Here is a 69244-nt window from a genome sequence, read left to right on the forward strand (position 1 = left end):
GTTGTACCAGGTGGTCCTTTAATTTCTCCCTAGTTGTGGGATGGCAACAGTCCTCTCTGGTGTGAACCCAAGAAGAACAGAACAGAACAACACAACAGAACTGGAAGCTCAAATAATTCAGATGACTTGTCAAAATCACAGAGCTAGGTAGAAGGGACTGAGCCAAGGTGAAAACTGGGTCTCCATGACACCAAACCAAGCCCACTCTTTCTAGGCTGTCAATTACCAATGATTCAGAGGAGGGGAGCAGGGCCACACCTCCATCTCTGGTAGCCAGCTTGGAGGTGGGGGACACCTCCAGAGAAAATCGCAGTTCTCCCTCTGTGGTAAAAAGATCAGAATGATCACTGCACCAGGCTTCAGAAATGTGGTTCAAGGAACTTCCCTGGTGGTCCAGTGGTTAAGACTCCACGCTTCCAATGCAGGGGGCAGCAGTTCAATCCTTGGTTGGGCAACTAAGATCCCGCATACCACGTGGCCTGGCTAAAAAATAAAGAAATGTGGTACAAGTCCCAGCTCCACTCTATACTAGTTGTGGGGCCATGGGCAAGTCACTTCACCTCACTGTGCCTTGTTTTCCTCATCTGTAAAATGGGGGTAATAGCTATCCAGACTGTGTGGGGCTGGCATACAGAATATACCCAACTCATGTGTACTGAACCACTGTCTTCTGATCATCAAGAATAAAGAGAGGAACAGAAGCAGGCCTGGGACCCAGAGCTCCCCTCCACTTTCACATGACATGCCCTCCAGAAAGGGGCATGGTGAGAGCCCCATTCTCCACTCTGCTCATCAAGGTCAGTGATCCTGTCAGGGCACTCAGTTCCGATCCAGCCCCTCCCCCTTGGACACAAGCACTCCCCCTTGGACGCAAGCCCTCTGCAGGGAGGTTGCGCCACAGTGGCCCGTCCCCAGGGCACGGAGACCACAGCTGTGGTCCAGCTGCGGAACCCAGCCCAGCCACCGACTGGTCCTGTGCCAGCGACAGGAAGCCGGGAAGAGCTGTGCATGCCTGCGGGACACTGGGGAGGGTTGGACGCCAGGGGCTGGAGCCAGGCCAGGCTCTGTAATCACATTGTGTGGAAAGGAGCTGACAGGAGAGCTGTGCAGGGTGACTGTCACACTTCACTGTCTGGAGGGCTGTGGGGGTAAGGGGGTGAGGAAAGGCCCCGGGAGGCAGGAAAGAGCACTGAGTTGGGAGTCTGGAAACCTGGCACTTGGTAAGCTTTTACCACCAACTCACTGCGTGACTCGCATTAGCCCCTTTCCCTCTCTGGCCCCTTGTTTTCCCATCTGCAAAACTGGAAACATATATTGAGCTACCTGTGTCAGACCCAGTTCTAGGGAGTACCCCAGGAGACAAAGTCAAGTCCCCTCTCCCCTGGAGCTTTCATTCTACTAGTCAACAAGCAAGTACATAAATAGGAAAAGAGGTCCAAGGTGTATGAAGAATAATAAAGTGGTGGGAGGGCACAGAGAGCGAGGGGTCTGGGATGGCCTCTCTGAGAAGATGACCTAAGTAGAGAAGACAAAGAAGGGGGCTGAGTGAAGAGCTAGGGGAAGCACATTCCGGGCAGAAGGGAGAGCAAGTGCAAAGGCCCTGAGCAAAGACGCGGGACAAGTTGAAAACACAAACTGGGGAAGCAGCAAGGCTGGAAAGAAATGAGTGAGGGGAGATGAAAGTGAAGGCGGGTAGAGCCCAGCTCTGGGAGCCTGAAGGCCACTGTGAGCACTTCGCGTTTGACTCTGAACTAATTATTGGGCCCCAGGAAAGCTAGGTCTGGGCTTGTCTGCAGGGCCCACTTGGTGTTGTGGGGTGGGGGCTGGAGGTGGTGGAACCATCTTCAGTGTCTCCTCATTTACTCTGGGGTCCTAGTCAGGTCCTTTGGGAAGAGACAGTAATAGGCCAGGGACAAGGGTGAGGTGTGTAAGGCCTAGAGTGAGTGAGGCTCAGGTGTGAAACTTTAAGGGAGCAGCAAAAAAAAAACCCAGCAATTAACATAAAACAATATTTTCCTGCAATATATCTAAAAATCGAAATTAATGCAAAAAGCCTGTAATGAACAAAATGCCAACATTTTAAATGAAGACAGGATCTAAACCTGAATTTTCATGATCCCATCTCACTTGTTTCACTTTAATCTCAGCCCTGGTTCCAATAAAACTTTATTTATAAAAATAGGCAGCTGGCTGGCAGGGCTGTAATTTGCTGATTTGCTTTTTAATATCGAATGATAATGTTTTTTATATTGGCACCTTCCTAAATTTCGCACCTCAGCAGAGTCTCCCAGTTACCTCATCCTAGTCCTGATCCTGGATAGCACTGAAACTATTAAGGTCCACATGGAGGGTCCCAATGTTCATTCCTCCTGAGGTTCAGAGAGGTAAAGGGACTTTCCAGGAACACAGGTAGATGGTGGAATTGAGGTCTGGAAATGGAGTCCCACGCCAAAACCCACCACCTGGTCATCACGCCATACTGTGTTTTGTCCTGGAATGCTGATTTTAATTAGTGGGTGTTTTTGTTTTCCCAACTTTTTATTCAAGTATAATACTCATATTTTTTTAAAAAAGAAAGTGCCTGCACTATAAATGTTCAGCTGGTGAATTTTCACACACTGAGCACACCTGTGTAATAAGTATGTGGGATTAAATTTAAAGCCTGTTTTTACATTTCCAACAAACCAGACATATTACTTGGTGCTGGGCCAGAGTCAGAGGACTTCTGATCCCAAGCAGGTGATTTCAGACAGAGAGCCTGGGAGACTGGGCGGATCCAGAGTTTAGGGGCTGCGGATAGAGACTGAGAAGCAGGGTTAAGTGAGGGGGGGGGGTGGGGGGTGGGGGGGGTGGTTAATGGTGCAGGGCTGGGGTCTGCGGCTAGGGAGGGGCCGCACATGCAGGAGAGGAGAGAGACAGTGGAGGCTGCCCTGGAGACAATGTCCACGCCCCCCACTCCCCCCTCCACCCCACTTATGTCCTTCCACTTCCAAACTTGGAGGCGGATGAAGCCAAGCTCCGGGACCCAGGTAAACCGGGAAGAATGCTGTAGTCGCCAAGCCCCGAGGGCGCGTCCCAGTGACTCAGCCTTTGCCAGGAAAGGGGAATCCACCCCGCTCCCCAGAACTTTCAGACAGCAGCCTGATCCGGGCTTGTTCCCGGGGCTCCAGGCCGGGCTCCGCAGCAGGCAGCCCGGCCCAGGGAGTGGGACCCCTTCCTCCCCACCCGGGGGGCCCTACTTCCGGCCGGAGCCACCTGGGCTCATCGCGGGGACGCTGCCTCTTGGTGGCGAGAGCCGTGGGGGCCACGTGGTCCTGGCTGCGACGGCGCCACGAGGACCTTTGAGCATCGTAAGGAGCGACTGCGGGGGGGCTGGCGAACACCGAGAAGAGGCCCTGGGTCCCTAACTCGGCCCCTGCGTCCCAGCGCCGGCTTCAAGCCCGGGCTTGGAAGGCGGAACCGGGAGAACTGGCCTGGCGCCGCCGCCGCCTCCCTAATTGCTCACCGGCCCTAGAGGTGGGGAGCCCAGACGCGGCTCCCGGGCGTCCTCGGTCTAGCGCGGCCCAGACGCCGTCACCCCAGCGGGCGGCCCCACCTGATCGTCTCCGGGCCCGCCCAGCCCTCACCCGGTGGGCCGCAGGCTCCACGCCTCCCCCTTCCTGGGGGATCGGGTGCCAAGCTAGGGTCCCTGAACTAACCCCTACCCCCACCACGACTGTCTGGTCGCAGCTCCTTCCCAACACGGCCCTGAGGAGGGATCCAGCTCAACTCCAGATGGGTCGCCCGGCTGCCCCACCCCCACACACCCCCAAGGGGCTCACTCTCTCCTCTTTCCCAAGCACCCCGCAATTTGGAAGGCCTCGGATTCCAGTGTGGAGCCAAATGAAGGGCTGAACTCCAGAACCTCTCTTTGCCTCCAAAGCCGGGTTTCTGACCCAAATTCCCACGTGCGGCTGGTGGGGGTGGGGGAATCAGGGATGCTGAGGGCTGCTACTGGGACACGGGAGGATCGAATGTCACCAACCGGATTTCCCGAAGGGATAGCTTCTGGCGGGGTGGGCACCCGGTCTGTTCCACAGCTTAGGACCGCGGTCGGGGACCGAGGGAGTGGGCGAAGCGTGCCTGAGAAACTCGATCACTCCCCACCTTTGGGACAACGAGATTTGGGGGCCACAAATATTCAGACAATTGGCACGAGGTAGTTGTGATCACCGTGGTTTTTTTCCCTCTCTCGTTCTCTTGCTTTTTCCAAAACTTTCGCAGAGTTTAGCGCAGGCGAAGGGGAACTCGCGGCCCCTTTTGCAAGCTTCTTGGGGAGTTGGGCCTGGGAGGGGGGCGGAGATTTGGGGAGACTGGGGCCCAGCTCCGAAAGCGCGGAGGAAACGCGCGGAGCCGGCTTCCTGTGGGGGCTCCGGCCGCGGCGCCCCGCGGACAGACGTGTCCGGCCCAGGCAGCGCCTAGCCCGGCGCGGGGGAAGGGACGTGGTGGGGGGGCGCCTGGGAAGGCGAGGAGGGGCGGGGGGATGGTGGGCGGAGAGGAGGGAAGGGAAGAGGCGAGGCGAGCGGGGGAGGAGCGCGGGGGCTGCAGGGAGAGCAGGCAGAAGCAAGGGGGCGAGAGGCGCGCTGGCGCCGAAATGCGAGAGCGGAGCGAGTGAGAGGGGAGGGGCGCGGAGAAGCCGAGCGGCCCCTGCGCTGGGGCGCCCGCGGCCGGTGCGCATGGCAGGCCCCGCGCGGTGATCCCCGCGAGGCGAGAGAGCGGCGCCCAGCTCCCTAGAGTAAGCCAGTCCCGGACCCAGCCGGGAGAGGGGTGGGCGCGCGGCGGCCGCTGGCTCGCCCCCTGCCCCGGGCCCCTTTTCCCCGGCGCGCGCGCGCGCGGGCACCTTCCGCCCCACCCGCTGAGCCTTGTTTCTCGCAGGTCCCGGGCCGATGTCCCAGGCGAGTGGCCAGCACCCCCCTCACTGCGACGAGCCCCATGGAGCCCCCAGCGCAGCCCCGGGCCCAGGTAGGAACCAGGGATGCAGAACAAGACCGGACGGGAGCAGGGGCTAGGCGGCTGGGGGAGGGTGGCTGGTAATTCTCCCCTCTCCTCTTTGAGAAGTGGGGAGAGGGTTCGGGGGAGCCTGCGTGGAGGTGGGGGCGAGAAATCTGGGTATCGGAGACCGGGTCCAAGGAGAGTGGAGGGCTGGGGCGATGGGGGCAGGGCCCGAACGGAGGCGGCCGCGCCAAGTTGGCTCCAACTCTCCCCACTCCCAACACCAGACACACACCGCAGTGTCTGTCTGTCCGTCTGGGATCTGTGTCCCAACCGTTTCTGCCCAGTGTGTAAATATTTATGGGGGCCTCAGGCGGAGGTGGGGGTGTCTGAGTCTTTCTCTCCTGCCCTTCCCCCATCCTAGCCGGAGCCTAGCGCTTCCCGAAAACTTTTGTCCACAGCGAGCGTCTACAGGATCGGCCTCTCCCCTCCTTGCCATCTCATCTAGCTCGCCTTCCTCCCCACCCGGGCCTGGCCAGCCCCCGCCACTCCTACCCTGCTTGCACACACAGACACACACACACACATATGCACACACGCAGAGTTTATCTCCCCACCCCCACCCCTCTCCTTCTCTCTCCCTGCTTCTCTATTTCGGTCACTCACCCCAACCAAGTGCCCACCACTCAAGTGAACTGTCCCTTCCTCCAAACAGGATCTGTAACCTCCCTGGGATTATTCTTTCAGGAGCCTCCCCCCTCCCAGGGTTTGTGACACCCTAAGGGGGCCTGGGAAGGGGGCAGGGGCCCGGAGAGTCCTGGTGATGTGGCTCTCTGTCCACCTTCTCACCATACACATGTGTGCTGAGGCTCCCAGTGGACAGCAGGGACAGGGAGAAGTCAGGAACATCTGGGGTTTGTTGGGGAAGGCGGAAGGGTGGCGGGCAGGAGCACAGGCCCGGATGTCATGCCTTTAATCTCAGTTCTAGATTAGTCTGATCATCTGCCTTCCTCTCACCCAGCCCCATTAGCCCTTTCTTGCCTCTTTGAGTCTCCAAATAATGGAGGTCTCGTCCTAGACCTCTGACATGAATTTCCTGCATGGCCTTGGACAAGTTTCTTCCCCTCTCTGGCCTCAGTCTCCACATTCACCCATAGGGACTGGTCTGCCCATTTGGAAAGACCCAAGTCTACCTGGTGTGGACGTTGGCCCTTTGGAGACCCAGGGCTGTGGAGGTGGAGGCGGGGGAGTCTAAAGTGGTGGGAAGGCAAGTGGCAGACAGCGGGCCAGTGGCCCACACATACATGAAACCAACGTGTCTGCTCCACATCCCGCCAGCCCTCAGAACTGCCCCCCTGAATGTGGGGGCCCTGAAGTGGGGACTTCTGGGGTATAAACTCCTTGAGGAACTGGGCTGCTGGAGCCTGGGGGGAGAACTCGGGGCAGGGGCCTGGGAAGGCTCTTTCTGTCTCTTGCCCCTTCTCTCTTTCTCGGTCTCCTGATTCTCCGCCTCTCTCTCCGTCTCCCCTGCCTTCTTCCCCGCTTATCCATCTTCTCTGTTCTCTCCTCCACTCCCTCCTTCCAAGACCCTCTCTCCTGTGTGACCCGGTCCCGCCCCAGCTGGGGGGAGGAGAGGCTGAATGTGCTGGAGCCTGGAGCCCGGACAAGGGCCAGGGTGGGCCATTGGGAGGGCTAAGTCCTGGGCTGTAACTTGAGGCCGGAGCCCCAGCAAGCCCCCTCCCCAGCCTGGGCAGGGCCAGACAATGTGGCTTTCATAACACGAGAAGGCCTGGCTCTGCCGCCTTGGGAGATTGAGCCTGCTGCCCAGGAAGCCCAAACCGCAGGAGACCCAGCCAAAACCCCACAGACGCCTGAATCCGAGACCAGAATCCCCCACGCTCCCTGCTGAGCACTGACAGAACAGCAAGGCCACGGCCACGGCACTACTCCGGAGGGGGGTGGGGCCCTGACACAGGCAGGACCACCAGGGAGCAAGTCAGCCCCTCCCTCAGCCGCCCAGGATGCAAACGGGGAGCAAGGGGGCCCAGGGCAGCTCTGGTCGGGGCAGGTGGCCAAGCCCCCACACCCTTGGCTCCCCCAGTGGCCTCCTCCTCCTCCAGCCCTGAGAGCCCTGGGAGCCTGGCTCCCTAACCCACAGCAAATTTCTGTCCAGCACTGGGGCGTCACATTCCTGCTCTTGGTTCTGAAGTGAATTTCCTGGGGAATTGGAGCTTTTAGACCTAAAATAAAACCAGCCGGACCCAGCCTAACTGGTCAGCTCAGGCCCCCTCCAGCCCTTCGCCAGGTGGCCTGGGGCTGTGTCCCGTGTGTCGCAGTGTGTATCAAGCAAGTCCACATTCTTACTGTCTCAGTGCCAGGCGCCAGCCCTAATCCTCACCTTCTGGTTCTCTCTCCTCCTGCCAGCCTGGGGCATTCTAGACTCCAGAACTCAGTCCTCACCATCAGACATTGGCTAAGTGCCCCTGGGGGTGCAAAGATGACACTGGCCTCACCCCAAGCGAGAGCTGGGGAGGGCAGCAGTCCAGCTGAGGACCCACGCTTCACTCCCAGCTACAGTTTACCGCAGGGAGCTCTGGGTGCTGAATCCTCAGGAGGTGGCCACTCCGAGGAGGGACTGTTGGCTCGAGGGTCAGTGAGGTCTTTCTGGAGGAAGAGGTGAACCTCCCGCTGGGTGGTGAAGGGTGATTGGATTTGGTTAGAGAGGAGGGGCAGGACCTTCTGATCCAGAGGGACAATAGAAGCCTGGATGGATTGGGCAGAAGGCCCATTGGTGACCTGGGACCACGGAGAGGTAAGTCGACCTGGAACACAGGATCCATCCATTGATTAGGTTGAAGGTGTAGACTGAGGCCTTGAATACCAGGTCAAGGAGGGACTGGGATGAAGGTCTCCAATCACTGCTCTCTGAGCAGATCAGATCCTGCCTGTCTCTGCAGAGATGGTTGGAGCTCCCTGGGGGAGAGGCTGGGCCCACTGTCCACAAAGACAGGGGAGCGGGCTCGGCTGGAGGAAGCAGGCATGGGAGCTCGAGGACGTGGGTCCTGTGGGCACTTTCCAGACATGAGCTGAACCCATCCCACCTGGAAGAGGTCCCCCCAACTCCCTCTTGGTCCAGGAATGGCAAGCAAAGGGAGCACACAGGGTCCAGCTGAAGCTTGAGTCTTTCCACTTCCCTCTCAGGCTTATGGATTTAAACGTGACCTTTCCACCCTCTTCTGGGGCTGTCTTTCCAGAACTCAAGGCATTGTCCTGTGCCAAGGATGAGAGTATGTCGAGGCATAGGGACCCTTGCCTTTCTGCATTTCCCCCTTGGAGATGGAGACTCTTGAGAGAGGTGCAGGACTAGGGCTTCTGCTCAGAGGTGCCCACCACATGGCTGGCTCCCAGTGTAAAATTATCTTATTTTTAATTTATTATTATTATTATTTTGGCTGCATCTTGAGACATATGGGAGGTGCAGAGTCCTAACCACTGGAGTGAGTGAGTGATAGTCACTCAGTCATGTCCGACTCTTTGCAACCCCATGGAGTACAGCCTACCAGGCTTCTCTGTCCATGGAATTCTACAGGCAAGAATACTGGAGTGGGTTGCCATTTCCTGGGAATAACTCCTGTGCACATTAGAAAGAAGTGGCTGTTTGATCAGATGGGGCAGATGTACCTGTGGGTGAGCAGATGGCACCTCCAGGGAGGGTGGGACCCCAACCAGGGATTCTCACACCACCCCCACCCTGGGCAGGCGACTTCATGCCTAGGCAACTTAAGCTGCTTGTCCACTCGTTGGCCCTTGGCCTTTGCTGGCCTCCCCACCCTCCAGAAGCTTCTCCTTAGAGATGTTCTCCCCTCTGGGGCCGAGCAGGGGTCTCCTAGTCCCAAGAAGGAAAACTAGGGTCTTTCAGCCTCTTGATGGTTGACCCCGTGGGCCCCACCTCTTGTCTGGGTTTGTTGCTCCATGTGCACACTGCGAGAGCTGGCTTTTGGTCCAGCCTCTTGGCGTCGCGGCCCCGGGGCCGTGTGTCACCCACAGACGAGTTTCCCCGCCACTTCTCGTTCCTCCTCAGCCTGCGCCCCATCTCTGCATCCTCTGCAGTTTCCTCTTCTGCCCTCAGTGTTTCTCCTCCAGCGTCTGCTGGGTCCCCTCCGCTGCCCTCTGGCTCCAAGAGGTCTGTCTGTCTGTGTTTCCAGGTCAAGATAACTGGACTGGATTTACTTTCCTCCCTGGTTTCCTTCCAAGGTCTGATGCTCACCCCAGAATGGCAGGCTTCCTTCAGGAGGGGCCTCCTCAGGACCTCGTCTGGGCTCTCTGTAATTTCCTGTTCCCACCAGTTTCAAGGTCACCAGCCCTGTAGGTGACTGTGAGGAGAGACTGACCAGAGAGTGGCAGTCGACACGTCGGGGAGGAGGGCCGGGATGGGGACCGGTCTCCTAACCCTGCTTTCTCAATTTCCTCCCTCTCCAACCCTGGGGGCCCAAGAGAGCTGCAGGCTCGGCTCCTTCCACTCCAAGAGTGACAGTGTCACCTCTGTCTGCCCTGGTGACCTCAGGAGCAAGCCTGGGGCGTGACCACAAGGCCCGCCACGCAGTTACCCTATCTTCCCTCGTTCATGCTGCAGAAGACTCCTAGGCTTGCATGCACACACACACACACACACACACACCACACACACACACACACACACATACACCCCACACCCCAGGGAGAAGTGCCCGTCTTCTCTGTTTCGCAGTCCGTAGCTGCCCCTGCTGTAACCCTTGCCCTTCAGAGTGTGTGACTGACGCCCACCCCCACCCCAGCAGAGAGCTCCTGGGTCAGCGACCTGGTCTTTCTCACCGTGTCCACCCAGTGCTTGACGTAGTGGGAGGTGTGTCGTCGCTGTCACACTAAACGGCACAGGAAGGAAGGAGGAAAGGAAGGAAGGGAGAGGAGAGAGGTCAGGCAGGGGCTGGGCGGTGGAAGCGTATGGGAGTGGCCCCCTGCGTGCCAGGTACTGCTGAGGGTTTCATTTACTCTTTGAAACCTTGAGGGACAAGCATGCTTGTCCCCTTTTCATGCAAGGTGACCTAAGTCCTGGTAACTCGCCCAAGCTGGTATCCGGTAAGAACCAGGGCTTGGGTCTTCCAGCTCCTGGCTCAGGCCTCTGTCATTCCAGTGCCTGGGAGGGTCGGCACTCCCACTTCCGGGCTCTGGCAGAACGCCTCTGGGGCCAGAGGCTGGAGCTGGGCAGCCCCCTCCCTTCCTGGGAAATAGAACTCAAGCTGTGAGCCTCCCTCTCAGCTTGGTCTTGGCTCTCCAGCATCCCCTCTGCAGCTCTGTAGATCAGGCTCCACCACGAGGCAGGCAGCCTGACTCCCCCTTGGGGGTCATCTCTGCTCCCCTGCTCCCCCTAGTCCCAGCCTTGCGATCTGCCAAAAGCCACTTGTCCTCCTATTAACCAGGTGGTGAGAGGAGCTTAAGGAATGGATGGGGCTGGAGGAACCCACCGCCTGCCTCCCTGGGCACCAGGAGAGGTTCCCAGCACGTAACTGCCACCCTTCAGGGGTGGCTGCAGCCCCAGTGCTCCCTCCCCACTGTCGCAGTTCCCAGCTCCAGGCAGGGCCAGTGGTTTCCCTGGGCCGGTTGGAGCATGCCTGCTGTTCTCTGTGCAACCTCCATGGGGCCCCTGGAGCCTCCACCCCCTGGCCATGGGAGACCAGAGTCTTTGGAACAAGGATCGTCCAGGGGTCTCTGAGCCCCTGGATCGTCCCCTCCCCTCCAGATGCTCCCACCCCCTAGACCTGAATTGCTCCCTCTTATATCTCCCCGCCCCATCCTCCCCGCCCTCATTTGGAGACAGCTCAGAGAAAGACCCCGTCCCTAAGGCCACCTGTGCTCTGTGGTCGGCTCCGCTGCTGTCTCTGACACTAGTCTTTGTTTCTGTCCCTGCGGTGTGTCTCGTGATCTCTACATGGTGTGGACGGTGGGCGCTGACCTCTTACAGTCTGGATTTCATCAGCCTTTCTCATCATCTTTCTCTGTGGCTCCCTGTGTGGCTCTCCCCTCCCTGAGCCCTTTGGTCTCCATTTCCATCTCCCCTGCTCCCACATGGCTTGGGGGAAGGGGCACCCTCTTGGGATGCTGCTGCCATTCCCACTGCACGACCTGGGGGCTGATGGGAGGCCCAGGCTGTACCCCGTCATTGCCCCACCTCGGCCCCTGGCCCCGTGACCCCAGGCCTCACTTTCTCCTATCCACCTTCAGGCCTTCTCACGCCTGGTCACCTTTCTGCCTCCCTGTGCCACCTCCCAGCCCCCAGAACTTTCCTCCCCTGGGCCCAGCCGGCCCTGGTCCTGCTGCCTCAGGACCTGTGGGTTTGAAGGTGGCTCCATGTCTGCCTTCCGCCCACCCTGGACAGAGGGACCGAGCCTCTCACTGTAATTACATGTGGCTGCCGGCCGCCCCTTCCAGCCCTCCTGGGCCGTCTCCCTGTCTCTCTTCCTGCCTGGAGCGCCTCCGCCTCACCCCAGGCTTCTCGGCCTCTTTCTCGTGGTTTCACTGCCCTGGTTTCTCACCGTTTCTCCTGCTGTGTCTTGCTCCCTCTCCATCGCCTCTGCCTCTGCCCCCTCTTTATCTTTCTCTCAATCGCTGACTTGCTCTTAGTCGCTTGCCTGTCCGGGGCCGTCTGTCACTGGGCGTCTGCATGCCCAGTCTCCTGAGTTCCGATGCGCTATCTCTCTTCGCTTCTGCCTGTCACACCCATTTGATTCCTTCTCTGCCCACGTCGCTCTGGATGCCTGTTCCTACCTCCCCATCGCTGACTGTCTGTTCTCTCCTGCGCTGTGTCTCTGCCTCCTTCCCCCACTTTCCTTTGTACCGTGCATCTCTGGCCCCCTCCCTGACCACACACACACACATACACACACATGCACGTGCACACACCCTTGCTCGCTCACGGGCTGTGGTTGGAGAACTTTCTATTTTAGAGGCTGGCACCGTTACCAGATAGGGTAAGGGCTGGGTAACTGGTACAGAGACCAAGAATGAGGGCTCAGGGCATTCTGGGCTGCGGGGAGGGGACCAGGAAGATGTCCCTCAGTCGTCTGCTTTTTTCTAGCCCAGACCCCATCCCTCCTCCCTGGGCTGGAGGTAGTGACCGGATCCGCTCACCCCGTGGAAGCAGTGCTTGAGGAGGGCTCCCTGGAGGAAGCAGCGGCAACCCCCATGACCCAAGGCAATGACCCTGGGGCCCCCCAGGCCCTGGACAGCACTGACCTCGATGTCCCCATAGAAGCTGTGACACGTGAGTCCTAGGGGTCCAGGGTTTGGGGTGGCAATAGGTGGGGATCACTCTAGGGAACCCAGTACAAATGGGCTTTGGGTGCCCACGGGAGCCTAGCCTGGGCCAGGACTTTGAGGTGTGGGCAGTGGAAGGGTGTAAGACATTGTCACTGTCCTTGCTGTCTAGGAGGATATCCACATCATTTCTATCCACAGAATGATTTGGGTAAAATTAATTCAGAATGAGTGTGGACAGGCTGCAGGCAGTGTGGTTCAGAACGAGCACGCATGCAGTCTACGGAGGGGGGCTGGGAGTTGGGGGCAGGAAACTGGAGCCCGAGGCAGCCCAGCTTTCAGGGTGTTGAGAGCAAAATGGCAGGAGAGCCGCTTCTAGTTGCTCTGGGTAGAAAGGAGCAAAACTCAGCTGTGTTCCCAAGTTTGGCTCCGCATCTCCAAGGAGGTCCTGGATGGGGAGAATTCACCACCATCACCCTCAGAAGCAGGGGAAGGGGCTTCCAAAATCATTTTGTAACTGCCAGTAAGATCGGCAAAATCTATGGGACACATTGGTACTTTTCAACTTTATTTTTCTGTATGAGCTTTCAGACTCTCCAAATCAGCCTGTGGTGAGGCAGCCAGATAGCTCTTGCCAAGCCCATTTTACAGATGAGGAAACTGAGGCTCCCTCACCCTGGACACAGACCAGGGAGCTCAGGTTTCCTGGCCCAGGGCTCTGTCCTATGCCTGCCTGCCCTGCTGGTATGGCAGAGTCGTGGAGCCGCTTTCAGGCAGGGCATTTGGGGTAAGCTGGACATCCTGGAAGTTGGGGTTACTAAATCCTGCTAGCACACTGCCCTCGAGACACACCCACCAGCAGGACCGAGAGAAAGGGGTAAATGCCGTGGCCACGGAGGAGGGGGCCTAGACGGGACAGACGCTCCTGTGTCCATGGGCCCTGGGTGTTTGCTCTGTGACTCAGCCCCCACGGCCATGGCCACAGGCGAGCTCTGTATCCGCCCAAATCTCCCGGGGCCCTCAGCTCACCACATGCCCCCGCCCTCTGGTCACTGTGCCTGTGTTTAGGCAGCAGGGCAGAGGGCACCGAAGCTGGCCAAGGACTCAGCACGGTCATCCCCCCACCCCGTGGAGCCCAGTGGTGGGGGCAGGATGATTCAGGCCTGGCCACTTCCCATGGCCTTGCCCCTGTTTACCCAGATGCAGCCGCTGCTCAGGGCCAAAGTCTCCCGGTGTGGCTCTGTCTCCCATCCTTGCCCTGACACCCACCCCACCCGCCCAGCTTGTCCTCAGCTCCTTTCTCCCAGTCTCCATTTCCTTCCTACTCCACTGCCTAGCTGTGGAAGCTCTGGCAAGTTTTATCCTCTCTGGTCCTTGGTTTTTTCACCTATAAGATGGGCTAGTAACAGTAGTTCTGTTTGATGCTTAATGAAATTATGACACATAGGACTCTCAGCACTGTGTCTGGCCCCTCATCACAGCTCAAAACATGTGGCTCCTAATTACGAGAGCAGTGATGGTTGTGGTGGTAGCAATTCATTCCTCAGCCCTTTGTCTCCCTACTCCTGCCCCCTTCCTCACCCCTCTGCCCTTGGAGTCCCACCTTTTAGCCTCCAGGCTGATCCTACCTCTGACCCTTACCTGTGTGACCTTGAACAAGTTTCTATACATCTCTGGGACTCAGTTTCCTCATCTGTAAAAGGATACTGCCCCATAGCAATACAGAGAACAATTCGCACCCCAAGTGCTCCGAACAGTGTCGGCATGCAGGGGATGCCCAGCAAAGTGCTCCCACCATTACTAGAAGGTCTAGCACCCCCAGTCAGGCCCCCTTCTGTTCCCTCAGCCTCCAACACCCCCCACCACCCCCCGACATCTCCTGCCACAATCCAGACCCGGAGGTTTGGCCTGAAGGGACCTGGGGATCCAGACCCCAGGGCCGGAGAGAAGGAAGCACCCCAAATTTACACATTTACTGAGGGTCCTCAGGGCCAGAGGATCCCACCCAGGAGTCAGGGACCCTGAGCAGAGGGGTCCTCGAACTCTTGTGACCTCTTCTCAGACTCCTGCCCTGACACATATACACACACACGCACACACACCTGCCCGCAAACCTGAGTGAGGTGTGGGAAGGAGCCAGGTGCTGGGATGCTCTCCAGGACCGTTTTCCCCGCACCCCACTGATAAACTGGTTTGGTCCCTCAGTCTGGGATGGGGACCCAGGGTTCCTGGCTTCCAAGGTCTTCCTGCTGGCCTCCCTCTTCCCTCTCCCGCTCCCCACCCGGACCCCAAGGGCCACTCAGCAAACTTTCTTCCAGCAGGGGCAGGGGAGCTGGGGGTGGAAGGAGCAGGAGTTGGGGGGGCTGCTGTGAGGAGCCCCCCTGGATTCCAGGGCCAGGCGTTCATCTCCAAACAGATGTTTCCAATGAATCACCCGGCACTCAAAGGGCAGAAGCAGCTGGGGGCTTGGCAGGGGCCAAGGTGACAGTTAACTACTTCCCTGCTGCCCCTCCGCCCCTCTCCGCCACCACTCTCGCCAAAATCCCTGGACCCCAACAGCAGGAGAGTGGATTTTGCGTGGGGTAAGATGGTGGGGTGCAGGACCCTGCGCTTCTCCCCTTGCCTGCAACTCTGTCTGTTCTCGAATGACCCCCAGCCTGGAAGTCAGGGGCCAGGCTCCACTCGGAGGCTATTCTGTTATGCGCCTCTGGGCAAATCATTTCTGCTCTCTGGGCCTCGGTCTCCTCGTCTGCAAAAATGCAGATCAGCTAGGTAACCTGGGGTGTATCTAGGAACGAAGCCAGCAGGAGTCGAGCAGAGCCCTGGGAGACTGCCGGCCACCCCATCCCCCACCTTCTCCTCCATCGCCCTTTTCTCATGGTCTCTCTAGGCCAGCCCCAGGGGAATCCCTTGGACTGCACCCCACTAGTGGCGAATGGCTCTGGCCACCCCTCGGAGCTGGGCGGTGCCAGGCGGACGGGGAACGGTGCCCTGGGTGGCCCCAAGGCCCACCGGAAGTTGCAGACTCACCCATCTCTCGCTAGCCAGAGCAGCAAGAAGAGCAAGGGCAGCACCAAGTCCGCTGCCTCCCAGATTCCCCTCCAGGCGCAGGAAGGTAAGCTCACCACTCCGGCTCCCCTAGGGAGAAGCCTCCAGAAGTCTGATGCAGGGAGCGGCAGCAGCATCTTTACTAGGTTGCTTAGAAGCGCGGCATCCTATCCCCACGCCAGGCCCTCAAGATCCAAACCTCTGGGTGAGGCCCAGGAGTCTAGATTTTAACAAGCTCTCCAGGGAGTCTGATGCAAGATAGAGAACCTTCCAGAGGACACTTATTGGGTAAAGTGAGACACATCTGAGCTCTTAAGACCACCCCTTCACATCCCTCCTCTCTCAGAGTTGCTGAATTCAGTGTACACCTTTGCACATGACATGTTCATAACTTTCACCCTTCCCCCTCAAGAGCAGGTTATGCCCAAGAACCTTATTTATGAAGGGGATATTCATGCATTTAAAGTGAACAGGGAGGCATTCCTTCATGGTCCAGTGGCTAAGACTCCACGCTGCCAATGCAAGGGGCCTGGGTTTGATTCCTGATCAGGGAATACCACAAATAAGACCCAGCACAGCCAAGTAAATACATAAATATGTTTTAAAATGAAACAAAGGTAACGGAGCCAGGCACTGTGCTGTATGCGGGGAACCCAGGACATGGTTTCATAAAGCTTTCATGAGAGACACGAACAGGTCATCTCACTCTGCGATACGATAAATGAGGAGTGATAAAGTGAACACGGGGATACCCACACCAGCCCCAAAAACTGGGGAGGGGAGTCTGGGAAGGCTCTGGAGGTGTCCGAGCAAGCCTTAAAGGACCAGTAGGAGGATCCAGCCAGGGTGCGTTAGCACGGAGGTGAGAACTGACTCATACGGCTAGTTGATGAAATTCCAGGGGAGGAATAGTGAGAGGTGAGACTCCTAGTGGGGCTTCCAGGTGGTGCTAGTGGTAAAGAACCCACCTGCCAACTCAAAAGACCTAAGAGATGTGGGTTCGATCCCTGGGTAGGGAGAAGCCCCTGGAGGATGGCATGGCAATCCACTCCAGTATTCTTGCCTAGAGAATCCCATGGACAGAGGAGCCTGGCGGGCTACAGTTCACAGGGTCGCAAAAGATTCCCTGTACACAGGACCGGGGTGTGGGCATCAGAGCCTCCGTAGCAGTGTGAGACTCCCACCGGACCAGCAGCCTGTGCCAGGGGCCCGCCTGGTCAGAGGAACTGGACACAGCCTATGGCCCAGCCCCTGGGAGGAGTGCCAACCAAGCACCCTGGCCACACGCTGAGCAGTTCAGAGCCTGGGCTGCTGAGCCAGCGCCGCCATGTCCAGCTGGATGCCCGAGGGCGGGAGCATGCGTTAATTCCCTCCCCTTCTATTTATTTACTCAGCACCCGCAGTGTGCCAGTGCTGGACGCCCGCCCTTTTCATGCTGGCACTCTAGTAGGTGGCAGAGCTGTGTAAGCTGTGGAAGGTAATGAGTCCTAGGCAGGGAGGCAGAGCAGGCCTGCGGGAGGGGATGGGGGTCAGGTGGGCAGCTTGCAGTATTGAAGAGGATGCTCGAGGAAGGCTTCACCGAGGGGAGACATTTGAAGGAGGAGAGAGAGCTAGCAGAGCAGGTTTCTGGGGCCAGAGTGCTGAGAGAACAAGGGGGCAGTGCCTGCAGGATGGGGAGCAGCCACTGTGGCCCTGGTGGAGTGATGGCAGAGGGGCCTTGGGGGTCATGGAGCACTCTGGGCTTTTCCTCCCAGGGAAGTGGAAGCCACTAGAGGGTTCTGAGGGCGGGAAGGATGGAATCCAACAGAAGTCTTTCACGGGTCCCCTGGCCTCTGTGTGAATGCAGGGGTGGCCAAAGGCGGGGAGTGAGTAAGGATGCTGTCACTGGGCAAGAGCTGAGCGGGGTGGTAGGATTCCGCATAGATTATGCATTTATTTCACTTTTGTCTGTGCTGGGTCTTCACTGCTGTGCTTGGTCTTTCTCTAGTTGCAGAGAGCGGGGTCTACTGTCTAGTCACAATGTGCAGGCTTCTCATTGCCTCCCTTGTTGCGAAGCAGGGCTCTAAGGCGTGTGGGCTCGGCAGCTGCAATTCCCAGGCTCTAGGACACAAGCTCAGTAATTGTGGTCCATGGGCTTAGTTGCTCCACAGCATGTGGGGTCTTCCTGGACCAGGGATCCAACCGGTATCCCCTGCATTGGCAGGTGGATTCTTGACCACTGGACCACCAGGGAAGTCCCTGGATCGGTTTTGAAGAGACTTCTCCAAGCCTCCATTTCTTCATCTGTATTGAGGGGTTGAGACAGCCCCACCTCAAGGAGTGTTCACAAGTTTAAATGAGTTTAATTCCTGCAAAACACTTAAAACAGGGTCTGGAACATACCCATCCTGGGTATGTTCATGAAATAGATAAATGACCGAGAGAGTTGGTCCCTCGGAAGCAGGGACTCGGGATCCAGGCTGCCGGGTTTCAGACCCTTGCTCCCTGTGACTTCCCTGTGCCTCGGGGTCACCTGGAAGGTGGGTCCCGTCATTCCTCACCGAGTGAGCCCCCGGCCCTCTCGCCCGCAGACTGCTGCGTCCACTGCATCCTGTCCTGCCTGTTCTGCGAGTTCCTGACGCTGTGCAACCTGGTCCTGGACTGCGCCACGTGCGGCTCCTGCAGCTCCGAGGACTCGTGCCTCTGCTGCTGCTGCTGCGGCTCCGGCGAGTGCGCCGACTGCGACCTGCCCTGCGACCTGGACTGCGGCATCCTGGACGCCTGCTGTGAGTCAGCCGACTGCCTGGAGATCTGCATGGAGTGCTGTGGCCTCTGCTTCTCCTCCTGACCGCTGCACGCTCCGGAGGCTGCCCCGAGTCCCTGACTGTCACCCCAGGCCGCGCTGCCCCCTCCCACTGGGCCCTTCCCATCCGCCCTGCACCCTCCTGGAACCCCAGCCCAGTGAGAGGGGGTGCCAGTCCTCCTTCCCGGTTTCCCAGGACCTAGTGGGGGGCGATGGGAGGGGGACTGCTCCTGGATCAGCTGCCAGGGCTGCCGAACACTGTGAAAGTTGGGGGAGGGGGCAGGGACATGGGGGAGGCTGGGGCGCTGGGGCCGTGCGCTTCTCTACCTCTCACTGCCCCTGTGCCTGCCTCCCCTGTGCCCCATCCCAGGCTTCGAGGACAGCAAAATGTGAAAAGAAACACACCCCACCTGACCTCAGCCAAACCCCTCCCCAATCCCCCTCCTGGGGTCTTGGTGGGGGGGCCTGACCCATACAGTGACCCCGGAGGCAGGGCTGGCCTTGGGCCCAGGGTGGGGTGGGAGGTGGGAACGGTATAGAAAAGACTGGAAGGGGAGAGGGAGGGAATGGAGGGTGGGTCTGTTCTGTTTGTTGCTGTAAATAAAGATGTATGTCCATCTCAGATTTCCTCAGGACTCATGAGTAACAGCCATGGACCAGGACTCTCAAAAGCAAACACTCCCACAGCCCTCCCCCCAGCCTCCCAAATGAATAGGGCCTTCCTGGCTTCTGGGCACCCCCTCCCTTGTTTCGTCTTCCCCCCTGAGGGAAGGAAGGAAGAGAGGTACCCACTCCCCACCTTTATGTCCCTCTTCCGGCCAAAGGGATGGAGAAGCCCAGACAGGGAAGAGTTAACCCTTGGCATAGAATTAATTAACAGCAGATGTGTTCAGGTTTTGATTAATTAATCTCCTGCTGACTCCAGTTTCTCGAAGCCATGATGGCTCCAAGGCATAGGGTGACGCCTATGTCAGTGGCTGAGCCGTGCCTGGAGAGGGGGCAACCAGTGCTGGCACTGGGACGCGTTTGTGGCCTGAGTGGGTTTCACGTGGCCCAGCTGCAGTTGACCCCCTGATTGCCAGGGGGCTGAGATCGAAGAAAGCTGTCAGGACTGGTGGGAGCCTCAGAGGCCACGTGTCCAGGGCCCTTGGTGAGGGGTAGGGGTTGGGGGTTGGAGAGGGAAGACCTGAGCACTGAGGCTGAGTGTGGGGAGGGCTTTCTGGACCAAGCACCCCTCCACCCGGTCCTGGACCTGGAGGAAACCAGGACGGGTTCAGGGTGAGTGAGAGGACATCTCGTGGTTGGCCTTGGATTGTCCTGAGAAGACGTGGCTGAAGAAGGCCTTGAAAAATGGAGGCCTCCTGGGAAACTGGTGGGCGCTGCTTCCAGGAACGAAGGGTGGAGAGGCCCCGATGGATTCTGGAGGAAAGGAGGGAGCTCAGGAAAAGGGCCAGATGAAATCTGAACTCTCTGAAGGAATGCCACGCTAGGAGCAGCCCACGGCCTTGGGCGTGAGCTGCAGTGTCAGCAAGAGGAAGTGACAGGAGGTGGTGCGGAGGACAGCCCCCAGCGCCACACCTCCCCGCACCCCCACCCCCCACCCCCCGCAAACTCATGCACATGTACTCAGACCTCACTTTACCAGCACCAACGTTTTCTGACTTCTGGGAGCATGTAGGAAACTCAGGACACAGAGGAACTGACCTCCCCAGGATCCCATCAGCAAGGTCAAAGTCGAGAGAGAAGCCCCATCTTCTCGGCCCCCCTCAGCGTTCATTTATCTGCTCATTTGTCTCAGGTTTGGGGTTTGTTTTGTCCTGTTTTTTTGTTTAGTTATTTTATGCTTGAAGAACAAGCGTTTCGAGTCTAATCTGTGTATACACGAGCTTTTGCCTGGATCGTTTTCCTTTTTATTTACAAAAATGTCAACATCCCCCGCACATTGCACTGTTTTTATCACTTGACCATTTTGCCTTGGGGACTCTTCTTTATCAGCACATTGAAGAGGGGCCTGGAGCTTCCCCAGGGATAAGCCGCCATGATCCAGGTGCCCAGCTCCGCTGAATCCCATCCATTCATTTCTCTGTTATAAACAAGTAACGTGAGCATGTCCCTTTGAACAAATGAGCTGTTTCTGTGGAACAGTCCTGAAGGTGGGATCAAGGGGCCTCAGGGCATGTGTTTGTGACTTAGCTGACCTCAATGAGGGGGTGCCCGTCTGCCCACCATGGCTGTGGGGAGTGTCCACTTCTTACTGCTGCCTCTCTGTCCCCAGGAGGATGGACGATGGTGGGGGGGCTCCTCTTCAGTCCCCACTCAACCCAGTTCCTTACCAGGGCTGGGGTTCAAGGAACTTGAGGGTGGCTGGGAGAACCAGGGTTGGGGGTGCTCCTGACCAACTCAAGTTCTGGTCCAGGTGGGCAGGAAGGCCCCCTCCCTCCCCTCTCCCCTCCATGGGGGCTGAGGCAGGAAGAGGCACCTCTGCAGTCCAAATAGCGATTTCCTGCTGCAGGACAGTGGCTGAAATCCGAGAGGCTGAGCTGGGTGGGGGCAAGACAGGGGCGGAATTTAGCCAGCCTCCCCCAGCGTGCATACACACACACACACACATGCACACACACACACACTCTCTCTCTCTCCCTGCCTCCTTACAGCCACATACTCATGTGCCTTCCATAAAGTCACACACATACCACACACACAGACACACGGAGACACACCAGACATATATACACATGCGGTCACACACTGCACGTTTCAGAGCCTGCAACACTGCCAGCCCTGCTCAGCCTGACCTCTGTGTCTGCTGTCCTCTGCCCACGCACCCATCCCAGGCCTGCCCTGCCTTCCCCACCTCCGCATCCTTGCCCAGGTGGTCTCAACTTTGCTGGGAGGTAGATGGCATTTAATGGCATTGGAGGTGAAGGAATTCCAGTTGAGCTATTTCAAATCCTAAAAGATGATGCTGTGAAAGTGCTGCACTCAATATGCCAGCAAATGTGGAAAACTCAGCAGTGATCACAGGACTGGTAAAGGTCAGTTTTCATTGCAATCCCAAAGAAAGGCAACGCCAAAGAATGTTCAAACTACCGCACAATTGCACTCATTTCACACGCTTGTAAATTAGTGCTCAAAATTCTCCAAGCCAGGCTTCAACAGTACGTGAACCATGAACTTCCAGATGTCCAACCTGGATTTAGAAAAAGCAGAGGAACCAGAGATCAAATTGCCAACATCCATTGGATCATCAAAAAAGCAGCAAAGTTCCAGAAAAACATCTACTTCTGCTTTATTGACTATGCCAAAGCCTTTGACTATGTGGATAACAACAAACTGTGGAAAACCCTTAAAAAGATGGAAAGAACAGACCATCTGACCTGCCTCCTGAGAAATCTGTACGCAGGTCAAGAAGCAATAGCTAGAACTGGACATGGAACAACAGACTGGTTCCAACTTGGGAAAGGAGTATGTCAACGCTGTATATTGTCACCCTGCTTATTTAACTTATATGCAGAGTACATCATGAGAAGCTTTGGGCTAGATGAAGAACAAGCTAGAATCAAGATTGCTGGGAGAAATATCAATAACCTCAGATATGCAGATGATACCACCCTTATGGCAGAAAGTTAAGAAGAACTAAAGAGCCTCTTGATGAAAGTGAAAGAGGAGAGTGAAAAAGTTGGCTTAAAACTCAACATTCAGAAAACTAAAATCATGGCATCCGGTCCCATCACTTCATGGCAACAGTGGAAACAGTGACAGACTTTATTTTGGGGGGCTCCAGAATCACTGCAGATGGTGACTGCAGCCATGAAATTAAGAGAGGCTTGCTCCTTGGAAGAAAAGCTATGACCAACCTAGACAGCATATTGAAAAGCAGAGACATTACTTTGCCAACAAAGGTCCATCTAGTGAAAGCTATGGTTTTTCCAGTAGTCAAGTATGGATGTGAAAGTTGGACTATAAAGAAAGCTGATGGCCGAATAATTGATGCGTTTGAACTGTGGTGTTGGAGAAGACTCTTGAGAGTCTCTTGGACTACAAGGCGATCCAACCAGTCCATCCTAAAGGAAATCAGCCCTGAGTATTTATTGGAAGGACTGATGCTGAAGCTGAAGCTCCTATATTTTGGCCACCTGATGCAAAGAACTGAGTCATTGCAAAAGATCCTGATGCTGGGAAAGATTGAGGGCAGGAGGAGAATGGGAAGACAGAGGATGAGATGGCTGGATGGCATCACCGATTCGATGGACATGAGTTTGGATAAGCTCCGGGAGTTGCTGATGGACAGGGAAGCCTGGCGTGCTGTAGTCCACAGGGTCACAAAGAGTTGGACATGAATGAGTGACTGAACTGAACTGAACTGAAATGACATTATCTTAGAGGTCACCCACCCACCCAGCTCCACCCACACATCCTTCCAGGGCAAGCCCTGGTTCTAGACCCTTCCCATCCACACCGTGGCCCTTCTCTGTCGGCTTCCAGTCTCTGCTCTCTGACCAAATGATCTCAGCCAGGTTCTGCTGTGGGCCCTGGGAAGAGGCCCTGTCACTCTTTGGACCTCAGTTTCATTGTGTGCACGATGGAACAGTGATGAGGCTCTGGAAATCGAATGACGGTCCCAGTGTCCGGGGAAGTGGCCTGCCTCTATGGTTTTCTTTCACCCATGGAGCAGGACATCAGCCTCCCATTTGCCCAGGAGACTTCTTGAAGGGCACCCTCCAGCCCTGGATTGTCTAATCCAAGACAAGCATGATCACATTTGTGTGAGGACAAGGTGGTCAGGCCAGGTTGAGTTGTCCCTGGCCAGGACTTCCCATGACCTCTGGGTGATCCCATGTGTTTGCCCTGTAACCAAGCAAGAAGCTGAGCCAGGGGCTGGCTTGTGCGGGGAGAGGTGCTCAGCCACCCTCCTCTGCTTCCAGAGCATCCACCAGCTTCTCTCACTTCTTTGACACATTTAATTGGCAATTCCTGTACTTGAACTCAGAGTCAGGCCAACCTGACTTCAGGCCTTGAACCCCTCATGGCTCCAGGACAAGGAGGGGACACCTTTAAGCATCATCAGTGATGCTGAATTGCCTGTAGTCATTCCCTGGGGACTTCTCCAGTTCCCTGGGAAGATGGGGTAGTCTGGGGGGGGCAGAGGGGTGATTCCTGAGGCTCAGGAGGATTACTTCAAACACTCCCCATTGTGGAGCAGCAGGAAAGAGGAGAGGATTTTCAGGTGGCATAGTGGCAAAGAACCCGCCTGCCAATGCAGGAGACACAAGAGACGCAGGTTCAAAACCTGGATTGGAAGATCCACTGGAGTAGGAAACGGCAATCCACCCCAGTATTCTTGCCTGGGAAACTCCATGGACAGAGGAACCTGGCGGGCTACCATCTATAGGGTCTATAGGGCCACAAAGAGTTGGACACAGCTGAGCACACACACACTGTCAGGACTGGCCGGCACATGCAGGGCGGGGTGGGACGACGTGGGATGGGAGCCTCAGGCACGTGCAGGGGCAGCAGAGGGAACAGAGGTCACAGATCCAGCTGTCACGTCCATGTTTATGCTCCTTTCTACATTCCAGCTTTCCTAGGATGCTAGGGGGACAGCCATGGAATGGTACCTGTGGCCAGAGGCCCCCTGCTGCCCGCCCATTCCCCTCCCCCCCACCTCCTCCAGAGAAAAGCCCCCTCCCAGCCTTCCTTGCTCTGCACCTGGTTTTCCTACCTTTCCAGACCCTGCAGTGGCCTCTACCCCGTGGTTCCTGCCATCTCTGGGTCTCTGGGTGACAGTCTGGCTCCCTCAGGAGGCAGACAGGTAGCAGAGTTCAGAGGTGGGAAACAGAGGTGTGTGCACGTTCTGTCTGTCGGGCCTTTCTCAGGGGGCCCAGGGAAGGCGATAAGCCCACCAAGTCAGGGGACAGAGGGCCACAAAGAGCCAGGCCTCTGGTGGGTTACACGGCTGCCCCTCCAGGACCAAGTGAGCACGTTGCCCAAAGAAATGGGAGTGCTATGACTGAAAAAGCAGGAGACAGGGTGGCAGATTAAAACAACGAAGTCACCGTAGGTGGGTCTAGAGGAGCCATCTGTGTGGGGGATGCCGGGCTGGGAACCTTGAGCTGCACAGGGCATCAGGCTGGAGAAGGAAAGTCAAGGACAAAGGCCTTCAGGGAATTCCTTGGCGGTCCCGCGGTTAGGACTCCAAGCTTTCACTGTCGAGGGGGTCCAAGTTCGATCCCGGGTCTGAGGACTAAGACACAAGGCTTGACTGAAAAAAGAAAAAGGACAAAAGCCTTCAAATATCTGAAGCCTGGGTGGAGAGAGAGGCTCAGTCTCAGGCTCCAGCAGCAGAGAGACCCAGAAGCAGATGCCTGCCCTGGGCAGGAGAGAGAGCCGCCCCACGGGAAGCATGCAGTGGCAGAATGGGGGAAGGGGTCCTCCCTGTTCCAGGGACTGCCCTGGGGGAAAGAGTGTTGAGGGGTCCACATAGAAGGAAGGACAGATGGAGGAGGGCGGTTACAGGTGGCCCCCACCATTCCTGCTAAATCACACTGGCTCCGGGCAGCAGCCAGTGACTGCCTGACAGGAGAGAAGCCGAGAGTTCTAGACAAACCAGAGATGGAGTAAGATGCTGAAAAGGAGGGAAGAGACAGCGCGGCAGAGGGGACAGTGCAGACAAAGCGTCCCCAAGGCCTTGGAGACAGAGGCGGGCAGGCTGCGGACACGCGTCCCTCGGCTGCGCCCAAGGTCGCCCGCCGGGGCTGCGGGTGCAACAGTGCCCCTCCCGGGTCCCGGGTTCCTCCCGCGCCCGGCCTCCACACCATCCGGCAGCGGCATTAATTAGGGGCCTAGCTAATGGCTCGGAAGATTGGCCCGTTCCAGGGATGCTGCTGAATAGATACCTCGGTGAAATTTATTCCTAATTATCTCATTTGTCTCCCCCCATTACTCTTTATGGCTGGGATTTATGGGGCCATTAATGGGGCCTGGCCAGGCCAGGACGAGTGTGAGCCTTGAGATGCTTCATAATAATAACAATAACAATGCTCACCCTGGGCAGATTAATAGGTTCTTGCCCTCCCCGCCCCGTCCTTGGGACCCCCGCTACCTGCTGACCCGTGTGTCCCTCTCGCTTCTGGGACCCCCGGCACTCAGCTCCAGGTCCTCAGCCACCTGTGGAGTTCAAGCCCTCCTCCGCCCCACTCCACCCCAAGCCTGTCTTTTAGCTCTTCTCTGGCGCCACTGACCAGGAGCTTCAAGGTGGTAGCTGGAGTGTCCAGTCCAACGGCAACGCCTCCAGCTCAAGGCCTGTATCAATAATCAGAGAGCTGGGCTGCAAGCAGCAGAAAAGCCAGCGAAAGACGGCTTCACCTGTAAGGATATGCCCTATCTCCTTAACAAAGGTGCAGAGGTTGGTCGTCCTGCGTTGATCTGGAGACTCAGAGGTGCTCTCAATGAACCTGGCTCCCATCCTTTGGCTCTGTTATCCTCAGCTTGCGGTCCAGGGCTCCCCTCCTCATCACAAAGTGGCTACTGCAGCCCCAGGCAGCAAGCTCACACAGCATCCACACAGAACAAAAAGAAGCAGAGAGGGGGAGAGAGACCTTCTCCCCCGAAACCTTTCATGAGAGGGGCAAAAGCATTTCCAGAAGCTTGCGACAGGCCTACTTACATCTTTGTCCAGATTGGGTTACAAGTGGTCTAAGGTTGACTTCTCCAGAAAGAAGCCCTAGACAAAGCTTCGAGGTTTGTTCAGGTGGAGAAGGCAATGGCAACCCACTAAAGTACTCTTGCCTGGAAAATCCCATGGGCAGAGGAGCCTGGTGGGCTGCAGTCCATGAGGTCGCTAAGAGTCAGACACAACTGAGCGACTTCAGTTTCACTTTTCACTTTCATGCACTGGAGAAGGAAATGGCAACCCACTCCAGTGTTCTTGCCTGGAGAATCCCAGGGACGGGGGATCCTGATGGGCTGCCGTTTATGGGGTCGCACAGAGTCGGACACAACAGAAGCGACTTAGCAGCAGCAGCAGCAGCTTTGTTCAGGAGGGGATTCCAGGAACCATCAGGAGAAGAGGAGTGAGACTGGGAGGGGAAGCGGCCAATAAAGGGTGTATCATCAAAATCCTGCCTCTGAGGGAGCTGAAGTATTTATACACCAAACCCACCATCACTGGTTGGAGGCTGTTCCCAAAAGAGCATCAGTTTTCTGGCACTTGCCTCCTGCTTGGGCTGCTGGAGGAAACCCTCGGGCAAAGGGGTGGAGATGCTAAGAGGCAGGGATTGGCCAGAGAGTCCTTCACTGGTAAAGCCCGAGGGGACAGGCAGTCCCATCACCATCCGTGGGTGTGCAGGGACTGGTGGACAGACCCACCTCGTCCACTGCTGGGCGGGGAGAAGGGACCCACTGTTGGGGAGGCCACCACAGGGTCTGCCACAGCCTTCCCCCTACTCTGCAGGGGTGCGACTCTTTCACCAGGGGTGGATCACAGGCGCAGAGCAGTTTCTACGTCAGTCTAAAGGAACGCGAGGACAATTCGGAGAGAGAAGGCGAGTTTCCGGCCGAGTGCTGTTGGTGCCACCTCAGCCTCCTCTACATGCTTAGCTTGGGAGGAGGGCAAGAGATGGCCTTCCAGCTCTTCCTGTGGCTACAGGCTATTACTCCTCCTCCATCCCCACTCCTGGGTGTCACTGCCCCTGCCTTCCCACCACCACCCACTCTTGAGATGGAAAAGTCCAGCTTTTTCCATCCAGGCGCCAGCTCCCCACACCCCCGATTTTGCTGTAGGTAGAGACTGCCTACTTCACATTTCAGAATCTAAAACCCTTGTATCCACCACTGGGAATATAAATCAGTGCCTCTCCTTTGGCAAAATGGCCATACGTCAACCATTGTTGTTTTGTTGCTAAGTCGTGTCTGACTCTTGTGATCTCATGGACTGTAGCCTGCCAGGCTCCTCTGTCCAAGGGATTTCCCAGACAAGAATACTGGAGTAGACTGCCAATTTCTTCTCCAGGGGATCTTCCTCACCCAGGGATCAAACCCGTGTCTCCTGCATTGGCAGGCAGAGTCTTTACCACTGAGTCAGCAGGGAAGCCCTGTTTCAACCATACAACCCAGCAATTCCCTCCTGGTTGTATATGAAACACATCTACGTACACACATCCTCCCAAAGGCAAGGACTAGAATGTGGGCTTTTTGTGTTTTGTTCATTTGTTTTAGATTTAAGTCGTTTTAAAAAGATTTATTTCTTTATTTGACAGCATCGGGTCTTAGCTGTGGCATGCAGGACCTTCAGTTGAGGAATGTGACCTCTTAGTTGCAGTATGTGGGGTCTAGTTCAACGACCAGGGATCAAACCCCGGCCCCCTTCATTGGAAACGCAGAGTCTTAGCCACTGCAACACCAGAGAAGTCCCAAGGACTAGAGTGTTTGCTGAAACACTATATTCATAATGGCTGCCAAGTGGGAACTCAATTGTCCATTCACAGTGGAATGGAGAAATAGATTGTGGTGTAGTCACTCAATGAAACTCTACACAGCAGTGAGAATGAACCAACCCAACAGTGAGAAGCAAGCCAGACCCAAAAAAGAGCCGACTATGGATCCTTTTCACATAAAGTACAAAGACCTGAGAATCAGTCTACGATGTTGGAAGTCAGTCACCCTTTCACATTTTCTCTTCCTTCTCCGTTTCCTGTGTCTGTATGAGATGCAGTACATAAGATACACTGATGGATGGTAACTGAACCTATTATGATAATCATTTCACGATGCATATAAACCAAACCATCATGCCGCACAAGTTAAACTTATACAGTGATGCATGTCAATGATTCCTTGATAAAACTGGAAAAGAATAAGAAAACATATTGGCTGATTTACTTTGCTTTTCGTGACATTAGTTGCTCTGCAAGAGGAATAAAGAGTTTGCCCCTAAAGTCTCAATTTCCTGGAGAGGAATCCAGAGAGCTCTGTGTCTACCATGCTGGTGACAGAAATCCTATGCAAATTGACTTAAACCAAAAAAAGGAATTTATTGGCTCTCATAGCTGGAAGGAACACTCTGGTATTTGAAAAATTAAAGAAAGATCTTCAGCCATCAGTGGGAGCTGGGGACCCAGTGTCTCCAGGATTCTCTCTCCTTCTTTCTGTCTCAGCTCTCCAACTCCTTGCGTGTTGGCCTTACTGTCTCCCGCTGCAGATACATCTCCATTCTGGTGGATGGGGAGGGAGCAGGGCAGATCGAAGCCAGAGACGCCAACAACCCCAGTGGGGGAAAGGACTCTCATCATTCGAGAGGACTCAGGATGGCTCTCTGGGATCCCGTGGCCTCCTCTGGATGGATTGCTGCTGCCAGGAGCATTTGCATCAAGCTAACATGACTATGAAAAGTGAAAGTGCTAGTTGCTCAGTCGTGTCCCACGCTTTGCAGCCGCATGGACTGTGGCTGCACTAATTGGTGGTCTGGATCATCTGTTTACTCCTGTTGGGGAGGGGGCTTTGGTAATTAAGAGCCTCATCAGAACCACATGGAGGGGAAGGGGAACAGTTCCTCAAAGCAGAGACATTGTTTTATGAGGAAAATGGTTGCTGGGAAGACAAAAGAAAAACAAATGCTTAAGACACACCCCCACTTCCCCAAGGAGACAGCCCCCCCAACCTTAAGTGGTTCTTTCTATTAAAAACTGGCATGCATCTTGCTGGTATATTGAGTGAAGCCCCCTGGTCAGAGAAGTGCTTCCCATTGAAAGACTCCAGAGGCCACTGTTCACCCTGACTTCTGTGAATGGTACCCCTTGAAGCCCGACAGTGTGTGGCAGCCCTGAACTTGATCATGCCCGGCTGGACCAGGGATGGGTGGCTGGGCCATGAAGGAAGCATTGAAAACTCTAAAACGCTTAGTGATATATCTGACCAAAAATGTATAAGGCTGTATACTGAAGAATTAAAATACATTGTTGATAGAAATAGAAGGAATGGAAAGACAGATTATGTACATGGATCAGAAAACTCAATATTGCTAAAATATCAATTTCCCCACCAACTGATCTATAGATTCAGTGCAATCTCAATCAAAATTACAGTCGATTTTTAAAAACATTTATTTATTTGGCTGCATCAGGTCTTGCTGGCATCACACAGGAGCCTTCATTGTGGTACATGGACTCTCCAGTTGGAGTGTGTCAGGCTTAGTTGCTGTACAGCCTGTGGGATCTTAGCTCCCCAATCAGGGATGGAACACACATCTCCTGCATTGCAAGGCAGATTCTTAACCACTGGACCACCAGGGAAGTCCCTCCAGTAAGCTTTTAAGTGGAAACTGACAAGTTGATTCTCAAATTCGTAATAGAGACAAATGGCATAGGGTGGCCAAAACAACTTTTTTAAAAGAGCAAGGATTTGAAGAACTTACGCTCTTGATTTTACAAATCTACAGGAAACAGGACAAATTGATGGAATTGACAGATGGACAAATAAATCAATGGAATAGAACAGAAAGTCCAGAAATAGACACATGCATATATGACCAATTTATTTTCAACAAAGATGTCAAGGCAATTCAAATTTCAAAGGTGTCCCCTTCCTAGTTCCTGACATACAGTAATTCATTGTCACCAAAACTGGTTTGAGGCAAAGGCAGCAATACACATGACCCCATATCTTTGTGGTGTTGGCTGATGCTTTTCAACTTGGTTGCCAGCTCCTGGAGCTCGGGCAGCAGGAAGGGCTCACAGACCAGTGGGAGGCATGTGGAAGACCAGGCCTCCAGGGGACACAGAGGGATGTGGGGCTAGAGGCAGAAGAGAGAGCACGGGTCAACCAGCTTGGTTTCTGGGCAAAGCCACCAGGACAAAGAAAACCAAAATGGTGTGATAACATATTTCTTCTCCAAATTTCATCCTGGTAGAATTGCTGGCCAGTAATTACCTAGCAAATTAAAGAATCTACCAGGACCCCAGTTAGGTACCTGAGGACATAACTGGTCCCTAATTAGAAAAAGTTGTCAGTTGGGAACAATTATCTCTGTTCTGTTTCATTTCCTCCCTCCTCAAGCCAGATCTCTCGTCTTCACCTCCCCCGTTGGGACTTCTGTCTACTCTTGTTGTTGGGGGCTGGGAGACGGGGTGGGAGAGGCAAAAGCTCCCATCTATCACGACCACTGGTGCCAGCTCAGGAGGTCGGACCAGAGACCTGCCCTGTATTCCCAGCCATGCTCTTACCATCTTGTTTTCTAATGGCCTGTTCATGGGCTTTTCCCACTAAACGATAGGCTCCCTGCAGGCACGGGTTTGGTTTAATTATCTCCCCATCTCCAGATCTAGCCCAGGGCCTGGCTTTCCAAAGAAGACACAGAAAAGGTGGTTGAAATGAAATGAGGACTCCGGGCCCCAGAGTGATAGTGCTGAGCATCTGAGCACAGCGGAGGGGGCTCATTGTACCATCTCACTTGCTCGGCTGTAGCCTAGAAACACCATCCCACCCACATTCTGCAGAGGAAGCCTGGCTGGAGGTGAGTGATGTCAGCCAGGCTCCCGAGTCCTGCGTTGCTCTGCAGTTGGAGACATCACTTTAGGTTGAGGGATCAGAGAAAGCTTCATGGAGCATCTAGTGTTTAGTTTGGGGGGATTTGGAGTTAAGAGGAAAAGCCAACGGAAGCAGCAGACAGGTGAGGAGTTTGGTCTGGCTGAATTATTGGAAGTTTGCAAGAAGGAAGGGAGGCAGGAAGGGAGGGGGGAGAAAGGAAGGCAACTGGGGTTGTAAGAAACCTTGAAAGATCACGAGGGAGTGTGGGCTGCATCCCATAAGCCTTGGGAAACGATCCAGCAATGACGTTCCCAGAAGCTGAGTCCAGAGTCGATGCTCACGAGGGAACCAAAAGGAGAAAGATGAGGGTGAGGCCTGAGGTGGGGCAGGGGGATGGTACATACACGAGAGGACAGTGGCTGTCCCGGGCAGGGATGACCCCAACAACTCCGACCAGACAGTGGAGGCAAGAGGGAGTGGGCAGTCGATCAGACCAAGTGCCTCAACTTGTGTCCTAGCAATTTTCCTTTTAGGAATTTACCCTAAAGAAATTATTCAGCATTTACATGAAGATCTTGTGCGTTATGATATCTATCACGGTATAATTTAAAATAGTATTAACAAGAGAAGGGGAGATATTACGCTAAATAAGAAAAGCCAGTCAAAGACCACGTCTTGTCTGGCCTCATTTATATGAAATGTCCAAGCTGGCATATCTGGAGAGACAGAAAGCAGATTAGTGGTTGCCTAGGGCTGGGCTTGGGGGTGGAGGGTGGATTAGGGGGTGACCACTAATGGGTACAGGGCTCTGTTTTGGGGAGATATAAATATTCTTAAATTACATTAGAGTGATGATCAGACAACTCTGATCATCTATAGTAAAAGCCATTGCATTGTACATTTAAAATGAATGAACTTTATGGTTTGTAAATTTACCTCAATAAAACTGATCAAATTCTTAAACAGGGCAGGGGGTGCTGTGTGCTATAAGGAAAGCGGTTTCTGCCTGAAGCCGTGGTCAGCTCTGGACCCCAACAGAAAATAAGGCTGCCCTACCTTAGGAGTGGTACCTCTCTGGAAGAGAGTGGGATGAGGTGGCAGGGGATGGGGGGGACTCAGGGAAACAGCTGGCTGGGAGCTGAGGGTAAGAAGACTCACTGATTTTGATGCTCCAAAGACAACTGGGATCTCAAGTCCATCCCTTGTGGACAGCCAAGCAGCTGGGGCCCCACCACCAAGCTCTACCTACAGCCTCTGCCTGCCTGCAGGAGGGTACCCAGGGTTGCTCTGCACCCAGCCACCAGGCCAGGTCCTGGCTGAGAAACAGAGGAAGGTGGGATGTTCAGGAAGAGGGCAGAGGAGGAAAAAGCAAGAAGAAAAGAACCTGACAGTCCTGGGGCTGAATCCCAGATGCTCCACTTAATTGACTGTGGGACCATGAGCAAGTTGCTTCACCTCTCTGGGTCCCAGTTTCTTCCCCTTTCTCAAGGGAGAGCGGGTGACGTTACTGGCTTTAGCGGGTGTGGAGAGCGGGGTCCTACGCTTGAAGGAGCTGTGCAGGGGCATCGTCACTCACGGGGGGAACAAACGCTGGTGATGGGGAAGCCTCATGGAGCCCCGAAATCTCCATGACCAGAGCCAGCGAAGGTGGGGCCAGGGGTCGATAAAATCACTGATCCCAGAACTCGGGGAAGAACAAGAGGAAGAGGGGCTCAACCCGAGGTCTCTCCTTGCATCCATTCCCCCACCCCTACTCCCACTTTCCATTCCAGAAGCTTCCAGCACGAGGGGCTTCTCTGAAGAAGGGACTAATTAAACCTTAATTGACACAGCACTAATTAGCTTCTTAATTACACGGAACCACATGATTAGCCACTCAGCAGACACTAATTGTTCATTAGGAAGCAGTCTGCCTCTCCCCCTTCCCTTTTCTAGAACCTACCAGCTAAGGCACCTGACGGGCTCTTAGTAGTTGATGCCCCTCAACCCCAGCCCAGCCCAGCCTCTGAGCCCATCCTGATGGTGGTGGGGTGGGCAGGGGGTGCAGCTGGACGAGTTCATGCTGCCCTGGCCTGAAGTCACATGCCCTCTCATGATAATAATCTAAATATAACAACTTCTATCATTTTGAGTATCTCAGATTCAGGAGCCTGTAGCCTTCCTCTTTCAAACACCTGGCCTGAATCAGGATAGAACTGTGGGTTCCGGAGGCCTGAATTTCAGCCTTGTTGGGGTGAAGGGAGCCCCGGGCAGGCCCAGCTTGAAGGGCAAGAGGACAGGGAACCAGTCTCTGATACCAAACAGGACAGGTATTTTCCAGACGGGGAGGCTGAGGCACCATGAGAAACGTACCAGGGCTTCACACAGCAAGAGACAGAGCCAGAGTCACACCCGGGTCTACCTCCAGAGCCAAGCTTCTTGCTACTAGTCCAGCTGCCTCCTGCAGAATTTTCAGATTTCACGACGTGCAGAATCGGGGCTGGGAGGAAGGGGACTTGCCCCTCCCCAGGGAGCCATCTGCCTCCAGCGACACAGCTTAACTTCTCTATAAGCCAGGAGCAGGGCCTCGGAGGACAGGGAGGGGCCGCCTGGGTTCAGATCCCAGCTCTTCCTAAGTTGTGTGGCATTGGGTGAGTTTCCCTTGACCTCTCTGTGTCTCAGCTTTCTCCTCCATAAAACAGGGATAACAGTACCACCCCCAACCCCCAAGGCTTCCTGGAGGATTAGGAGAGCTAGTGCATGAAGAGTGCCAGAAGAGTGTCTGCCTTGCAAAGCCAGTGCTTTATGAGGGTTACAGTCACTACCTTCTGTAATGGAGGTTGATGGTACCTCCAGGAAAGCATCTTGGGATTTGGGGTCCACTACCCCGGTCCGTCTAGTCAAGGCTATGGTTTTTCCCGTGGTCATGTATGGATGTGAGAGTTGGACTGTGAAGAAAGCTGATTGCTGAAGAATTGATGCTTTTGAACTGTGGTGCTGGAGAAGACTCTTGAGAGTACCTTGGACTGCAAGGAGATCCAACTAGTCCATTCTAGAGGAGATCAGTCCTGGGTGTTCATTGGAAGGACTGGTGCTAAAGCTGAAACTCCAATACTTTGGCCACCTCATGCGAAGAGTTGACTCACTGGAAAAGACTCTGATGCTGGAAGGGATTGGGGGCAAGAGGAGAAGGGGACGACAGAGAATGAGATGGCTGGATGGCATCACCGACTCGATGGACATGAGTTTGAGTGAACTCCAGGAGTTGGTGATGGACAGGGAGGCCTGGCTTTCTGTGATTCAAGGGGTCGCAAAGAGTCGGACACGACTGGGCGACTGAACTGAACTGAACTGAACCCCTCTTTCCCACCTCTCAGATTTCCTCTCCACTGTCGAGCCTCAGAAACCACTCCCAATAGCTCGGAAGTCACCTCTCCCTCCTGAGAGTCTGCCCCCACCTGGGACCCTCTCTATAGGTCTCCTCTGCCAGGGGCCGGGCAGGCTCCCGAGGGCCCAGAGGTGGTCAGGCCTGCGGGCTGATGGGTGCACACAGACCCTTGGCGCATCCCACCGGAGGTATGGGCAGGAAGGGGACCAACATCGCCTGCAGATCCAGTGACCACACCTCCTGCTTCTCCCAAGACAGGCCTACTTTCCTCCGATTGCACTGATGTCATTACTCACAGGACCCCCTTCCACTCTTTTTGTTTGTTTGGGGTTACACCAGGTCTTCATCGCTGCATGTGGGCTTTCTCCAGCCGTGGTGCGCAGGCATGTGGGATCTTCCCAGATCAGGGATCAAACCCATGTCCCCCGCAATGGTAGGCAAATTCTTAACCACTGGACCACCAGGGAAGTCCCCCACCTCTCATTCTTAAACAGTGCCGATTTGGACAATAGAAGACACGGTCCCACAGCGTACACACCCTCCTCTGCCTGCCATGGGCCAGGTGCTGTCCACACCAGGGGGCAGGAGACAGTGCTCACCCACCCCGGGAACCCCCAAACTAGGGGGTTGGACTGTGACCATCCTCTCCTCTGACATAAGGAAAAAAAACGATATAGGAGTAGGGCTTCCCCAAATTCTTACCACCGGAAAGGGGAGGAGTTGAGATGCTAACCCACAGTTGAGGGGCCACTTCTCCTGCCATACTCCTTCCCAGCGTTAGCAAGGGGACACAATGAAGGAAGGTTCATATGTGATGTGGAGGGCCAGGGGTACATGTAGGGAGTGTGGCTGGGCATGCTGGGATTTAGGGAAAGGGGTGAAAGCAACTCGGTGTCTGGAGTAAAGGCTGCTGGGGGCTGGCATCGAAGGGCAGGAGGCAGGTGACTGAGGGGGACTGGGATCAGGGGAGAGGGAGGACCCTGCAGAGGGCAGGGGACAGGGGCTTAGATCAACTATCCGAGAGCTGCCCTAGTGGATGAGGTGTATCCCCTTATTCATGTTCTGCCATTGGCCTAAGGACTTGAGACACAGATACAGGGTGGATGGGTCCCAAAGTGCCTGAACTATCTTTGTGGAGGACGGAGCACTCGCATTGGCTGGGTATCAAAAAAGGTACCGCAAATGGCAAGAGCTTGTGCAAACACTGAAAGATAGATCTCTGGTCTCTTCAAGGATGATGAGTGGACCAGCCTGCCAGGCCCTGGGACGCTTTTATAGACGTGAGGCCAAAAGGGATGTTGTGGCCCATCTGGGGAGGGGGCTTTGGTAAACATTTTTCTTTTAATGTGTATACTCAGTTATGTCGGACTCTTTGCAGCCCCATCTGTAGCCCTCTGGGCTCTTCTGTCCATGGAATTTTGCAGGCAAGAATACTGGAATGGTTGCTACTTCCTACTCCAGGGGATCTTCCCGAACCAGGGATTAAACCCGTGTCTGCTGCGTCTCCTGCATTGGCAGGCGAGTTCTTTTCCACTAGCGCCACCTGGAAAGCAACCCCTCCCTTTCTTTTATACAGCATACTTTATTTCTTTTTAACTTTTTTAAAGATTATTTTTAATGTGGACCATTTTTTAAGTCCTTATTGAATTTGTTAAAATATTGTTTCTGTTTTTTTTAGGGGGTGTTGTTTTGTTTTTGTCTGTAAGACATGCAGGATCTTAGCTCCTCTAAATTGGAAGGCAAAGTTTTAACCACTGGACAGCCAGGGAAGTCCCCCTGGTGAGCATTTATTCCTTATGGAGGAGTCCAAGGGAACCAGCCCCTGGGGTGCAGCCATGCTGGCTTCAGTTCTAGGCGTAGAGATTTGCTCACTGCCCCTCATGGCCTCCTCCTGCACCTTGTGGCCCTCCTTAGTCCCCCTCTGGTCCCTTTCCAGGGAGCCAGGTCTGGTTTCCAGGGACGGGATTCTCAGGATGAACTGCCCCTTCCCTATCTGGTCCTTGATGGGGGGAGGAGGAACAGGTGAAGATGCTCCAGCATCTTTGGGAAGTGCCAGTCACCCCACCCCCACCAGGTCCCTGGTGTCCCCACAAGAGACGCAGCAATTAGGTCAGAAACCCCCTCCAGAGGCTTCTCCCCTCCCTCATTATCTGGAAACTGTTACAGTGTATCAAGGAAAGCCCCCAGGGTGTTTCCCCATCTGTTGCTCTATTTCAGACACTTGCTGCTCCCCACCTGGAATTTCCAGGCCCTCCTCTCCTCTTGCCTCACCCCTTCCTGACTCTGGACAAGTTACCTAGTCTCCTCGAAGAACTCAGATAACATATGTTCAGAATGTGCGTGCCTGTGTACAATGTCTGTGTGTGCACCCAGTGTGTATTTCTGCAGGGGTGTTGTAGGAGCACACGTCACACACCTTTGTGTAGTTATCATTACGCCTTGACAAGAGCTAACTATTCCGGAGGTAAGTAGGACTCATTTCCCCTTCGTTAGAAAGTGAGGTGCCAGAACCTGGAGCAGCTGCATGAGTGGCAGCCTACAGGCCCCTGGAGTGCGAACAGTGTATGATCCAAGCACATATACACGTGTGTGTAACTGTGTGTGTGTGTGCTAAGTACACTCACACGCCTGTGTGTCAACAGTGCCTGGGTGATGCCCACACAGTGCATTGGTAGCTGTATCTGGGTGCATGGAGGTTGTGACCTGTGTGTGATAAACACACGTGCATGTACAGGTGTGTATGTGTCTGCCGGCGGAGAACTGTATAGGCAGGGACACATAAAAGGACACGTGGTGGGTGCCAGGACGGCACAGTGAGACCTGACTTCCACTCCTGCCTCTGCCTCCGTCTGCTGTGTGACCCTGGATGAGCGGCCGCATCTCCGGAGGCTCAGTGTCTGCATCATAAAATGGGGCGAGGGCGGAGGATGAGAGAGAGCCGCACACGGTAGCTGCCCAGCACATGCGCACTACTAGAGACCGCACTATTCGTGAGCACACATGCGTGTGCCCCACGAGGGTGTGCACATGAAGCCGTGTGTGTTCCCAGGGTGTGGCGTGCCGGGGGTGGGAGCGGGTGAACACGGGTGTGTGTGCAGGTGCTGTTCACACTGCGGTGTGTCCCCAGCCTGCAGGAGACACAGTCGTGGAAGTGTGTGTGCGCGCTGCTGCACAGTGCGTGCACGGGGGTGGAGGGGTGGCTGGGCCCCAGGGCCCTGGTTCGGGGAGGCGATGGAGTTGGGGGGCCTGGCGGGGCGGAGGCGGGTATCTCCGGCTGTCAGGCCCGCGGTGGGTGGGGGCGCCCCGGGCGGCGGTGACGGAGCCCCCGCTCTCCCGCCAGGCCTGCCAAAATACAGCGAGACAGGGTGTAATTACCCGCACTTACCGCGGCCATTACCCCCCTCGCCGCCGCGCGTGACACACGACCCGTCAGCTCGGCGTTTGCACCATTAAGGGGCCTCATTAGCATCCAGGCTCAGAAGCAAAATTACCCTCACTGCTCATTTCAAGATGTCATCAATTTTAATTTAGGGCCCAAAGATAGTACAATGGAAGGCCCTCCCGGCCAGCCGCGCACGGAAAGGGGGCGAGGGCGCGCGAGGCGCAGTCAGGCCGGGAGGGGAGGGCAGCGGCGCGGGGCGGGGAGGAAACAGGACTGCGGGCACAGCCAGGGCCCACTCAGCCCTTAGGGGCCGCCTGGAAGTTAAGTCCGCAGCCAGACGGTAGCGAGGATGCTGTGCCTGGCGTTTCCCTTCGGTTATTCCTTTAAGGAAAATGGGAAAACTCCGGGGTGGGCTGCAGTCCGTGGGTTCGCAGAGTCGGACACGACTCGGCGACTGAACGACAATTCCTTTAATTCCCACAATAACCTTGGGTGGTAGCGATGGCCATCCCTTTACTGAAGGAGAAAGTACCCCCGCCCCCCAACTGCCTTAACACAGCAAGCCGTGGCAGAGACTGCATTTCAACGTCGGCCCATTTGGTTCCGATGCGATCTGCCCCTGGACCCAGAACCTGTGCTCGTGGAATGGTCTTCCGGTCAGTGCCTGGGCCCCCAGCCCGTCTGGTCTGCAGGTGGCCTTTGCCGTTCGTGCCTGGAATGCCCCCTCCCTCTCCTTGTCAGCCAAGTCCCTCGTGATTCAGTTTGATATCACCCCGTCTTCCTGTCACCCCCTCGCTGAACCATCTTGGCTGTTCACGTGTCACCCCCAGCTGTCTGGGGACCGGCTCCCAGGGAGTAGGGACTGTCCCTTACCCCCCTGGGGCATCCCCGGTACCCGGCACAGAGCCGGCTGTGAGGAGTGCTCAGGGTTTGCTGAAGGAATGAACAGTCGCTGTCTCCCAGCCTTCCTGCCCTTAGGTGCAGTCTGGAGGCCAGAGCTGTCGTCCAGGTGGCAGGGGACCACGGAGGTCTCCGCAGCCCACCCTCCATCGCTCAGATGAGCGCCTGCGGCTCCAGATGGGGTAGGCGTGGCCTGGAGAAGGACTGTTTCAGTCTGTCCATGATGGCGCAAAGTGGGCACGCCCCCAAAAATGAAAGGAAGAAAAAAAGAGTGGGTGTGCCCCAAATGTTTGTTGAGTGACTGAATGATTGAACACATGGATGAATGAAGGAGTGAGAGAGGAGCGCTTTGGGTCCCTCCAGGGACAGAAATCTTAGTTATTTCCTCTGCGGCCCTCACAGCCGCTTGACTTATCAGCACTCCTGGGACATTTTCATTTTATAAGCAGAGCCTGGGCACATGTGATGCCCTGAAAGTGCCTCTTTCTTCTAAAAGGGGAACTACACGGGCCAGGGGAGATTTTCCAGAAGGCCTGGTGTGGGAGGTGGGGAAACCTTCTTGTTATTTCCAGCTGGCTCCACCACCCCAGTCTGTCTTAACCCACGGTGAGGTCTAGGCCCAGTCTCTAAACCCACTGGGGCTTGGTTTCTCCCAAGTGTAAAGAAGGAGGCTGTAACACACACCTCAGCTTCTCAGGCCATGGCGTGAGGCTCAGCCGGGCTGAGGGCACAGGGCACCACCAATCATCCCGCATGTCCTAGTCAGACCCAGCCCTGCCTGCTTCCCCTGCTGCCTTCAGCCCTCCAGCTCCCTGGACAGAGCCGGAGCGAGAGGAGAGGGAAGGGCCCCCATCCTGAGCCCGGAGACTGGGTCCTCGCTGGCGGCAGGCACTGCTCCCCGGCCTCACAGAAGACGGATCGCTCCCTTAATCACTCTGGAAAAGAACCCCAAGCCGATATAATATTATAATTAATTAATTCACTAAAAAGGTATTAAATTTCTCTCCCCCCTGTGGATATTATCTGAATTCATTGACCTTTAGAAAAATCACCCTCTAATTGTAACCAGGTCCAAAAGCATTTGCAGCCCGTCCCTTTTACATTAATAATATCTTCCCGGACTTGGCTCTGGCTGCTTAAATATTGTATAAATTCCACTGCCCCCCTCGGAAAAGAGAGAGCAAAGAAAAAAGATGAGAATGGAGGAGATCGAGAGGTGGATGGGGGCTGGACCCTGAGAGGCAAAGGTCTCAGGAAGTGAGGGGCAGGGGGTGAATTGAAGGGGCTCTTTCTAGCTGCTTCAGGCGGTGTGGAGGGGACCCAGGCTTTGAGATGTAGAGGAAGGCATGGGTTGGGAACAGGAGGGTTGATTTTAGGGTTTGTTTTTTAGGAGGCTGGGGCAGGGAAGATCCCTAGTGTATATCAGACTCTCATCCAAGCCAGTGACTCCAAACAGTGAAGAACCTCTGATTTAAAGGACCGGTGGGTGATGGAAAGAGAAATTCCAAAGAACATTCTGAGCTCCATCTTTTTCCCCCCACTCAGGATCCCCCATCCCTCCTGCCCCAGGCTTCACTCCACTTCCAGACGGCCCTGTTCTGCAGATGGTGGGGCAGGCCTTGGAGGAGAGATGCTGTGGGATGTCCAAGACTTCCTAACGCTAAGGAGGTGGGTACAAAGGAGCTGAGAGCCAGCACCAGCCCTTGCCCATTCTCAGCAGGGCCCGGAGTCCACTCTTGGCTTCCTGTCTGAATGAGTAGGGAGATGCTCCGTGGATGGCAGGGGTGGAAAGCCACCTTCCTGTGTGTACACCATGATGAGTGTGTCTGCCTGCTTCTTGTCCTCAGATTCCAGCTCCCTCCCAGTACAGGACATGAGAAGCCGGCAGCTGGCAGGGGATGGGCAGATGGAGGGAGTGGAGCGGAGGATGGCAGGACCCTCGCCCGGGGTACCTGCTTGGCTTTGGGGCTCCATGGTGGACCCACAGGAGCTGCAGCTGCTCACCCTTCCCTGACCTGGCTTGGAGCCCTTCCCAGACCCCACTGCCTTTTCACAGTTTTGCTTGCTTTCCAGTCGCTGGGGGCTTCCTCTGGGAAATGAGGGGGTTCAACGGGTCCATCTCTGCTTTCACACCAGTCCTCACCCACTCCATCTGTTTACAGTTTCACCCCTCATGGGCCTGATGTCTGGAAAGGCATCATGTACTATGTAAAGAGTGTGGATGAAGACAGCATCCTTTTCTTATTTAATCAGAGATGTTCATAACCTGCAGTCAGAAACTGTTGACTGACTCCATTCCAGCTACTAGCTAAGGGTCGCACAGACCAGTCTCAGATACATGAACACTTTCTGGTGGCTTGCTGAAATTCTGGAGGTATTCTGTGTCTGCTGAAATCAAATGTAGGATTGTAGCTTGAAAAGCACAAGCAAGCGGAGACTGCTCACTTTCTGGCGACTGCCCACGATTGGCTCTGAGCGCCCTCTTGTGGGCAGAACCCCCATTCACACCCTCAGTACTGCCCGTTGGTCCGTCCAGACCCTGTTTCCCAAGCTGCAGGTGATGGCCAGGCTGAAGGAACCTCGGGGCAGGAAGCCAGCAGGCAGGTGAAGACACGGTGGTCTTGAGGGGCTGCTTGAAGAAGCGGGAGGGCAGCGCTCTACTCCCCTGAGTCAGTCCCCAGAGTGAAAAGAAAGAACAGATTGGGGGAGGAGGGAGCCTCAATGGCCTGAAGGAGGGCCTTGGAGGATTCCCACACCCCCCACGCCTCCCCCAGCCAGAGCTCAGGACCTGCCTCAGGGGAAGAAAGGCTCCCAGGCCGTGGGCAGGTCCCGGCTGTGGGGTGGGGCCTGGAACGGGAAGGAGGTGCCGGTGCTTGTGCGGGCTCCAACTCACAAAGTCATCCACAGCTCCATCTGACCTTGAGATTAATCCCTGGCCGGCCGTCATCAGCACCCACACGCCCAGCCCCCTTTCCACCTCTCCCTCACCCGTTAATTGCTCCAACGTTGATTTGATCTCCCGTTCTGCAAGGAGGAAATTGCCCTCTTAGCCATTTTCATCCTGGGATTTTTTTCTTTTTTTTAATTAGGCCCTGTTGTCCTCACAGGGCCCCAAGAGGGGGAAGCCATTTTGATCTTTGCCTGAAGAGACTGTGGGAAGCCGAGGGAGAGGCGGGCAAAGCCTGGCACCTCCCTTTCCCCAGACACCCTGGGCTCAAGAGACACACCCCCTCACCCCTCTCTGCCTTAAGCCCATTTTCTCCACCCTGAGTGAGGTCATAAAGCCCCAGAGCAGAGGCCCCCCGGGAACTATTGTGGGATGAGGGAGCCTTTAGCCCAGAGAGGAAAGGGTTTGCGGAGGGGGGGGGTCTCAATGCCTGAGGGTGCTGGAGCAGAACCTTCGCCCTGGTGCCACCTCCTTCCAACTGTAGTTCACATGGGTCCCTCTTTCCCTTAACCCACAGGGCAGAGCCCCTCATAAGCTAGGGAGCTTGTCCTGGGCCTTGCCCCCACAGAGCAGGCAGCCCACCTATGGAGAGGAAAGAACTGGAGGTGGGGACAGGAGAAACGTGCCCACCGTCCCTGGCCAGGGGTAGTCTGGGCCCACAATGCCCAGGAGCTGTAGACTTGGTTTCCAAGCAACAGGGTCTCCCAGTCACCTGGCTCAGCCAACTCAGGCCTCAGCAGGAGGTGAGACCAGCGGGGCGGCAGCGCCACCTTGTGGCCATGGGGAGGGACACAGCCCCCAGAAGCACCCAAGACCCCTAAGTAAGGCTACATCTCCAGCTTCCACGGGGCCCTGCTAGGGAGCTGGGGAAATCAGGCGATGGACTCAGTCTCTTCTGCCTGTATCCCCCATCCCTGATGCCCTTCAGGGGCATTTGAACTGTGAGTCCATTGGGTTGACTCCTCCCCGGCGTCTGTTGGCCCCCAGACCGCCTCCAAAGACACAGGACAAGCGGGTACAAAGCACAGTGTTTACTAAAGGCACAAAGTGGGGAGCCTTGAGGGGAGCTGCTCTTCCAGCAGTGACCCCACATTCTAACTTGAACCCAGCGCCCCCTCTTCTGGCCACCCCCGCCCTCACACCATCTGGAGGAGAGCTGTTAGCACCAAAGGGGGGTGGGGGGAGTGCCAGAAAGGCAAGCCTGGGCACCCCTGGACCAGTCCATGCCTCCAGGAAGGAACTTCTGGACCCCTGGTTCCAACGAGTCCTCCTTTACTGGTGGGGGGACCAGGCTCGAAGGTAGAATGTCTTTTTACCTCCAGCACACCCTGTCCCTGCTCTGCGCCCCCCACCTCGCCTTGCCCTCACAATTTTACCTCTGGGAGGAGCCGGGCTGAAGGCCTATTCCTGCCCAGCCCCGTGAAGAGGGCTGCCCCTGGGTGGGGGGCTTCCAACCCACAGGCTGCCAAGCGGGCACTAAGTCCACACGGGGTCAGGGGGCCGACGGGAGGAGTGAGGCCAGGCAGGGGCTACTTCACACACAAGTGCAGCCTGAAGGGTGGGGGTCGGTGGCCCTGGCCCTCCCAGCCCCCAGGCCCGCCCCTGTCGCCCAGGTCACAGCACGTCGCCCTCCTCCATGCTGAAGCTGCTCCTGCGGCTGCTGGCCTTGGAGGCCTCAGGGGACATGGTGGAGAAGAGTGGGTCGGAGGCCAGCGGGAGTAGGGAGTCGTCTAGGAGCATGAGGTCCAGATCTTTCTTGGACAGGTTGGGGAACGGGGAGGCATGCTCTGGCCCCAGAGGTTCGGGGTAGCCCGGGGGCCCTTCGTTGCCCCCGCCCCCAAAGCTCAGGTTGTGGCTGAAGTCCAGGTGGTGGAATGGGGATGGTGGCTGGGGCGGCTGGGCTGGAGGGGGCAGTGGGGCCTGGGGGGGCAGAGCTGGCAGTGGCTCGGGGTCGGGGACCTCGGCCCCCAATAGCAGGGCCTCCCCCGGGCCCTCCTCGCTGGGCAGCTCCTGCTTCACCACCTGCTGGGCCAGCTCGGCCATGTTCATGCCGGAGGGTGAGGTGGTGGGCAGGCCGTGCACCCGAGCCTGCATCTCCAGTTCCTGCAGGCGGGACAGACAGAGGCTGGAGGCGCCCACCCCTGAGAATCCGCTGCCGCCCTTGACCCTCCCTTTGTGGCACCCAAGACCACAAAATATCTCAGCTGGGAGCAAGCATAGGGCAGCTCTAGAGTCTTCACCAGCATGTTTTCCAGCTACAAGTCGCAACTCATTAGTGGGTTGGGAATTGAGCCTTGACCAGCTATATATTTTGCTCGGGGTCGGGGACCTCGGCCCCCAATAGCAGGGCCTCCCCCGGGCCCTCCTCGCTGGGCAGCTCCTGCTTCACCACCTGCTGGGCCAGCTCGGCCATGTTCATGCCGGAGGGTGAGGTGGTGGGCAGGCCGTGCACCCGAGCCTGCATCTCCAGTTCCTGCAGGCGGGACAGACAGAGGCTGGAGGCGCCCACCCCTGAGAATCCGCTGCCGCCCTTGACCCTCCCTTTGTGGCACCCAAGACCACAAAATATCTCAGCTGGGAGCAAGCATAGGGCAGCTCTAGAGTCTTCACCAGCATGTTTTCCAGCTACAAGTCGCAACTCATTAGTGGGTTGGGAATTGAGCCTTGACCAGCTTTTTTTTTTTTTAATTGAAATAGACTTGCCTAGACTAGACTAGGGGCTTCCCTGGTGGCTCAGAGGTTAAAGCGTCTGCCTCCAATGAGGGAGACCCGGGTTCGATCCCTGGGTCGGGAAGATCCCCTGGAGAAGGAAACGGTAACCCACTCCAGTATTCTTGCCTGGAGAATCCCATGGACGGAGAAGCCTGGTGGGCTACAGTCCACGGGGTCGCATAGAGTCGGACACGACTGAGCGACGGAACGGAACGGAACGGAACGGAACGGAGACTAGACTAGACTAGAAATGATAGACTGCATTGCATCTATTAAGGATGAGGGTTCTTTCATGAAACTTTGATTTTTTTTTCACTTTGAGCTGACTATGTGTGCTGGATTACAATGTGAATCGTATTATCTACCATAAGAAATAGAAAATCTTTGAAGCTGCTGGCCAATCACCCTTTATATAGGTGACCAGTGTCAGGCCCAAAGAAGACAAAAGGCCTTCAACAACAGAGCCAGGGCTACGTGGCTCTATGTGGTAGCACGGACTTTCCCAAGCCTTTGTTCTTTCTCTGGCTCACTGTGGGCACTCCCCGCCAAGTAATTCCAGCTCTCTGCCTCCCACAGAGGTAGGTTTATCCTTTCCTGCCCCCTTGAAGTTAGGTGTAGACATGTGCTTGCATTGATCAAAGAAATGTGAGCAGAAGCAACCCTAAGAGTGACATGAGGCTTTAAAAATCAGCACTAGATGTGCTATCCACCAGCCTGGATCCTAAAATGAATCTCACAGAGCAGACCCTCCAGCTGACATCTGCTGCTTAAAGTTGCTGGGGATTGTTTGTTACCCAACAATAACATCCTGACTGATATGTCCTCCTTCCCGGACCATGGGGATCATCCCTCCACCTCCAACTTCAGGAGTGTAAGCACTGCCCCTGGGGTCAGGACTCAGGCCAGGGGTCAGGAGTCAGAGCCACCCGAGAGAGCCAGGTTCAAGACCCAAACCTGGATACGGAGCCAGAGCTGCTTGTTGGTCATCTCCAGGCGCCGAGAATGGTTCTCCAGCTCCCGGGACTTCTGCAGGTCCTTCTGCATCCTCCGGATGTAGTCAACAGAAGCCTTGAGGATGGTGCCCTTGTTCCAGCGCACGTCCCTGCAGGCCAGGCAGAATCAGAGGCTCATGCTCAGAGAAGGGGGCTAGGATTGGCCAGGAGCTTCGGGGGGGGACGTAAAACCCTGCTGTGGTTTCAGAGTGGATGTCGCCTGTCCCAACTGTGCCCCAAACCCCAGACCTAACCAACCCCTATTTATGGAGGAGCCAATCTCTATCTGCAAATGGGCCCTCCCAAGTCGGTGGGTGCCACCACCCACCTCGTTAATCCCAAGTGAAAGGGTTAGTCGCTCAGTGTCCGACTCTTTGTGACCCCATGGACTGTAGCCCGCCAGGCATCTCTGTCCATGGGATTTCCCAGGCAAGAACACTGGAGTGGGTAGCTGTTCCCTTCTCCAAGTGATCTTCCCAATCCAGGGAGGGAACTCAGGTCTCCTGCATTGCAATCCCAGGAACCAGGCAATTCGGAGCAGCCTCCTTCCCCAGGCCTCCCATTCCTGCCGCCAACACCCACACCTGTTCTCGACCGTCACAACTCCTGTCTCCAGACCACCTCTGCACCAGTCTGGTGGCCTCAGCAAACTTTCCTAGCATGAGTCCTCCTCCAGGAAGCCACCCTGACCCCCCACCCTTACTTCTGGGACCTGGACTACTACTTCCTGTCTTGAGCCTTTCTTTGTTGGGGGATGGAAGGTTCTTCTTTTCCCAAACGGATGATAAGATCTTTAAGAAGCAAAAGGGGATTCTCTTCCCATCCCTTCCCCCTGGCAACCAGCAGATAATACCTGTGAGCTGCTGCCCTCCCCTCCCCTTCCTCCAGGAAATCCACTCACAAATCGTTGGCCTTGGGGATCAGCATGCCCAGCTCCTTGATGCGGTCATTGATGTTGAACCTCCGTCGCCTTTCAACTAGAAGCAACAAATATCAGGGGAAACAATTAGGGAGATGAGGACCCCACCTGGGAAGAAGGGTCCAGCCCAAGGAGGGACGCCTTAGTCCTTCTGGGAAGGAATGGGTGACCAACTACATGGGCGAAGAGCCAACTCATTGAAAAGACCCTGGGAAAGACTGAGGGCAGGAGGAGAAGGGGATGACAGAGGACAAGATGGTGGGATGGCATCTCTGAGTCAATGGACATGAGTTTGAGCAAGCTCTGTCTGGGTGATGGTGAAGGACAGGGAAGCCTGGCACGCTGCAGCCTGTGGGGTCTCAAAGAGTAGGACACGACCGAGCAACTGAATAACCACCACCTCCAAATGGGGTGGCTGTGGGGGTCAGGGGGTTGGGGGCAGGCCAGACATGGTTAAGGAGGGGAAGACTGTAGCAGACACAGCTGCCTGGAGAGGCCTCTCTCCAGAAGGCTCAGAAGGCTCCACGCCCTAAAGAAAACAATCTGATAAACTCATTCCCTCTGAAGTTCTGGGAATTTCATGAATATCTCTTCCCTGGAGTGCCTCCCCCTCCACCCCACCCCCAGAAAGGCCTGGTGGGATGAGGCTGAATCCAGGCACGCCAATGCCAGTATTTTAAGGCCTCAAGTAAGGAATCCTTCCGAGAAGCTGCAGGTCAGAGGGTAGCTCTGGAGCCAGCCCAGGTGAGAGGAGGAAGAGGGCAGGGGAGACTCACTGAGGTTGTGATTGTCTTTCTTCTGCCGCTCCTTGGCCAGGGCCCGGCTCTCGGCATCTGGAGAACAGGAGGGGAGAGCTGGGAGGGGAGGCGCTGGGGAGACACAGCCGGGATGGGGGCGCAGCAGGAGGCAGCGGGGCGGTACCTGTGAGCTCCCGCTTCTGCGTCAGGTCGGCTGGGCAGGAGCTGCTGGTGACGCCCACCAGGGAGGCGGTGACCTGGGGGTCTCCACTGTACACATTCAGGTGACTGCTGGACAGGGGCAGCTGCAGGAAGAGGCGGGGAGGAAGACTCGGTGAGCGGCCCCTGTTCCGCGGGGGGCTCTCCCCAGGGCCCATCGCCCCAGGAACAGCGATTCCCCGGGACAGCGGCTGCGCTGGGGTCAGAGTCCAGGCAGAGTCCAGAGCTAAAGAAGAGGCAGCTCCTGCCCTCAGCGAGCAGCCAGCCAGTGCTGCCGGAAGCAGTGGCGGGAGGGGAGATAGGGCCTGTAGAAGCCCGGGGGAGGGGCACCTAATCTGGAGTTTCTGGAAGGTTTCCAGAGGGCGTGGTGAGGAAGGGCACCACGGGCAGGGGGTGGCTGAGCAGAGAAGCAGACCAGAAGGAGCCTGCGTGAGCTCCAGCTGGAGCTGCCGGAGCGCAGAGCGTGATGCGGGCGATGCTGGGGGACCAGGGAGGGCAGGTTCCACTCGCAGAGACCCTGGTGCTTGGCGACAGGCAGCCATTGAGGGGTTACACGGGGGCCCCACAGGAACAGATCTGAGCTCTGGTAAGATCTCCCACCACATGTTCACGAAAAGCAAAATCACAGGCCCAGAATCCTGCAGGGTACAGAGGGAACCACTGACAGGGCCAGACGCTGTGCCCTGCCCTCTCCCCTCCCAGCCCTCCACGGCCCTGCTGGCAGCAGCAGGCTTCCCGTCCTGCTGAGCCACTGGGCACTGGCACCAGGGCGGCGGTCATGGAGGACTGACTCCCTGACTTCCCACAGTGTCAAGGGCCGGGGCCCCAAGGGCGGGAGTGAGCAGCTAAGGTTCATGGAGCCCCAAAAAAGGGGGAGAAGATGCCCCAGTTTCACCTGTTCAATGTAAATACCTGTCGCCCGTTGCACAGAACTCGCCCCCAATGTCTTGCCTTATCTAATTTGCCCACCATCCTGTGGGTAGAAGGCGCCATCCCCAGGGGTTCAGAACAGTGAAGGGACTTCCCAGGGTCACAGCCAAAGATAGGCATCTAGATTCTAAGCCTGGCCCCTTCCCACCCACCCAGGAACCTGTAGGGGAAGCCTGGACCATGAATGCTGCTAAGAGGCTGCTGGAGGCAGGGGACCAAGCAGGCCTGATAGCACTTCCCCCTCCGAGGAAGGGGCACAGGCCTGTGCTCAGCTGGGCCCCAGGCTTAGTAGAGGTGTGTGCATGTGTGTGAGTGGCTCAGTCGTGTCCGACTCTTTGGGAACCCATGGACTGTGGCCCACCAGGCTCCTCTGTCCATGGGATTCTCCAGGCAAGAATATTGGAGTGGGTCGCCATTCCCTTCTCCAGGGGATTTTCGTAACCCAGGGATTGAACCCAGGTCTTCTGCATCGCGGGCATATTCTTTACCATCTGAGCCACCAGGGAAGCCCTTGGTAGAGGAGTGAAAGTGAAAGTCGCTCAGTCGACCCTGATTCTTTGCGACCCCATGGGCTATACAGTCCATTGAATTCTCTAGGCCAGAATACTGGAGTGGGTAGCTAGCTTTTCCCTTCTCCAGGGATCTTCCCAACCCAGGAATCGAACCCAGGTCTCCCGCATTGCAGGTGGATTCTTTACCGTAGAGAAAAGAAGCCCCATATCCCAAAGGAACTCATCAGCTCCAGGCCTTCCTGGAGTCACACTGCTCCCCTCAGCACCAGTGGCCCCGCCCCCGTCCCAACATGGGTAGCCTTCCCCAGACACCCCTCCCCACTGAAGCCCTACCACACACACAGGCTAAGGGACGTGTCTCTGGATGCACAATTCTGCCAGGCCTGGGCCCTCATCACATGGTTGGATGGAGGCGACTCTCATCTCTACAGCGAGACACCATCTCCGCCCAGGTGAGGACCCTGTCTCTAGTTCTCTCCTGGGTCATGGCTCTTGGGGGGCCTCTGCCCCTCCCCCTGACACACCCACCCCGCCCTGGCCAGCAGTACCGTGTTGGGCATCTGAGTTTCAGGATTGATGAAGCCCAGGACATCGTCCAGACACATAATGTTGTCAATGACATCAAACTGAAACAGAAAAAAAAAAGTCCCTTTGTGGGAGAAGGCACTTGGAGAAAGGCAGAGGGAAAGGGGAACTGGACAGCCACTGACCTGAGGGCCCTTGGAGCCCACCTCACCCACCGGCTCATCTGGGGATAAAGGAGCAGGCCCAAAGAGATGACGAGCTGTCCGGGTTCCCCAGGCCCCAAGCCCAGGTTAGGGCGCTTCCTAAGGAGCCAAGTTGCCCAGGGAGATTGCTTTATACCTTCTTTCAGGACATGGCTTTGCAGGTGTGCTGGGCATTCCGGTATGAGTCTCTTGTTTCTTCCTAGCAGAGCTTTCCGAACTAGGGATGATGTTTCTCCTGGGAGACTGGGGCTCCCTGAGGGCAGGGCCTTGCCTCTGCCATTAGACTAGGAGCCGCAGGAGCACAGCATGGGGCCCCAGCTCTTCTGGTGACAGGCACGGGCCAGCTCCTCACTCACCTCCCGCTCGGGGTTGGAGCCGATATGCAGCATGGCCATGGGGCTGTTGGGAGCACTGTTGCCAGCTGAGGACGACAACACGTGTGCGGGCCGCACGCCTGGGGAGGCGGCTGGCAGGGGCTTTGGGGAGCCCTGGGCGGGGCTGATGTGGGCGGCAAACTTGTTCCCGTAGGTCTCAGACAAGTACTCCCGCACCTTCTGGTCCCGGGACTGCTGCAGGTGGTAGGAGGTGGGGTTCTCCAGGTAGGACTGCACCTGGGAGAGGGGGAAGGAGGCAAAAGATTCCAGGCCGGAGCTCTGAGGGACCGGGGCAGGGGGTGGAGGGGACCAGCCCGAGCCCCAGGCCTCACCTTCAGCACCTCCCCGGGCACTGGTGGCGGAGACTGGAAGTGGACGGGGGTGTTGATGGCTGGGGTGGGCGGCCCCCCCAGCTGCTGCTGCTGCTGCTGCTGCATGTAATGCATGACGGCCTGCTGCTGCATGCGCTCCCGCTGCTCCTCCTGCTGCGCCTGCTCCCGCATGAGCTGCATGCGGAGCCCGATTCGTGACGCCATGGCGGCTGCTGGTTCCCTGCGGACAGGAGGGGGCAGGGCAGTGAGGCAGGGGTCCCTGCAACTTGCACGGGGTCTTGGGACTTCCCTGGCAGTCCAGTGGTGAGGACTCCAGGCGTTCAATCCCTGGTCTGGGAACTGTGTTCAGTCGCTTCAGTCATGTCCGACTCTGTGCGACCCCATGGTCTGTACCCCACCAGGCTCCTCTGTCCACGGGGATTCTCCAGGCAAGAATACTGGAGTGGGTTGCCATGCCCTCCTCCAGGGGATCTTTCCAACCCAGGGATCGAACCCATGTCTCTAATGTCTCTTGTGACTTCCCTGGTAGTCCAGTGCTTAGGACTCCACACTTCCACCGCAGGGGTCCCGGGTTCAATCCCTGGTCTGGGAACTAAGATCCTGCAAACCACATGGTGCGGCCAAACACAAACACAAAACAACAACAAAAACAAGCAAAACAAAGGCTCTCGGAGAAGAGACCAGGACAAAGGTGACAGCATTTCACAGGAGCGGGAGGGGGCATGGGAGATTTGCTCAAGGTCACTGAGCAAGTGGATGGCAAAGCTGAGACTTAAATCCAAGTCTGCTGGTTTCTTGGGCCAGAGATTCGTTCATGCTCCCTTCATTTGTTCTAGTGGGTCAGCGCCCCAAATCTGGAGTCAGTCTTGACCCCTTTCTCTCTCGCATGCCGCTTGGTAAGCCTGCCAGATATGACCTCAAATACATCCTCCTCTGCTACCACCTCACTGCCCGCAGGGAGGGCCCCGCCTCTGCCATGCCTTACCTGGCTTCCTGACGGTGCCTCCTAACCTCCAGCTGGCCCCACGACATTCTACTTGCAACTCGATAATTAGACGGATCCGGTTACAACCTAAGTTAGAGACTGTCTCTCTTTCGGCTCAGAACTCGCCATGGTTCCCATTTCTCTCCGTGTAAAAGCCGAAGTCCTTCCCATAAAAAGCCCTCTCTGATCTGTCCCCACCTGATGGTCTCCTGTGACCCCATCACCTCCTACTCTCCTCCCTGTTCCACCTGTTCCAGCCACACCTAATGCCTCAAACACACCAGGCATGTTTCCTGCCTCAGGGCCTTTGCACCTGCGCTTCCCGCTGCCTGGGGTACCCATCCCCCGATACCACCCTGGCTCACTCCTTTACCCCCACCACTCAAGTGTGTCACCTCCTACCCTATTTAACATTGCAAAACCAGCACCCCACCACCAGCTCCATGCCCCTTCCCTGTTTTATGTTTCTCCATGTCACTTATCACCATCTTAAATATCACACATTTTTCCTTAGTTATTTCAATTCATCCTCTATCTCTCAGCAAGAATGCAAACTCCCCCCAGGGCAGGCATTTTGTCTGTCTTGTGCACTGCTGTGCCTCAGGCCTCTACAAGTGTATACAGGGAATGTTTACTATTTATGAACCAGCACTGGCCATCCAGCACTGAGCCAGCTGTAGGCCCTGAGCTCGTGGCATCCATAGTCCAGTAAGTGCGAAAGGCAAGTCCCTGGGTCACTGTAACCCTGCATAGAGAGGGTCGCTTCAGGGCACCTCGTCCTCCCTGGGCGCAGCGAGGGCGCTTGGTAAACTGAGTAGGTAAGTGGTGGATCAGCACAATACTGGTGGGTCAGCCACAGTGTAGACCAGAGGCCAGAGCTGCACCCCACGGTCCTAAGAATGAACCCCATACACCTGGGGGTGACAGGGGAAAGCAGTACAGGCTGACGTGTTCTGCCGAGTGCCAGACATCAGACTCCGTTGGCACTTGAGGAAGGTACTGGTAAATACGGGCTTCCTGGGTGGCACTAGTGGTAAAGAACCCACCTGCCGATGCAGGAGGCATGGGTTCAATCCCTGTGCTGGGAAGATTCCCTGGAGAAGGAAATGACAACCCACTCCGGTATTCTTGCCTGGAAAATTCCAGAGGCAGAGGAGCCTGGCGGGCTGCAACCCATGGGGCCGCAAAGAGTCAGAGACAACTGAGCAGATGTTGGCGAATATTCAGTGAAAATCACCAGATCGTGGAACTAATAATAATCTGCGTCCTATGTGCTGGGCAGGGTTCCAGACACTTTCACCTCAAACAGCCCCTCTGGTAGCTTTGGTTAGTATTCTCCTACAGATAAGGAGAGACAGTGGCACAGGGAGGGTAAGCATGCTGCAGCGGGAACAGAGCCGGGACCCAGTGCATGCCAGTCTGGCTCCCCGGCCCATCGTGGGCGGGCGTGGGGGTTCTGCAGACCGTCATCTCTCCATGTAGAGCTGGGAAGGCATTTGTCCCGGGTTGCACGTCTGGTTGATCCGGGGCCAGGAATGGAGCCCCAGCCACCTGACCCCAGGCCAGGGCTCCCTCTAACCACCCTGCAGCCTGCCCTATAAAGTGGAGCAGCTCTGTCCACCTTGAGGGCTGAGTAGTCAGTGGCCATTACCTCATCTCCCTTCCTCGCTTTTCTGCCCCCTTAGGCTAGGAATTCCTGAAGAGGCTGCTTCAGCCCCAGGGGTCTCTGGCCGGCTCCCAGCAGGACAGTCGCCATGGAGAAAGGGGCAGATGCCTCCCTTCTCTGCCTCCTCCGTCCTGTGGCAGGGACACAGCTGTCCTGTGCTCCCACAGAGGGGTAGCCTGTCTTTGGCCCTCCTCCCCAACTACAGCCTTGCAGACCTCACAGGCTCTGACCCCGGCCCACTCCCCTCACAGCTGCACCCCCTGCCTGCTCACACAAGCAGTGAGCAGGAACAATCTGACTTCAGTTGCCCCCAGCGGGCGGTGAGGCGATGCAGACACTGGGCCTGGCAGTGCCAGCCGGCCCCGGGGGGACTCGGGGAGAACGAGCCCCTTGTTTCTCTGACAAAGGGCTGGGCGAGAACCTGGGCTCCGGCCCCGGCTAAGCCTCTCACTGGCTGTGCCAGCCTCAGTTTGCTCATTTGTAAAATGGACGCAGGAATCCCCCGTGGCGTCTAGGAGAGCCTTGGGGAGAGGATGCTGAATTGCAAACCGCGAGGTGACTGTGTATCAGAGGGTGTCAGACGCCTTAGCCTGTCCCCTGTCCTCTGACAGAGGGTGGCTCTCCCACCTCCACCCCCACTGCCAAAGCTGTCACCCCCCCACAGAACTGCTGCCACTCGCTGAGTCCCAGCCCATCCTCTGCCCACCCCAGCTCCCCGCCTGGGTTGCTCTGGGTGTGGTGTGGCTCAGTGGGATGGGTGTGGAGTTTAGGGTAGGACTTGAGGGGTGAGGGGATCCAAGGGCAGATGGGGTGGTCCCAGAGAGGGCACAGATGGTAGTGGCTCTCGTTGCCTCTAGGCTCCCCTCCCCACCAAGCCCCAAAGCACTCGTGCTCACTCAGCGCCTGAGAGCCACTCACTCACAGCCTCTCAGCCACCCAGTCTGATCAGGAGGGGCTGAGAGGAGGGACACAGGAAATCCAAAATGCCCCAGACCCTCCCCAACATCTGACCTCAGACCTGCCAGGCCTGGAAAGGGTCCACCGTGCATAACTCAGTAACACTGGGAGCCTGCCTCTAAGCTGAGTCTGGGTTCTAGTTTAGTTGTGACCAAAATGGGCTCCTCCGTCCAACGGAGGCAGCCAAAGTGCCTGCTCTGCCCATCCTGGCTGGGTGACGTCGGGAAAGCCACTCAACCTCTCTGTGCCTTGGTGTCTTCCTTGGTGAAAATGGAGCCAATAATGGCACCTGCCTCATGGGATTGCTGTGAGGATTCTAGGAGACACAGCGAGTGTGCAGAACTCACCTAACAGCCCTTGTGTGTGTGAGTCGTTCAGTCATGTCTGACTCTGCGACCCCGCAGACTGTAGCCCGCCAGGCTCCTCTGTCCATGGGATTCTCCGGGCAAGAATACCAGAGTGGGTTGCCATTTCCTTCTTCAGGCTAACAGCCCTTCTGTTCTGTTCTGTTCAGTCGCTCAGTCATATCCGACTCTTTGTGACCCCGTGGACTGTAGCCTACCAGGCTTCTCCATCCATGGGATTCTCCAGGCAAGAATACTGGAGTGGGTTACCATTTCCTTCTCCAGGGGATCTTCCCGACCCAGGGATCGAACCCAGGTCTCCCGCATCGGAGGCAGACGCGTTAACCTCTGAGCCACCAGGGAAGCCCCTAACAGCCCTTAGGCGTTCAATAATGGGTGGATCCTGGCTCCTCTCTGAAGCAGTGCCCTTCTCTGGTCAGGGGCCAGAGCTGTTTTCACACCAGCCTGTGTGGGGGCCTCCCTTGTCGGTCATTTACACCTTAGTATGAACAGCTGGTCAGAACCTTTCCCGAGGAAAGATGCGGACAGAGGGAAGGGAAAGATGGGGAGAAATCAGTGAGGAGAGGCAAGTAGAAAGAGGGTCCCAGGACAGGAAGGTCTCAGGTATCAGGAAGAAGATCTCAGAGACACAGCATTGAGTGGACAAAGCAAACTGCAGGATAAAATGTACAGTCAGAGCCCACTGAGGCAGGAAATAAATAAATGTGTAGAAAAGACTGGAAGAATCAGGATGCTTCCTGAATGCTTACCAATGGTCAGGGCTGCGCTAGATGTTTTTCAAATATTAACTCATCTGTTCTTCACAATGACCCGAGCCAATGACTACTGGTATTGTCCCTCAATTTCCAGGAAGAAACTGAGGCGCAGAAAGGTGAAGTCACTGGTCCTAAATCACATACAGTTTGAACCAGGCAGCCTGATTCACAGCTGCCACTCTTTATGCACTCACTGGGCCCCCAGCATCCAAACTGTTCACTGAGGTTACCTCTGGGGAAGAGCAGTGGGGTGGGAGGGGCAAAGAGGGATTCTTAGAGTTTCTCATCCCACTTACAAAGCAGTTAACTCTTAGGATCATGAAAATGTGCTACTTGTATGATTCACGTGTGTGTGTGTGTGTGTGTGTGTGTGGTCGCAGCATGAGGCATACACGATCCCAATTCCCTGACCAGGGGTCAAACTTGCACCCTTAGCCATGGAAGCACAGGTTCCTAACCACTGGACCACCAAGGAAGTCTCTGTTGTGATTCTTTAAAAACAAGGGGAAAGGAAGGAAGGCATTTTCTAGGGGTTTGTGAGGGGCCCAACCAGCTTCCAATCATGTCCACAGGTGGGATCCCCCAGGTCACCTGGAACCTGGCCCAAGCCCTGCCTTGCTCAGCGCAGTGGTTATTAGGCCAGCTGAGGATCCTGGGTGAACACACCGAGTGGCCTCCGGAAGCACAGGTCAGGGTCAGAAGTCACATGCCAGCACCCAGGGCCCAACTCAGGTTCCCCTACAGCCCCAGACACCAGCCTTCAGAGGGGAATGTGATCTTCCTGAAGGGCCCCGCAAACAGCCCTGAGCCGAGGCACATCCCTTCAATTGAGTGCGGGGCCTGAACTGCCTTGGGGACTTCTCCTTCCAGGTGATCTTTGAAAAAATAGGAGCAGGAGGCAGAAAACACAGAGCCTCAAGAGCCAGCAACTCCATGCCTAAGTGTCTGCCCAGCAGAAAAGCATCCCTGTGGGCACCAGAGGACACGGACTAGAATGTTCACAGCAGCGCTATAGATAGTGGCCAAAACTGGACACCACTCAAATGTCCATCAACAGGAAGATGGATAAAGAGGTGATATCTCCATGCCCTGGAATGCTGCTTAGCGATGGGAGTGAACCAACTATTTCTAAACACAACTCAGATGACTCTCACAGACGTAACAGCAAACAGAAGAAGCCAAACAGGCATACAGAGTGATTAATATACCTACGGTTCAGAAACAGGTAAAACAAATCTTTTATGTTACAATTCAGGATCCTGGTTACCCTTGGTGGGAGTGAAGAGGAGGTGACACAGGACAGCTTGGGGTGGGGGCTGGGAGGACTAGGAATGTTCTGTAATTTGACGCGGGTATTGGTGACATGGGAGTATCGAGTTTATGAAAATGCATCCAGATGCTCACTCAACAATTTGCACACTTTTCTCTAAGTGTGTCATACTTTCATTAAAATTTTACATAAGAACGAGGGCAGACCTTAAAGAATGTAAAAGAAGAGTTGAACAAATTGCCCTTCCCCCCATCCACCTAAGTGTGGCTATGACTTTAAAATGCCTTTGGTACCAGGCAGCTTCAACACCACTGCCCAAGGGTAGCTTGGTAGCAAAGCCTTTAAAAATATCCACTAGCTTGAGGAAGAAGTCTCAAATACAGAAAAGGCTTTTATGCATAAAGTGTCCATCACATTCTATAGAGAAAAATTAAAAATAATCTCAATGTCCAGCAATAGGAAGGTTAAATTATGTTGCGTTCTGGAATTCTCTGGAGGTCCCACTGGTTAGGACTCTGCACTTTCACTGCTGAAGACCCAGGTTCCCAGGTTCAATCCCTGGTTGGGGAACTAATATCCCACAAGACACAGGGTCCAAAAAGAAAAAAGGTTGTGTTCCTCCTTATGGAATGTTGTGTTTATAATAAGTAACACAGGGATATGTCAAGTGACAAAGAGTAGTATGCAAAGTTATATATAAAATCTGATCATCATTGTGTAAAATATGTGTAAAGAAACCTCTTGGGAGGAAATAAACTAAAATATTACGGACTTCTTTGGATGATGAAATCATGAACAATTTTTTCTTTCTTTTTACCTTTTGGAATGCTGTTCTTTTCCTGTAATGAACATGTATATCTTTCTAATGAGGAAAAATAAACTAATGCTTATGGACAAACATGTTGGATATGTTTAGGCACCAGGTATGCTTAAATGCATCTTATTTATTAATTATTATCACAATCACTTTATGATATGAGTACCAGTACTATCCTCCCCACCCCCCTCTTTATAGATGAAGAATCTCGTACAGAGAGTTTGTCACTTGCCAAAGGTCGCAGAGCTAATGAGCAGCTAGGCTGGATGCTGGCAGTCTGACTCTACCACCTTAATCCCAGGGCTTAGAGTTTGGCCCTGGTCCTGCACTTGGGGCAAGGTGGTCACATTTTATTTTAAGGATTCCCACTGAAGAAGCCCCACTCCAATCAAAGGGTTTCAGCAGCTGATCTCTTTCATCTAGCTCAGGGGCCAGAGGGTGCCTGGGACAAGGGAATGGTCTGGAATCCTCAAACACAAGCAGAAAAAATTCTGCCCTTCCTTAAAGGGCAGAGATAATTTCCTGTATTCCTAGGAAAAAACATTATGTCTGGCGGCTGAAACAACAAAGTGTGGACTCTCAGAGGCCAGGGTGCCTGGTTAAGCCATTTATTACGTTCTACGCCTCTGCGGTCGGAAGAAGTTTTCTTCTGATCCAGTCTGTTACGAACCACCAGTTGTGGCAGAGGGGAAATCAAACCAATCACTAAAGGAAGGCCTCCTGAACAGGTGCTGAGGCTCCCGGAGGCAGGGGGATGGACCCCACGACCTCCTGGGTAACCTCTCAGCCTTGGGAAGGGAAGAGAGAGGAAGATTCCAGGACTGGGGGTTGTTTTAACTTCTCGGAGGCCCCCCTCTGGCAGAGGACCTGGCAAAGGCAGGCCTAATGAACTAGGAAACAGAACAAGAGTGTCCACAGAACCCCCACGCCTTAGGACAAGGCCGTTCCTGATTATCAAGGCGGTCACGGGTCCCCGGGGGGCCTGGGGGGCATCACTTGGGTGGCACCCAAAGAGAGCTAAGGGTAGGGAGGTGTCATAAGATCGGTCCCCAGGAGCCAGCATACCTGCCCATAAGATGATGTGCGAACTTGGCAGCAGGATGCCCGGAGATGAATTCCAGACGTGGGCCTGACTCAGTGTCCAAGCCCAGCCTCAGTCTTCCCATCATCCAAGTGGGACTTAGCAGCTGGGGAACCTCTCCCACAGAGCTGCTGTGACGTAAGCTGGGATGCTGTGTGGAGGCCTCTGCAAGCGTGAAAGCATGGGCCGGGTGGGGGTGATGTCACCACTGGGTCACTGTTCACCACTGCTTCATCCATGCCCACCGGGGCATCCCTGGCCCAGTCTCCTCTTCCTGTTCTTTAGTTTCTTCTGAGGAAAGGGTCCCCTCCATTCCTCCATCCATTTACATATTGGGGCCCCAGGTAGGGGGAGCCCTGTCTAGTGGTCACCCAGCTTCTATCTCTCCTTACAGACTGGCCAGAAGAAGCAAGGCTTCGGCCAGCTTTTCCCCGCACTGGACACCCTCTTTGTTTCCTGTCCAGAAGCCTTGAGTTTTAAAACATTTTCTTTCCAAAGCTTGTCTGCTGCTGCTGCTAAGTCGCTTCAGTCGTGTCCAACTCTGTGTGACCCCATAGACAGCAGCCCACCAGGCTCCCTGGTCCCTGGGATTCTCCAGGCAAGAACACTGGAGTGGGTTGCCATTTCCTTCTCCAATGTGTGAAAGTGAAAAGTGAAAGTGAAGTCGCTCAGTCGTGTCCGACACTTAGCGACCCCACGGACTGCAGCCTACCAGGCTCCTCCATCCATGGGATTTTCCAGGCAAGAGGACTGGAGTGGCTTGCCATTGCCTTCTCTGAAAGCTTGTCTATGATACGTAATTCACTGCAGTGCTACGGAAGAGGCAGGTGGGGAGCAAGGAAGCTTACCTTTCTGGGTTCTAAAGAGATCAAGAGAGGGCAGAGTACCGAGCACAGCGCCTGTGCTGGAGACACTTGGTTGAGTGGGTTGTTATCATCTTAGCTGACCCAAGGTCCCTTGGGGGTCATGAAAAGCAACAGAGGGCCCTCTGGCTGCCTCCAACATTGAAAGAAAGCAACTGGGAGTCACACTTGCTCTGGTAGGTGTGACCCGCAGGACACTGCAGGGCTGGGGGCAGGGACAGCACAGTCAGGGGCTTGTTGTTTTTTGGGGGAGGGGGCCATACCATGTGATATGCGGGATCTTAGTTCCCCACCCAGAGATCGAGCCCACACGCCCTGTACTGGAAGTGCGGAGTCTTAACCACTCGACCACCAGGGAAGTCCCAGGGGCTTGCTTTAGACAACTTGACCAACCTAGACAGCATATTAAAAAGCAGAGACATTACTTTGCTAACAAAGGTCCGTCTAGTCAAGGCTATGGTTTTTCCAGTGGTCATGTATGGATGTGAGAGTTGGACTATAAAGAAAGCTGAGCGCCAAAGAGTTGATGCTTTTGAACTGCGGTGTTGGAGAAGACTCTTGAGAGTCCTTTGGACTGCAAGGAGATCCAACCAGTCCATCCTAAAGGAGATCAGTCCTGGGTGTTCATTGGAAGGACTGATGCTAAAGCTGAAACTCCAATACTTTGGCCACCTGATGTGAAGAACTGGCTGATTTGAAAAGACCCTGATGCTGGGAAAGATTGAAGGCAGGAGGAGAAGGGGATGACAGAGGATGAGATGGTTGGATGGCATCACCGACTCACTGGACATGAGTTTGAGTGAACTCTGGGAGTTGGTGACGGACAGGGAGGCCTGGTGTGCTGCGGTCCATGGGGTCGCAAAGAGTCGGACACGACTGAGCGACTGAACTGACTGACTGACTGACTGAACAGAGGCAGGAGGTGGAGAGGAGGGAGAGGAAGGAGAGGGATGTGAAGGGCAGACGCCGGAGCTCCCGGGCTGCTGAGTGGCCTCCAGGGCCCACGGCTCAGGCCATCAGCCCCACATCCCGGCTCACCTCCCACAGGAAAGGGTGGGAGCTGGCGCCTCCTGGCTGGCCCCGGGCAGGGCAAGGCGGGCCGCTTCAAAGGCGATCCCAGACCAGAGAGGCGCCCGTCTTGTCCCCGAGCGGTCAGCTGGTCCTGGGCAGGAGGCCGGCCCCAGGAGGGCTGGCACTGCTCTTCGAAGGACGGGGGCCGTGGGTGGGCAGGGGGACGCCAGAGGAGAAACGAGAACCATCCTGGGAGGTGTCTGCCCTTGCGATGGGCATAGACTCAGGTGGGCCACACGCACACACACTCTGTCTGTCTCACACCCAGACACACACAGTGCAGAACCCCTCACCCTGCCGCTCGGCGGGCAGCTGCCCCTCTCCTGGGCTGGAGCAGGGTGAGGGGGCTGAAACCCCCGTCTTCCCCTTCTCCCCTGCAGCCCATGCCGGCCACCCCATCCCCTTGAACAGCCTGCCTGCGGTTCACACGGTTTTGTTCTCCGGTTATTTCCTGGTCACTGCCAGTCTCCCCAGCTACAAGGAAGCTCCCAGAGAAATCGGCTTTCTTCCTCAGAACCTCCGCCCCATCCCAGCCGGCAGACTTCCCAGAACGAGACTCGGGGCCCTGGGAGGCTGCTCGTCCAACCAACCACCCGTCACGTGCTCAGTTACCACCTGTTAACTCATTCAGCAAACAGCCCAAGTCCCCTCCGTGGACCAGGCAGACTGCTGAGCACATGACCCAGGTCAGACCTCACCCGTCCCCACAGACACTTCACGGGACAAGCAGACCTTCTGCAGATGAGAAAACCAAGACTCGCAGAGGGGTTCCAGGCCCTGGGCAAGGTCACACTATAAGGACGCAGTGAAGCGGGGATACCAGCCCAGCTCTCTCCTGCAGGTCTGTGGCCACCACCAGCTCCTGTATCAGAAGGAAACCAGGGGTGCAGAGGGAAGAACCCTGGAGATGGATTATTGTCCCCGTAAACTCCCAGCCCCACCTCACCCCTCACCCTTTGCTGTCCTCAGCGAATCCTATGGAGGGTCCCCGAGGCCAGCACACCCCTCAGCCCTCCCAGAGGCCCCAGGACACAGGCCAGGCCTGGCCCACCTACAGGCTCTCTGCTGCTACACGGCCGAGACGGATCCAGGCCCAGGGCTCAGGAGACCAACCATACATCGGATCTCACTGAGGCAGTTAATGTGGGCCACGCAAGGGCCTCAGGGGGAAATAATATCAAGCAGGCTGGACAGAAATGCAATTGCATGGCACGGAGTCCTGACACTGGACGGCAGTGGTGTATGTGTGTGCATGCAGAGGGAGGGGCTGGGAGGGAAGGATAGCCCACAGGTGGCGCCCCAGATAGGAACGGGGCCTGAAGAGCAGGGGTGCCAAGGCTGGGGCTCCAAGGGCTTCAAGCCCTGTGTGATGCCCCCTGCCCACCCCAGCCCACCCAATCCCCTCCCCGGCTAAGTTCTGTGGGTGGTAGGTCAGCCTGTGAGGTCATCAATGCCCCCACCAGGGAAGCTGAGGCCCAAGACTCTGCCTGGTTGGTCACTGCACGCCATTATGGATTTGGGGCCCAAGAGTTTGGAGCCTCTGGAATGAGCCTGTTCCCAAAGGGCTGAGTAGGATTGAAAAGCTGTGTTTAGCTGTCCCACTGCCCAGCTGTGTGAGCCCCCTTGGGGTCCCTCTCCCAGTTGGACCCCTGGTTGGTCATGTGAGGGGGCAGGGGGTCTGCTGGCAGGCCCCCATCCCGCTCTGTCCAGGCAGGTGCAGGGCTCAGGCCACACGGATGGTCCGGGGCTGGATGCCTGCCGAGCAGCCCTGCAGGCAGGGGACAGGGAGAGCCGTCTCTCGGGAACTCTCTCTCTGGAGCTGCAGCAGCCTCGGGGCACCCAGTCCTCACTTGTCTGTCTCCGTAGGAGACAGCAAGCGCTCCCCAGCCCCAGTGCCGGCCTCTGGGGCAGGGCAGGCCCGCCGAGCCGGGGGTGAGAGGACACAGCCTGCGGCAGCGAGGAGCACACAGCCGGCACACGGAGGGGCCTCTGGCTCCAGACCCGGGGCCTCGCTCCAAACCCAGCCTTCTCTGCCCCAGGCCGGGGAGCCTGGCTCCTGCCCCTGCCCTTGGGGGCTTCCTCTGCTTCCTCCCGGCTGCAGCCGCCTCTCCGGTCTCCAGCCTCCCTGCCCACCATCCACTGCAATGAATCCCTACTGTTTGGCTTCCTTTTTCAGAATTTAATCCGCCTCTGAGGACATCGAAGACAACCTCTTTAAAACTGAAGCATCCAGGCTTTGCCTAATAAAACAAGACTTTGGAAGAGAGGGGGGCAAAGAAAGGAAGAAAGATACCTATGAGCCCTGACAGCTGCGTTAAATTTGCAGAAGGTGGCCCATGGCGTCCAGGAACAAACCACCAGGCATTCATTACTATTTGCCCTGATTCCTTTGCTCAGTTCTAAGCTGATACATGGTATTGACGTCATCCTCAAAGTATACACCACTGAGGTCGCAGTAATATACCGCCCATTTCACAGAGGAAGCAACTAAGGCAAAGAGGCTGACCGCTTGCCCAAGGTTGCATGACAGTAGGCAGTGGAGCTGGGGCGCCTGGTCTGCACACCCAACCTCCACCTGCAGAGCCTCATGAGTGCCCGGAGCCTGGCCGCATGCTGGGTGCCCAGGCTGGGATTCAGCCTGGAAAGGGCCTGAGGAGGCAGGGAGGGAGTCATAAAACTCTGGACTAGGCAGGTGGGGCTGGACACTGTTCCCTGCAGTCCAACCCCTCCGCCATCCCCTCAGCTGCATCTCTACCTTCTGAGTCCACTCCCTGGAAGATGGCTGGGTTCAGTAAAATGCTCATATGCTGTAGACCCAACAGACCAGAGCACGTCTGGTTTTGTGACGCTCTTCAGCTGTGTGACCCAGAACAGGTTAACCTCTTGGAGCCTCAGTTTCCCAATCTGTAAAACAGGATGGCAGTCATGCCACCTCCCTCAGAGGAGGTGAGGGGAATCAAAGGAGCTGGAGTGTGTGAGGTGCCCAGTACCTAGGGGTGGCCCATGAAGGTCAGTTCCCTGGCAGGGTGAGCAGTGTCCATCTGGCTGACTTCACCACTTTTCAGCATGACCCACAGGCATCACAACCCTGAGAGCTGGTTAAAAATGCAGATTTTTAGGCCCCAGCCCAGACCGATGGCATCAGACTCGGTACATTAGCACTTTAACACAGCATCCTAGGAGACTGGTGGGCACATTAAAGTCACTTCACTTGCAGGTTGCTGGGGCTTGATCACTTGCTGGTTTCAAGTGCGACAGGTGGGAGAGGGAGCTGGGAGGTGGAAAGAGATGCTTAAAAGGACAGGCACAGGCCTTCGGAGCCCCACAGTGAACCTGAGCAAACTGCCCAAACTCTCAGGCCCCGAGGTCAAGGTGGAGGTGGGCATGAGGGCTCCAGGCTGGCTCTGGACTCCTGAATACTCGGTGCCAGGCCTCTGGCCAGGGCAGGAGGGGAAACAGCCTGCAGGAACCAAAGGGAAGCTGATAAGGTTCCCTGTGGTGGGAATGCAACCCAGACAGGCCCACTCACACACATACACAGCATCTCCTACACAAACCATTGCACACACACACACACACCCGACACACACACACATACCCTGCCCCAGGCCTTGGCTGCCCAGAGAACAGCCCCAGCAGGGAGCGGACAACTCTGAGACAGTCTGTGCCTGTAAGCAGTGCATGAGGCGTGTGGGCTGCTGGGGCCCCTACAGCCGGCCTGGATGACCACTCTACATACCCCCACTGCTTGGCCCCTCCCCTTCACCTGCCTGAGCCCAAACCCAGCTGAGCACCGAGAGACCCAAGATCGGCTCCCCTGAGCTTCAAGGGGACCCACATTCTAACTGGTCCCCTCGCAATATGCCCGCTGATGGGCCCCCACCCCAGGTTGCTGGATGGTAGATAGCAGGATGGAGCACTGACCTCAGGGTTCCCCTGGGAGGCGGCAACACCCAGTGGACGGAGCTCACACCCGTCTCCCACACGTACTTGAGCAACAGCGAAGCCCACCCTCTCCCTGGCCACATAGCTTCAGGAGCGGCAGGGACCCCGTCCCTGGACCCACGGGTGGCTAGCAACACTCTCACCCAAACACCCTCAACTTCAGCTCAGAAACAAATACCCACTGACCTCTTTCACCTCCGCAGACTAGATGGCCAGGGGCCCTCAGGCTCATAGGGCTCCAAAATATCCTAAAATGTGGGCCCTCAAGCAGGCCTGGGATGCCCAAGAGAGAACCATCGACTCAGGGGTCACTGGGGGCTGCTGCAAGGTGCACGATGTCATGGGTTCTGGAAAGGCCCTTGGCCCCAAAATATGCCCCCTCCGCGTCCAGAAATCCCTCCCAAACCTCTAAGAGTCACCGCCGGGAGAGGCTCCCACCTGAAGCCTGGTCAGCTCACAGCCCTGGTGAGAGGCGGCCGACAGCTGGCCTGAGTGGCAAAGAAGGGGCAGAGGGAGGGTGCGTGCCAAACCGGCAGCCCCAGCTCCCACCGGGAGGGGGCACCCCCTGACACCCCAGAAGGCCGGTTCCAGAGAAGACAGCACCTCTCAGCCAGGGAGGAGGAGGGGTCCCTCAAAGGGAGGAGCTTTAAGCAACCCCACCTCCACACAGGCCAGGGGCCATGGGGTCCTGCCCCGGCAGTCTCTACAGGGAAGGCAAAGGGCTGGCGACCAGGAACGGGTCGGGGGGTGGGGGTGGGGTGGGGTGGGGTGCTCTGAGTGATGAGCTGGGGGACAGGAGGGGGAATTAACCAGGTTCCAAAATAGCACTGCTGGTTCTGCCTCGCTTCACCCTGTGCAATGTCTGGCAGCTTCTGCTTTCGGTCTGACTCATGCCTGGTGGGGGCAGGACAGGGCGGCTGGAGCAGGCAGGGGCCGCCAGATGACCACAGGCTGTTCTCCCCTAGCTACCGCCCCCCACCCGGTGGCTGGGCCTTCTCCCCAGCCCCGCCCCGGTGTGAGCTGAGCTTCTGGGAACTGGGAACATTCAATCGGGCCACAAGATCCAGGGGTCCCCTGCCCGGGCCCTCGCCCAACCAGCCCGCACTCGGCCCAGGGCTTCCTGAATGGCAGCAGCTGCCCCAGACCCAGAGCACAGCGCAGCTTCTCTGCTGCCCGGCCCAGGTGCCCAGCTGGCACCTCTAACCCCATCCATCTGGAAGCCAGGGAACTCTCCCCCCAACACTTGAAATGACTTTGTACTGCAGCATTCCCCCCTCCTAGCCAAGGGGGCAGAGGGAGGCAGCCGCGTTCACCTGACCCACCCTGCCCACCACCGATGCATTCTGCAGAGATCTCATGCTCAACGCGCACACAGCAGGCCCCCCACCCCATTTTCTGTCCTGAAATGCCACAAGGAACACTTACCCTTTGCCAGGCAGAGGGAGGAACCCAGCTCCCTGGCTTTTGAGCTCATTGGGTTGGGCGGAGCCATGCTCACTCTGCGCTCCCCATCCACCCCTCCCCCCACCTGTGCCCCCGACCCCCCGCCCCACTTCCCCCACGGGAATGAGATTTGATCAAAGATGCTTAAGCTCCCACCTGAGACAAACCGAAAGCCGCGTCCTAAGTCCCCCGTGCTAATCTCTCCCACGTCCTCCCAGCCCTCACAGCGACATGTCTGCCCCGAATAAGCACAGCCACCTTTCTATCCAAGTGGGGCAGGTACAACTTCAAGGCCAAGTTCACTCTGCCAAAGCCGGCCCTGCCCTCGGGGTGGGAAATAGATGCCTCTGGTAAGTAGGGGGAGAATGTCAGAGGGCATGGGGCTGGCCAGCCCAGGCCAACACGCTCCTCCCCCCACCCCCCACCACCATCCTGGCACACGCACGCTGACCAAACCTGGTTTGGAAGTGAAAACATCAAGGGGAAAGTCTGTGGGTGGCAGCCAGAGAGATGAGTCAAGAGGGACCGGGACTTGGCAGGCCTGCCAGTGGCCCATACAGAGTCTGGAGCGTGTGCTGTGTGTGCCCGCCAGGCCGGCACCTGCCCCCGCCCAGTCCCCTGCCCTCCCTGCCCCACACCCGGTGGCCTTACCTACACACCCTTCTCTCCTTAACTCTGCTCCTTCCCTGGGCCCCCCAAGATGGGAGTGAGTCTAGTGTGAGTCTGAGGGATGGGGCAGGAGTCTAGAAGGAGAAGGCAACTCTCCAGGAAGCAGGTACCAGGCAGGGCTTTCCCCAGGGACAAAGAAGGGCGCCCACAAATAAACTGACCCCCCACCCTTATTGCACCGTGAATTGCATCCTGTTCCCCAGAGTCTCTGTGAGAGGGCACTGGAAGGCTTGGTTCCCCACTGACAGCCACGTGGTGGCCTCAGGAGGGGGAAGAGGCAGGGGCGCGAGAGAAAGGAAAAGGAAGTCAGAAAAACCGCTACAATCACAGTCTCCGCAGAGCTCTGCTGGAAGGGGACTCAGAGTGGCTTAGGCTCTGTGGCCACCCAGTGCGTTGGCCCTACCCTCTAGGAGAGGATGTCGCGAGCTCAGAGAAAGAGAGAAAGGGCCAGAAAGGGCCGCCGGTGTGTGGCCTCTGGTAAGGACCTCCTGCACACCTCAGAATCCCTTCCCTCTGCTTGGAGCGTCTAGAGGGGCCCTGGCAGCTTCTCTTACGGAGACACCTGGCACGGAGCACGTGCTCCTTAAACATGTGCTGAATGCAGTGAGTGTGGTACCCATGACTGGTCCCAGCGGAAAGGGTCTGCCCAGGGGCAGCAGGAGAGGGTGATGGCAGCTTCGTGGGCCGGGAGAGAAGCGAGCAGCGACAAGAGGGCTTGGCAGGAGGCACACTCTTAGGGACTGGTCGGCCACCATGCCTGCATTCAGTGAGAGTGGCAGAGGCTGTCAGGGCCCCGGCCATGGCCCCTGGCCACTCCCAGTCCCGACCTGCCCACCTGAGCACCTGCATCAGCTAGCACCTGCACACAGCTGCACCAGAGCCAATGGAGGTAGCGTCCGCCTTGCCCCGGCCAAAGACGAGGGGAACTAGTAACAAACCCCAATTCCCTCCCCTTGTCCCAGATGAAGTGAAAGTCGCTCGGTCGTGTATGACTCTTTGCAACCCTATGGACTATACAATCAGTGAAATTCTCCAGGCCAGAATACTGGAGTGGGGAGCCTTTCCCTTCTCCCAGGGATCTTCCCAACCCAGGGGTCGAACCCAGGTCTCCCACATTGCAGGTGGATTCTTTCCCAGCTGAGGGTTCCCGAGGCTGGGAATCTAAAGCGCTTTCTCCAGAGCCCACAGTGGTCACCTGCTCTGTGGCTCCCTTCCCCTCCCCGCCTCACTCTGCCTAATCCACTAAGGGGACTTCCTGGGGTCATCACCCAAGTAAACTGTCTGCACTCACAGCCCTGTCTCAACCAAAGGGGCCCGAGGAGGGAGTCTTGACCTGAAATTGTGCAGCTAATTCTATAGCTTAGAAAGCTATTATTAAAAGTGCCAGAGTAAAATGCGGGCTGGGGGTCCTAGGGAGAAGCAGAGAGGAAGGCGTGCAAGAGCCCAGTTGCTGCAGAGACTGGTGGGGTTGGATGCAGTGGCCAAGCATGCACCTAGAACTTTCCTACCTGTGGCAGACAAGAGTGCCCTCAGTAGCAGAGTTGGCCTGATGAAGAGAAGAAACAAGGTCGTGCTGGGTTGCAAGTTACATGATCAAGAAGCCTCCACTGCAGGCGTGGGGCTGGTGACATTGTTACCAGTAGCAAATGCCAACAGGACTGTTAAGTCCAGCGTGACTTCTGGCCCCCGGGGCTGCTCCTCGGATAGCACTACGGAACTCCGGCGTTCCAGAACCTGAGTATGCCTGTCCCTTCCTTCAGTAGCAAAGCCGTCATATTCCACATTCAGAATGAGGCACTGGGGACACCCAGGGAGGCCATTTGACCCCACAGTACGAGCATGATTTTTGAAGCAGAGCGAGCTCAAGTCCAGATCTGAAGCAGAGCAAGCTGAAGTCCAGATCTGTTGCTTATTGGCTGTGTGACCTCCAGCAACTTCACTTGACAGGATCCCAGTGTCCTCATGTGCAAAAGGAGGATAATGTCTATCTTGAGCGACGAGTTGACTCACTGGAAAAGACTCTGATGCTGGGAAAGGTTGGGGGCGGGAGGAGAAGGGGATGACAGAGAATGAGATGGCTGGATGGCATCACCGACTCTGTGGACATGAGTTTGAGTGAACTCCGGGAGTTGGTGATGGACAGGGAGGCCTGGCATGCTGTGATTCATGGGGTCGCGGAGAGTCGGACACGACTGAGCAACTGAACTGAACTGAACTGAACTGAAGAGTTTCTGTAAGGATTAAATGTAAAGCAACTAATTTGGTGCTCAGGAAATATTTGGTGGACGCATGGTTAGATGTATAGATGTAATGGATGCCCAGATGGACATAAAGGATTAAGGGACAGACGGATGGATATAATGGGTGGATAGAGATGATGGACAGATGGATGAATGGATGGATGCGTGGATGGGTACAGTGCATGAAGTGACGGATGGATATCATGGATAGATAGATGGCTGAACGTTTACAAGGAGACAGAGGAGAGTAGTTTTCTGCAGTCTGGTCCCCATCTGGTTAAATACCCTTTTAGGCTAAATTTAATATCAAGAAAATGAAGGCCTATCACTTTCTAATTTTTCTGTTGGAGAAATCTGTTTCCATTTATCAGGTTGACAAACGCAAAGTAAGATCCTCCTAACGGGCCTTAGCCACATTGCCGGGTGGTCATTCCGTGAAGAGGGTAGCGGGTTGGTCAGGAGAGAGAGCGTCCTCCTGGCTCAGTCCCCAGCACCCGCGTCCCCACTGTGTGGTCGCACCACGCTTGTATCCCACTCCCCTCAAGTTCAAGTCCAGCCGACCCCAATCCCAGGGAACGTAGGTCTGGGCCAGGGAGAGGAAGCAGGTGCTGAACAAGAGCAGGGAGGGGGAACAGGCCAGGGCAGCTAAGCAGAAGACCAAGAACAGAGCATGGATACATGGGCTGGGAGTGAGCAGGGATCAGGGAAAAGGGACCGAGGAGCAGAGAGAGGGTTTACTGTCTTTGGAGAAGTGGAGAAAGGAAGCAGCCCTAAGAGAACAAGGGAGCAGAAACAAAACGGACCGAGCAACAAAGAAAGGCCATCTCCCTGCTCCACCCGCCGACTCTCCACCAGATAAGGTCCACACTCCCCAGGCGGACATTCAAGGAACTCAGGATCCCCCTGTCCTAACCAAGTCCTGGGCTCAGTCAAGGGGGTCTCGTCACTTTCTCCCTGACACAGTCCAGACCTCCAGATGTTCCTCCTGCCCCACCCTCCTTCCACAGATTGTCTAATAATGCCTGTGTGTCTCTGGAGGGCCTGCTCCAGAGCCACCTCTTCCAGGCAGCCTACCCTGACTCCACCCTCCTCTGATCACCATTTGGAAATACTTAATTGGCTCCATGCCAGGCACCAAGATCCAGATATAAGTAAGACAGTCCCTGTCCTCACCGGTATTCACAATCTATTTTGAGAAAACATTGCTTGATAACACATATTGCACTGTACTTCTATTTAGAACGACTACCTTACTATGACTGTGCTGTGCTGAGTCGCTCAGTCGTGTCCGATTCTTTGCAGGCCCATGGACTGCAGCCCACCAGGTTCCTCTGTCCATGGGGATTCTCCAGGCAAGAATACTGGAGTGGGTTGCCATGCCCTTCCTCCAAGGGATCTTCCCTACCCAGGGATCAAACCCAGGTCTTCCGCATTGCAGGCGGATACTTTACCA

At 56.0% G+C, this 69244-nt stretch overlaps 2 protein-coding genes across 4 annotated transcripts; one reads left to right on the plus strand and one right to left on the minus strand.

Moving 5' to 3' along the window:
• The first annotated feature begins 3100 nt into the window (after nt 1-3100).
• On the plus strand, nt 3101-18642 carry MDFI (MyoD family inhibitor). 3 transcript variants are annotated; one of them, XM_055406811.2, is made up of 5 exons: nt 3101-3350; nt 4915-5001; nt 12083-12268; nt 15152-15376; nt 17880-18642. In XM_055406811.2, exons 2-5 carry the CDS (start codon nt 4926-4928, stop codon nt 18134-18136), a joined length of 744 nt encoding a protein of 247 aa, XP_055262786.1. In that variant the 5' UTR covers nt 3101-3350; nt 4915-4925; the 3' UTR covers nt 18137-18642. The 3 variants fall into 3 exon arrangements, with proteins under 3 accessions (XP_055262786.1, XP_055262787.1, XP_055262785.1); XM_055406812.2 differs by lacking the exon at nt 3101-3350 and adding an exon at nt 3377-4198; XM_055406810.2 differs by lacking the exon at nt 3101-3350 and adding an exon at nt 4557-4774.
• A 23583-nt stretch (nt 18643-42225) lies between these two features.
• On the minus strand, nt 42226-57713 carry TFEB (transcription factor EB). The gene is made up of 9 exons (XM_055406237.2): nt 57545-57713; nt 49665-49884; nt 49315-49569; nt 48779-48856; nt 46754-46874; nt 46609-46665; nt 45815-45890; nt 44876-45023; nt 42226-43312 (listed from the first exon to the last, which is right to left on the minus strand). Exons 1-9 carry the CDS (start codon nt 57646-57648, stop codon nt 42824-42826), a joined length of 1548 nt encoding a protein of 515 aa, XP_055262212.1. The 5' UTR covers nt 57649-57713; the 3' UTR covers nt 42226-42823.
• Between the last annotated feature and the right edge of the window lie 11531 nt (nt 57714-69244).

The sequence above is a fragment of the Moschus berezovskii genome, chromosome 23 (genome assembly GCF_049115385.1).
Source record: "Moschus berezovskii isolate FMDL1 chromosome 23, NW_MosBer_1.0, whole genome shotgun sequence".
Classification (NCBI taxonomy): domain Eukaryota; kingdom Metazoa; phylum Chordata; class Mammalia; order Artiodactyla; family Moschidae; genus Moschus; species Moschus berezovskii.

Bases quoted from the DNA above. Each gene is read 5' to 3' on its own strand.
- TFEB (XM_055406237.2), bottom strand. From the start codon at position 57,648: ATGATGGGAAGACTGAGGCTGGGCTTGGACACTGAGTCAGGCCCACGT. The intron at 45,891-46,608 runs GTGAGTCTCCCC...TGTTGCTTCTAG, and splicing joins GAAAGACAATCACAACCTCA to TTGAAAGGCGACGGAGGTTC. The intron at 43,313-44,875 runs GTTTGGGTCTTG...TCCCGCCTGCAG, and splicing joins AGCTCTGGCTCCGTATCCAG to GAACTGGAGATGCAGGCTCG.
- MDFI (XM_055406811.2), top strand. From the start codon at position 4,926: ATGTCCCAGGCGAGTGGCCAGCACCCCCCTCACTGCGACGAGCCCCAT. The intron at 5,002-12,082 runs GTAGGAACCAGG...GCTTTTTTCTAG, and splicing joins CAGCGCAGCCCCGGGCCCAG to CCCAGACCCCATCCCTCCTC. The intron at 15,377-17,879 runs GTAAGCTCACCA...TCTCGCCCGCAG, and splicing joins TCCCCTCCAGGCGCAGGAAG to ACTGCTGCGTCCACTGCATC.